Source organism: Camellia sinensis, chromosome 11 (assembly GCF_055761805.1).
Source record: "Camellia sinensis isolate YWXY chromosome 11, ASM5576180v1, whole genome shotgun sequence".
Lineage (NCBI taxonomy): Eukaryota > Viridiplantae > Streptophyta > Magnoliopsida > Ericales > Theaceae > Camellia > Camellia sinensis.
Genome location: NC_138971.1, coordinates 160891251 through 160963339, shown reverse-complemented (window position 1 = coordinate 160963339; position 72089 = coordinate 160891251). Strand labels below are relative to the sequence as shown.

The 72089-nt window shown below is 39.1% G+C and overlaps 2 protein-coding genes across 2 annotated transcripts; one reads left to right on the top strand and one right to left on the bottom strand.

Annotated features, from left to right (window-relative positions):
- The first annotated feature begins 32167 nt into the window (after positions 1 to 32167).
- LOC145802818 (uncharacterized) lies at positions 32168 to 33124 on the top strand. Its single transcript, XM_082895610.1, has one exon. The coding sequence runs from the start codon at positions 32168 to 32170 to the stop codon at positions 33122 to 33124; it is 957 nt and encodes a 318-aa protein (XP_082751736.1).
- Positions 33125 to 47506: 14382 nt separating this feature from the next.
- Positions 47507 to 49835, bottom strand: LOC145802817 (uncharacterized). Its single transcript, XM_082895609.1, has 3 exons — positions 49362 to 49835; positions 47629 to 49181; positions 47507 to 47543 (listed from the first exon to the last, which is right to left on the bottom strand). The coding sequence occupies exons 1-3, from the start codon at positions 49833 to 49835 to the stop codon at positions 47507 to 47509; spliced, it is 2064 nt and encodes a 687-aa protein (XP_082751735.1).
- Positions 49836 to 72089: the final 22254 nt, after the last annotated feature.

Sequence of the window (72089 nt, the reverse complement as noted above, 5' to 3'; positions counted from 1 at the left end):
CATTCATTGCATTGTTATGCACCAATTCACTTGCGATTATCATTCTTTCTCCTCGCGCGTGCGACGGCTTAGACCTCCTTTGGTTTAGAGCATTTGGAACACGTTCCAATGCCCGCATCTTTTATTCCGAAACACTGGGATACGTCCCTATGTTTCTCCCTTTATTCTGAAACACTGGGATACGTCCCTAGGTTTCTCCCTCTTCTGTTAAAAGTGTTCGGTATACGTTCCAATACTCACACCATTCTGAAACACCGGGATACGTCCCTATGTTTCTCCCTCTTCGGTTAAAAGTGTTCGGAATACGTTCCAATACTCACACCATTCTGAAAGACCGGGATACGTCCCTATGTTTCTCCCCCTTCGGTTAAAAGTGTTCGGAATACGTTCCAATACTCACATCATTCTGAAACACCGGGATACGTCCCTATGTTTCTCCCTCTTCGGTTAAAAGTGTTCGGAATACGTTCCAATACTCACGCTATTCTGAAACACCGGGATACGCCCCTATGTTTCTCCCTCTTCGGTTAAAAGCGTTCGGAATACGTTCCAATGCTCACACCATTCCGAAACACCGAGATACGTCCCTAGGTTTCTCCTTCTTCGGTTAAAAGTGTTCGGAATACGTTCCAATGGTCACACCATTCTGAAACACCGGGATACGTCCCTATGTTTCTCCCCCTTCGGTTAAAAGCGTTCGGAATATGTTCCAATGCTTATACCATTCCGAAACACTGGGATAAGTCCCTATGTTTCTCTCTTTGTCCCCTTCCTCACACAATTTCAGCGTGTTTGGAATTTATCTTAGGATGCATGGAGCGCGCTCCTGATTAATTTTCTTTATTCTTCCTCCACTCACGAGTTCAACGTGGTTAGAGTATGTCACCATTTTGCATCTATTGTACTCTCCGTTGCATCGCATCTATTATCTATTGCATCACATCTATTACATCCATTGCACCATATCTGTTTTATCGTCCGGTCTAAGGAGACCTTAAATCCTGTATCATCATTCGCGTTGTTTTGCGCATCGCACTTGCATTTATTCGCACTGTCTTGTGCACTTTCCGGTCTAGGAGACCTTAAATCCTCTAAAGGTGTAATTCCTTTGGTGTTTGTCTTGCCCGAACGACTTCCCGTGGTCTGGTATAGCCACCTGCCTATGTTTGCGGTGAGTTCCTAGGAGATCAACTGAAACGATGGAAACTAGAGTTCGAATGGCTCTTGCCTAGAACGCAAAGGTTCGGGATTTCCGAGACTAAAGTTTGGTTTAAATACTCAGGGGTACATCCTCGGCTTGAAATCTGTATAGCAGCCCCATAGATTGAGATAACATATGTATGCGCCTCAATTCTGGATACCAAATCGACCTAGTCTGTCACCCTGTTGGAGAATAGGGAAAACTGCGACCATAGTTAGGGAGAAAAGTAGTACCTGCGGTTCAACCAAGGAGAAGCGAAAGATCCCCAGCGGCATGAGGTAAGTCACTGCCAATTGCCCCTGTAAGGTACCTTTACCTCTTAGCTATTACATTGCATTTTAGCCACTACATTACAGTGCATTGCATGAATCCTCAATTTCCAAACCGGCTTCGCGTAGCGTATAAGTCCAATTATCAAACCGGCTTCGCGTAGCGTATAAGTCCAATTTTCAAACCGGCTTCGCGTAGCGTATAAGTCCAATTATCAAAATCTTCCTGCATATCATTTTGCATCTTGTCCCATGCCTGCGGGCATGCCTACGGGCACATCTTTGTTATCTTGCCTGTTTGTCTAAGTCTTTGGCCTTGTCAAAAATGGGTCGTCTCTGGGCTTTGACATTCACTCCCGTCACGTGTGACTTTCGAGTTCTGTCAAAGAGGGGCAACTGTAGACACCCCATTTTTGACCGACCTTAAGACTCAGACGTCACCGATTGAGCGCTCGGTGATGGTGCATATCGTGCTCGTTCAGAGGTTTCAGAGTCTCAGCTGCGAGCCTTGCCTCCGGACTTCCGGACTCTTTCATGCTTTGCCTCGGTTTGCGAACCAGGCTCTGTTTTCTCCGTTTTCTCTTCCCGAAGGGAGGGAGAGGTCTCGTAGATCATCTCTCAGTGGTCGTAGGCTACGTTTCGTGGTCGTAGGCCATTTTGCCCATTTGGAGTCCGGTTTCTGGTTTTTCAAAGCCGTTGGTCGTGTGCCTCAGTTCGGGACCGCTTAACCGCCTCCGTTTGCTCCGGTTTTTGGCATGCATCTTATTTGCTTCCTTTTGAGGGACATTACGGTCTGAAAACCAACTTCGTGGTCGAACACCACTTCCGGTGCCTAACAGTCAGTTTTCGGGGCCTCGAGCTGCGCGTTTCGGCCCTCGAACCTCCATTTTGTATCGGTTTGAGTTCATTTTTGACAGGGACCTCTGTTTCACTGCTAAGAAGGTCGTAGAAGGGTGGGAGGCTAATAATTGTTCTAACAACCAGTTTTATTCCTCCATCGCCTTCCGTCGCCCGTTTTTCTCACTTGAAAGCCAATGTTGACCACCCTAAGGCCACTTTTTTCAACCCTAAACCACATATTTGTGTTGTACACACCTGGGAGTCCACCAATATCATATGGCTGGCCAGTAATTGTGTGTGACCCTTTTGAACCCCTCCTAAAAGTGGGCTTTTCTCTTTCCTGGTTTACTTTCTCCAGTTTTTGACCACATGGTTGTGTTGTGCACACATAGGAGGCCACTAATCTGGGGTGGCCGGCCACTAATGCTTCTTGAGCCTTTTGACCCTTGGCCGACCGGCCATGGGGAGGGCCGGCCGGCCACCTGTAATTTAGATACCAGGTCGGCCTTGCTCCTCTCCTCTGGTACATTACAAATATGTATTCTGTTTCCCCCCAGATTGTGTATCTGGGGGGCTGCACTTTTGGGGGGAAATTTGAAATCTATTTCCCCCCCTTTTTTCCCACACTTTTGTCTATATATCCAGGACCCCCAGCTGTGTTTTGAGGGTTAGAAAATCTTGTTTAAGCCTCCTACATTGTATCTCTCTCTCTACACTCCAACCCTCAAAACCCCTCAAATCCCACACCCCTTTCTACACCACCACATAGCACCACACCACCACCATCCTTTCCAACACTTGGAGCTGGTTTTCCAGAGCTTAGGAGCACCTTTTCTCAAGCCAAGAGCTGCTGAAGCTTGGTCTACAAGGGTGAGTCTTCATTCTTCATTTTTTGTGCTTTATTTTGTTCTATATCTAAGCCATACTTGCTTACATTTTTGGGCTCCGACCCTAACTGAAAATAGTCATGTTTTATGTCTTTTTCATGATTGATTAAGGGTCCTTCCATGTTTAAGGTCTCTAGCTACCACTTGCCTCTTCATCCCTCTTTTGGCCTTACTTTTGCATGTTTTGTTAGCCCCTTGTGCTTGTGTTTTTGGGCTCTGGTCTGAACTGTAAATAGCCTTATTTTGACCCCCTATTCATGTTTGATCAAGGGACTTTTGCTGTTTGAAGCTCCCTTTTTGTTCTTTGTGTATAAACCTCTCTTTAGGCCTTATTTTGCATAGTATTTTAAGCTTGCATGTGCACTATTTTGGGTTTGGTCACTAATTTTAAAATACCATATTTTGAGCCCCTCTTCAACTTTGTTGAAGGGCTCTTGGCCATTTAGGGCCTGAAGCTTCTACTTGCTTCATTATCTCTCTTTTGGGGCCATTTTTGCATGTTAACTTAGCCCTATTTGTGTTCACTTTTTGGCCTTTCTTAAAACTGTAAATATGCTTGTTTTGGGACTGTCTTGATTCTGTATTTACACTTCATTTTCAAATAATGCATGCTTTGTATAGCTATAGGCCATTGCGTGTGCCTAGTTTTGCGTTTCGGGTCTCATTTCATGCATCGGGTACCATATTGCCATGTTTCGGGGCTGTTTTGCATCATATTTCGGTACTGAAATTTTCATGCTTGTATGCCATATTCCATGCCCTACCATGCCTTGTTAGTGTTGCATGCTATGCCTTGGGTTCGGTCCTCAGTTTGCGTGCATGTGTGCACGCATTTCGAGTGTCTCATTTTTCATCTCATGGCTACTGATGTGAGTGTGGTTGTGGTCCACTCATGTTGGTGTAAGTCCATTGTGCATTGTGTATGCCATTTCATTTTATAGCATTGTGTATGCTAGGTCGTATGTTAGCGCATTGTGTATGCCATGTTACCTCGTGCATCGTGTATGCCATTCCATAGCATTGTGCATGCTAGGTTGTATATTAGTTGCATTCATGCATATTGCATTGTGCTTGGGATAGGAGTTAGCCCGAGTACGGGAAATGAGGGACGTTTCGTACTTCGAGTGACGGAACGTGTCTCAATTCCCAGTTACCGACACTCCGGATTATCCATGATGGAGTTTAGGTTTTGTTGTGTTTATATGTGCATTCATTTCATATTGAGTCGTGCAATTCGACTCCTCGGCCATCATGCATCGATATGCGTGATTGGTGGCACGAGGACCGAGGACTACACTCCCGGAAGAGTAGTCATGCATACATATGTGAAAATACTTTGCCATGCCCCTTTGTTGCTCTCTGTTGCAACAAATCAGATATCGACAACCTTCCAGAGCTTGGCACGCATTCCAAGAACAATTGCAAACAGAGGCAAACCGGGGCATCGCGAGGGATTCTCCACATAAGGCAACCCGAGCATGCATCATTCATCATCCGGAGCAGATTTGAGGCAGTCCCTGGCTTGCATGCCAATTTATTACTTTCCTAATTTAATTTGTTAATTAATTAGGGTTTTGTACATATTTGGACTGTAGTTATTCATTTGGGACTGTATATTATTTATTCGGACCCTCTGCGCGAGGGCAATGTTATAATAAGTGTGCGTGTGTGTGATGTATGTGTTCCAACCCCACGTCTTTCTCCCTTTTATTCACCCGCTTATGATGGTTAGATTAGGGCATGTTTCAATTAGCATACAGTATGATAGCATGTTTGCATTCATTCATCTGTTTTGCATGCACCGGGCTCGGCGCATCATACTAACTGCATTGTATTTTCAATTCCAAGTTGAATACATGTTAGCTGTAGCATTTCATATGCCATGTTTAGAATAGTCGAGCCTGCTATAGTTGCATTTTTGCATGTGTTGTATTAGGCATTTCCATATAATTAGGATCATGCATGGATTTCTAATTAGCTTCTGTTTTGGCTTGGAGTACTCGGTAAGTTTTATGCTTTAGCATCCTTGCATGCGTGTGAGTGACTGCCATGAATAGCATGCTTACCATGAGGCTATATGCTTATGTGATATAACTGCCTGAATGTCTGTGGGTGAAGGTCGGGTTATTTGAATTGGAACAATTCATCAAATGTGTGTTTTAAGCCCACTAGATAGTGGCAAAATCATGTTTTTCTAAGCCCACCCGAGGGTGGCAAATCCACATCTTAGCCTACTTGCGAGTAGCACCATCAAACCATTTTCAAATAAACAAACATGAAATGTTTTGTTCCAATTCAGGCGACCCAGTCTATACTTGTATGCTGTGCGCATCACATAGTAAATCTAGGCTAATAACCGGAATAAGAACGCATAATGTTTTCAAAAATAGATATCATGGTTAGTAGAGGCCGATCTTTGATCGGGCGAGCGGGGGTGCTCACGAAGTGACCTTCCCCAATCGTACCCAAGTTTCCGAGCCGAGGCAACTTTGGTGATGACGGACACGTGGCCTTAGGCAAACGAGTCAGGGTTTCCTAAATTTCCCCAAAATAAAACATTTAGGTGGCGACTCTGTATCTAGCAAAGCAGTCCATGTTTGGCACTTCTTTCAAAATCTGTTTTCTCAAAACGATTTGCCGGATTTGGACTCTTTGGTTCAGATTTAGAACCGTGACAATTTGAGAGTCCGAGCTGTAGTGACCCCAATACGAACGGAACGGGGGACTCATCCCTCCCGGGGCGTTCGGAGACGTCTACATAGATATATGGAATGTCTAAAAGAGCTTCACCTCCTTTCCGCTAATAGAATTTTCTGATATTTACAAGGTACTATTGATTTTGGGCTGTTCTACATGAAGGAAAAGAATTTGACTTTGTTTGGCTTCACAGATAGTGTTTATGCGAGGGATGTGGATGATAGAAGAAGCACATCAGGTTTTTATGATTGGATCTGGAGCAGCTTCATGGTCATCAAAGAAACAACAGATTATTATTCTCTCAACTACCGAATCTGAGTTTGTGGTAGCAACATCATGCGCATGTCAAGCTATTTGGCTGAGGAAGTTACTTGAAGAATTACACAGCCATCAACAAGGTCCAATTCCAATCTATTGTGATAATAACTCTACCATCATGTTATCCAAAAATCTTGTTTTTCATGGAAGAAGCAAACATATAGATGTGCAGTTCCATTTTCTACGTGATCTCACAAAGGATGGAACTGTAAATATAGTATTTTCCAGAAGTGAAGACCAAGCTGCAAACATTCTAACCAAACCACTCAAATTGCCTGCATTCTTAAAGCTTAGACAAATTGCTTGGTGTTTGTTGTTTGAAAGATTTTGCTTACAAATGGAGTTGTGATACATGGGTGTTGAAGTTTTTTTTGGTTGTTTCTTTCTAAACTGATGTCAGAACATTCAGTTTAAGGGAGGGTGTTGAGAGTTTATTTAATTTGCTCTGAATAAGTCTTAGTTGTCGTATTCCATAAGAAGTCAGTTGTTCATCTATTTCTAAGAGTATCCCACTAGTAAAGGAATCTGTTAGTCGTGATTTAGTTGCTTCTTATTTTCAGCAAAGTTAGTTTTGTATGATTCTATTTAAGTAGCTAATCGTCAATGAATAAAATACTGAATTCTCTCTACTTCTCTCTTGGATTTTCTATATACTTGTATGGTTCTACAGGTATTATGTATATTCAACTCCAACTATATTTACTCTCTCTTTTTTTTTTAATATTCTACTTTGCAAGTTGCAATTCATCAAAATATATAGTCAATTAAAATAAAGATACTTAAAGGATTTTTTAATTGCCTTCTATTTTTATCACTTATTTAATATTTATTTAGTCAAAGAAATAATATTTTATAAAATTTAGTATGAAAAATGACATTTGAGTAGGTAGAATAGCTCTACAAATAATATATTGATACTGAAAAATTATCATAAAAATTGAATAGGGAGGCTAATTGAATATCTATCCCTCAAATATATATATATATATATAAAGGTTACAGAAAGCATGGGGGCCATGACCACTCTTGGCCAAAAGATAGATCGGTAACTAGTGTAGGTAACTTAACCGATCTAAGAACATCTTTAATGTTCTATTTTTTTTTGGGTAAATTACATTTACCTCTCCTAAGATTTCTGACAAATACAGGGACCTCTCATGTGGTTTGAATAATTACAGTAACCTCCCTTACTTTATCTGACAATGTTAAGATTCCCCCAAAATTTGACCGCCGTTTATGCACCTAGCCGACCGTGCTGATGTCACCAACTGTAAACACAAAAATACCTAAAATACCCTCAAGTGCCTATAATGCCTATAATGTAAATACTAAAGTGCCCAATGTAAACACTTAATTTTATTTTTTTATTTTAAATATATATTTTTTATTTAAATATTTTATTTTATTTTGTAAATATTTTAATTTTTTAACTTTAAGATTTTAAACTCAAAATAAAATTTCACACTCAAATCGTAACTAAACACATAACTTAAAACTCAATTCAAAAATTATTTTCAAACCTCATAACCAAACACATAACTCGAAACTCCACATTATTTTCAAAACTCTACACTCAAATCATAACAAAACACATAACAAAAAAATTAAAATATTTAAAAATATATTTATAAAATAAAATATTTAAAATAAAAAATAAAATTTTTAAAATTTGTTAATATTTAAAAATATATATTTAACATAAGTTTGTATTTTCTTTAAGTTTGTGTTTGGTTATGAGTTTTGAAAATAATTTTTGAATTGACCAACACAATCATAAAACTCAATTCAAAAATTATTTTCAAACATCATAACAAAACACATAACTCGAAATTCCACACTATTTTCAAAACTCTACACTCAAATCATAACAAAACACATAAATTTTTTTAAAAATATTTAAAAATATATTTATAAAATAAAATAAAATATTTAAAATAAAAAAAAATTTAAAAAAATTAATATTTAAAAAATATATTTAACATAAGTTTGAATTTTTTTAAGTTTGTGTTTGGTTATGAGTTTTGAAAATAATTTTTGAATTGACCAACACAACCATAAAACTTAATTCAAAAATTATTTTCAAACATTATACCCAAACACATAACTCGAAATTCCACACTATTTTCAAATCTCTACACTCAAATCATAACAAAACACATAAAAAAATTAAAATATTTAAAAATATATTTATAAAATAAAATAAAAAAAATTAAAAAAATTTAATATTTGAAAAATATATTTAACATAAGTTTGTATTTTTTTAAGTTTGTGCTTGGTTATGAGTTTTGCAAATAATTTTTGAATTGACCAACAAAACCATAAAACTCAATTCAAAAATTATTTTCAAACATTATACCCAAACACATAACTTGAAACTCTACACTATTTTCAAAACTATATATTTGGTTAAGACTCTATGAGTTTTGAAAAGATTTTTGAAAATTTCTAATTGGAATTGTAATTCTAAAAGAAAACCAAACATGTTTCTAAAAAAATATTTTTTCAGAACATGTTTGTACTCAAAACTCAATTCAAAAATTATTTTCAAAAACTCATAACCAAACACAAATTTAAAACTCAATTCAAAACTCAAAACCAAACTTTTTCCAAAACTCTATTTTAAAAGAAAAAATTAAAAAAATATATTTTATTTTTTAAAATTATTTTTAGAGTCATGATTTGAGTGTGGAGTTGTATTTTGAGTTATGAGTTTTGAAAAGAAAAAATTTATTTTGTTATAAGTTTTGAAATTTTTCGAATTTATTTTTTTAAGGTAAATATTTATATTTTAAATATTTTTTATTTATTTTAATGTGCATTATATTTCATACATTTATATGTTGTATTTTTTAATATTTTAAATATATTTTTTAAATATTAAAATTTTTTAAAAAAATTATTTTTTATTTTAAATGTGTCATTTTTAATATAAATATTTTTAAATTATTTTATTTTATGGTTGTGTTGGTCAAAGCAAAGGGTTTTCTCGTCTTTTACTTTATGGCAGTGATGTTTGTCTTGAAGAAAAGGGTTTTTCGTCTTTTTGCAAGCAAAAGCAAGGGTAATATGGTCATTTTATATAAAATACTAACGTCGTTTGTGCAAAATAGACAGAATGGGGGAATCTTGACATTGTCAGGTAAAGTAGGAGAGGTTACTGTAATTATTCAAACCACAGGGGAGGTCCCTGTATTTGTCAGAAATCTCAAGGGAGGTAAATGTAATTTACCCTTTTTTTTTTCAAATGTGAGTAAAACTTTGAATAAAAACTTCTTTTAATATCACGCGCTCCAACGGGATTTCATCAAAATATCGGTCGACCGGGCGAACGACCGGATGGTTGTCCGACCTGTCGATCGGCCAGTGTAATTTTTTTATAGATTTTTGCAAAGAGGAAGTCATCCGAGGGACATCCAGCTAGTTGTCCGATGGTAAAAATAACCTATAACTTCAACAATTATAAACAGTGATTTGATGAAAAACACATCCATCCTCAATTTGATGAAAATTTTGAGAAATTTTAAATTTGATAAAACATTTAGTGCTAGGTTCGAGCAATAAAAAGTGAGTTTTTTTATCTAATTTAAATTTAATAAAACATTTAGAATTTGGTTGGAAATGGTCTAATAGAATAGAAATGACGTTACAAATTAAAGTCAACCCAGATCTTGGAAGAAAACAAAATTAAAAGTTTACTGCATTCGACGTAAGACCTGCTTTTACTGTCAATCATACATAAACTTTGTCAAATTAGGTTTAAGATTGTGATTAACAAAGCAAATGAGTCAAAAAAAAAAAAAAAGAGCAGCGTGAAATCATTCGTGGTGTTGTCATTTAGCCTGTGGAAGGACAAGGATTTCCTGGTGCCAAACAACTTTCACAAAATCAGATTTTAGAAATGTACCCTTTGTCTATGATTGCGCATCAATGCACATGGCCTTGATTCCCTTTGCCTCCCAAAATTTCTTTTTAAGATTCAAATTGACAAAAGTGTTTTTTTTTTTTTTTCTTTTTCATTTTTGTGATCAATCAAATCATAAGGTCAATTGCGTAACGGGTTTGAATTAATGTTCGTCCTCATCAATCTCATTTATTGAACGTTTGTGGAGAATCAAATAAAATCAAAAACAAAAACAAAAAATTAAATATCTATTATATATTTTCCATACTTTCTATATATATGGATTTATATTTATATCAACATTAAGCAATTCCCATTAACCTTTAATGTTTTATGGAAATTCATCCAATGCTTGTGATTTTATTTGCTAGACAAGACTGATCCCCAGTGGGATCTTCTTGGTTTACCTGAACATTTTTAACTTCAAGATTTTATATGCATTTTATTATATATAATTGGAGAAAGAAAACAAGAACTTTGAAATGTCAATGTAAATTTCAGATGAGTCGCATTCACAACGTTAGAGAACAAGAGTCTACATTGTCCAAGACATGGCCCTCTAAAACTCAAAAAGAAAAAAATAATAATAATAATAACACCTTATTTGTTTTTAATTTTCTGGATTCAATTTTTTATTTTTAGTAAAATTAAAATTCACTAAAAATTAAAAAAAAAAATCAATTTTTAAAAAATTGAATTTAGAAAATTGAAACCAAACAAGGTGAATTTACAAAGCTACATAAAAAATAATAATAAGAAGGAAATAACAAACACACCTCTATATATATAGTTTGATGAATCAATTAGGCATTGCGACCTTACAATCAGGGGCGGTGCTATGCTTATAACAGTGGTGTAATTGACACCACTGAGTTTCAAAAAATATTTAGAGTACATGTAATTTTTATCCAAAATTGTTGCCTATTTACACAACAAACCTAGTGGGTTAAAAAAAAAAAAAAAAGACCATCCTGAAAACTTTATCTATTGTCCCCACTCACTGAGCCCAAGAAAAAAAAAAAACTCACTCTCACTATACTTATACAAACAGGGGCGGAGCTATGCTTATAACAATGGTGTCAACTAACACCAAATTAAGAGTGCATGTAATTTTTACCCAAAATTGTTGCCTATTTACACAATGAATCCAGTGGGTCTATCAAAAAAAAAAAGAAAAGAAAAACCATTCTAAAAACTTTACCTAGTGATCCCACTCACTGGGCCTAAGAAAAAAAAAATTCACTCTCACTATACATATACAAACAAAATCAAACTTTATTCAGAAAGTTTAGCACTCTACAAACAAACCCACTGTTTCTTTATTCATCTTGGTCCCAATCCTGATTCCGATGTCGATAATTTTTTGGAATGGCAATCACAATTTCTGGTCCTTTGGTCTTTGAATGTGGCACCACCAAAGTCATATTTCTTTTACTCAAAACGTTTTTTTTTTTTTTTTTTTTTTGTATGATTCAATTGTGTTGATGAGTTCTTGTCAATATTTAGGATTTGACAAGAACAAAGACAAGGTTTTTATTTTCATTTTTGAGTGGTGGGGAGGGGGCTTTAAGTTTTGAGATTTTGGAGTTTATAGTTTTGTGATGTTCCTTTGTGTTGTGCAAAATGCATTTTACACTTATTTAAATTGACATTATTTTGGATTACTTTTGTCAATGTAATTGCGAATATATGAAATTTACAAAGTATCATATGAATGTTAATATTGTTTGGTTGTATAGAACTAAAAATATGATATAATTACATTGATCATGCTTTATTAAATGAATCTGCTGAACGAAATTCCTAACTACGCCACTGCATACGGTGAAATTAATGGAACAAAAGGTACGTAAAATAGTTATTAGATCTTCTCCTATCAACATTCTAGCGCAAAGGCTACTAGGACACTTTGCAAAACCTAAGGAGGGTATACAACAAAAACAGCAGGGGAAGCCAGTAAACTACACCCCCCCCCCCCCCCCCCCAAAACACACACACACACAAAAAAAAAAAAAAAAAAAAAGGGAGCTGCAATGCAATTTTGTAAAATTATGCCATTTGCTATCCTAAGATTTAGCAAGTTGGCAAATTTTGACAAAGAGTCCTCTCTAATCTGGGCATTTTGAATATTATCTCTTCGTTTGGGACGTGAGTTGACTTTTTAATTATTTTAATCTAAGGTTAAAAAATTTCGTTTGTGATAGATATTTTAACTTTTTAAATTTTTATGAGAGAAAAAATGAAATGATTATAATTTGGATGTGACATTTTGTCTTATTAGGCTAAAAAATCTATACACCAAAAAATTAAGGTTTTAAAGATCAAAATTTAAGAACAAAATTATTTTTTAGGAACTAAATATTTTTGTTGTGAAAAATACCGTCATTATATTCTTGGCAACGAAAATTGGACATTAGTGATGAATTATTATTATTTTGAGACCAATTTTTTTGTCTAAAAAAATAAACCACTTTGAGACAAAATAATTTTTTCTCTAAAAGTCTATTTATTAGTGACGTTTTCAAAATTTTATCGTTAAAAACCTTATTTTTGACTTTTCGAGACGACCTTTTAGCGACTATCCTCACGATGATAGAAATTGGTCCCTAAATATCTTTTGCAACAAAATTTTTATTTTTAGAAATTAAAAAATTTAGTCTCTAAAATTCTTATATGATATACTGCTATTTTTTATTTTTGTGGCTAAAATAGCCCCAACCCAATCCAAACCTAAACCTTCCTGCCAAATATCGCATGCTAAACTTTAACTGTTGCATGCCATTTGGGCAGTTTAGTATTCAAGAATCATTTACTTGGTTGTACAAGATTGTCTTATGTCCAAATTCGAATCTACTGCTGCGTGATACACCATCTCCCTTTTCCCATGCCCTCCTACCAATTGTCAAATATTTAAAAAGAAAATAGAAATGTGAGTGACAAGCGAAACTCTTAACTAACTGCACTACGACAGTGATTTTAGATCATCTCAAATGGGCTCTCCAAACCCATTACAAGAGTAATGTGTAAACGCGCACAAAATAGTTAGCAAATTTCTTGTATTTTCTCGCTCCAAATAGTGTGTTAACTTGTGTGTCAGAGAGACCAAGGAAAATATGCTTGTAAATTAACCACATTCAAGCAATCACTTTTTTGCAACTTCTAGTGGACACATGTAGACAGTATATATAAATATATACATATGACAAGTTGGCACCAAATCAACTGGTACACCCGTGACACATTTAACCAGAAGACTAGTACATTATATTCCGAATGCAAACAATAATAGTAATAGTTGAACAAGTCATTTTATCAACAAATACAACTACACTAGGGCCCTTTGCAGATATGGTGGACATTTTGGTTTTAGAGTCCCCTCTTCAACTGTCGAATTAGATTTTATTGTCTGAATCTATCTGTGACTTCATTTGGGGCATACCGACCACACACACACAGATTTCAGCCATTCATGTCGGCCAACTAAACCGCGTTATTCTAGCAAAATTACAAATAGGATCAGTTGTGGTTGGGACTTACCCGATCCTGAATAAGTAGTCCACAATTAATTCAGATAGTACGTCCCCCCGAACTAGCAGGGGCAAATGGTCTCATTCAAACCATTGGGGCTAATTTAAGAAGCATGAACACAGACACACAATAAGATACGAATACGATATAAACACGTCAATACGTCAATTTAAAAAAAATAGAAGATACGACATGTGAGGGACACTTATGAAATATATAATTTTATGTATTTATTATATGTTATATATATGAATATATTATTCAAAGATAATAAAAAAATATAATATAACACTAATTCCTATAAATTTATATGATTTTTGTCTTATTATTGTATCTTAAATTGTTTTGTTCAAACTTATAATTAATTTTACCTATGTTTAATTGATAGATAAGTGTGTTTAAGCAATATATACATGTGTCCTCTAAGTGTCCAAAGAGTGTCCGGGTCTTTAAAAAATATTTAAAAATAAGATACATTTTGAAGAGTGTCGAACACGTATCAAAGACGTGTCCAAAGAGTGGCGGTGTCCGACATGGATATGACACGGATACGTCACCTTCTTAGAAGTGTCCATACTTCTTAGGGGCCAACTTGTGGGCTTTGATAGAGCAGTATACTTAGTGGCGGAGGGAGCGAGGGACCAGAGGGGTCACGTGCTCCCCCTGGATTTTAGATTTTTTTATTTTGCAAACATAAAGAAAATATTTTAAATAAAAAATTACAAAAATATTATTATAGTGAAATGTCAATGATATTTAAAAAATTATGAGAACAATAATGGTTGTTTTGATTGAAAATGAAGAAACTATTATAAATCTTATTATCTATGAAAATTTTTGAATGTAACAGTGATGTCATTATTAGTGACATGCAAGTATAAGTAATCTCACTATAAAGATACGAAATTTATTAGATTGTTAGTTACATTTGATATGTGAGGTTCACTCTCTATGTGTTTCTTTACTATTAGTTGATGTTATCACATATCAGTAATGATGTGGTATTACCATTATATTGAATTTTTAATCAAATTTTGTATAAACAAATAATTTATCATTATATAATCTATTTTAAAACTTATATCCATTTGTTTTGTATTGTTCATGATACACTAGTTACATATAACATTATTTTTTGATATTTCTTGAAATCAATCGTAAAAACATACGTGAAATATTTTTGTAAAAATTTTCAATGTTGTAATTAATAAGTGCCCCATTTAATTTAATTTTCTTGCTCCGCCATTGAATATACTCCTCTAGTGGTTCACCAATTCAAGTGGCTTATGGGTCAGGTTCATCAGATGTGTTTCAGAAGTTTGAGTCTGCTTTTCGGTGATGCCAACTATGGCATGAAGAAGCTTGAAGTCATTCTACATGTTGAAGCTATCAATGCACTAATGAGCAAGGTTGTTAAGATCGCGATCCGGATCGTAGGATCGTACGATCCTACGATCCAATATATATCATTCGATCCGGCTCGTGTTTTGGATCGACCCCAGATCAGGATCGTTGGAATCGGTGGGATCGTATCTGGATCGCGGCTTCATGCAATCCAAATTTGAAGGGTTTTTTCTCAACTTAGAAGCAAAATCGGGAGCAAAAAAAAGAGAGAGACAGAGAAGCAAAGCAAGCAGACATGTGATTAGGGCAATACAACTTGGGAAAAGAGAAATTCAACATCAAATTTCAGATTTTGCAGCCACAAACTAGGTACGCTATTCTTCTTCTTCTTTGAATCTGTCTCTCTCTTCATTGTTTTTCTTCTCCTTCGCATCTTCCTCTCTCTTTGATGTTCTTCTTCGTCTTCGAATCTTCCTCTCTCTTCGATCTTCTCTTCTTTTTCTTTCTTCACTACTCAGCTCTTCTTCCTTTCTCTTCACTCATCTGCTTCTTCGCTGCTCAACTGCTATTCTTTTTCTTTATTCGTTGCTCTCATTTTGTTCTGATTTTGTATTATATATATATATATATACTGAATTTGCTGCTTCTTTTTTTGTTTTTTGTTTTTTGTTTCTGTAAATTATATATTATATAACTTATTTTAGTCTTTTATTTGTTCTTCCGTTATTAGTTTGTTTTGTTTTCATTAAGAAACAATAACAATGGTGTGCAAGTGTTCAGATTTCTTTTTTTGAAAAAAAAAATGTTTGAATGCTACCTCAAATTACTATATTTCTTTTTTTGGGCTTATTCTATATACATTTTGATAGTATTATTTAGTCATATAAAAATTATTGCATTTTTTATCGTTTTAGTAGTATCTTACGATTCTCGTTCTGATCCGACGATCCGATCCGACAGACCCCCAAAACGATCCTTTGTAGAATCCCGATCTTAACAACCTTGCTAATGAGATGGACAAAACACAGTGCAATTCATTAGTTTCTATCTTTCTCCATTCAAAGAGACTTGAAATAATTGTAGCCTGTTCCTTGAAAAAAATTAAATCAACTTACTATGCCTCCATGCAATTTTATAATTTTTTTTTTGGACAAGTAAATAAATTCCATGTAAAAAGGCACCAGGGGGGTAAAATGGGGAATATCATCAATCAAAATATGAACTATGGATAGTGATCAATTATAATAAATAAATAAATAAATAATAGTTTATGAACAGAATAATCAGTAAAATAGTTATTTTTATCAAACTAGTTATTTTTATTATTTAGTCAAAATAGTGAGTAAATAAATTTCACTTCCATCAAATTAGCTATCAAATTAATCATTTTAATTTTTATGGTTTTAACTCAACAAATATAGTTCACTACTAAAAAACGTACTTTTTGCGACCGTTACAAGCCGTTGCAAATAATAAAAAAACAGTCGCAAAAGACTTTTTGCGACGGCTCATGCGACGGCAAATAAGGGTCGCGAATGTGGGGGTGGCAAATACTTTTTGCGACCGCAAAATAACAGTCGCAAACTATTTGTGACTACCTAACCTACTTTTTGCAACCGTTATTTTGCCGTCGCAAAAAAAAAAAAAAAAAAAAAGACACTTTTAGCAACTATTTTTTTACTGTCACAAATAATTATTTTTATAATAAAATCATATACGTTTGCTACAATAAAAAAATCAATTCCAAGCACCTAACAATTTTTTTTAATAAAAAATAACAAAATTAACAAATTAATTTAAATTCATAATAGAAATACTAACCCATTCACATATAAGTGTGCATACAAAATATAAACTTTCATACATGCAAAAACAAATATCCATCAACCATCATTAAAATATATTGTACTAAAAGATTCGAGTCCTCAAAAAAAAAAATATATTAATAAATAAAAGGAGCAACATAATCTCAGTTTGGCTCCCAAACATCACCCGCTCGATTACTACTCCCTCAACAAAACCTGCAAAAACATATACACGTGACTTGAAAATTTAATGCAGTTTAACTTGAAATAATAAAAATAAAACTATTTCAAAAAAAATTGTCAAGAGAAAAATAAAAAGCTGTCAAAATTCGTGTCATTGATCAGATGCCAGCCAGACTACACCATGTAATTAAAGGGATTTACCGACGCATACTATAATGAAAATTCACAAAACCTAAAAAGCCTTTTCTCAAGATTTTCCAGAATTGTTCATCCAGTTTGCTATAACTAGAAATATATGCTGTATTTTGTTCCATATCCAATGAATGTTCATAGAAATCTCATGCTATCATTATATGCATGTTGGGAAACATGAATTCGCCAATAGTCCGTGAATGTTACCATCAAATTATCATTGTATTTATGTTGTCATGCATCAATTATCACCACTAACATGCTTCTTTCTAACTCACTTCATTTGAAGCGAATAGTGACAATTTCAACCATGTGTGTTAGAGAGAATTCAAAGCCATCATCCACTGGTATTTTTCAAAGGCTTGCAACTTTGAAGTAAATACTCAACAACAATTCAACTATCAATAGCAAAGCCTGTTCATCATAAATTTCTACCATTTAATTAAACTAAGCTTTCAAGATCCAAATACATATGGAACAGGCCATCAATTTGACTAAATTCATAAATACTTGGTGGATAGTTTTTTTTTTTAATTTTATTTGTTCTTCTGGGAAAAAGAATTGATTAACAGCAAAGGGCTTCTGGTATTTGCATTAAACTAAGGGAAGATTAACAGCAAGCTCTAAGGACCCCACTCCATATATAAACAAACATTCATTCTCAGTTAATAGAATTGATTTAAAATGCTAATTCATTCATTGGTACAAATAACAATGTTAATCAAGCCCTTGACAAAACACCCTAGCGAGCAATCGATTTTGAACTCTAACGACACCTGAAATCTCTCTCTCACTCTCTCCCCATTTTTTATGTTAAGGGTGTAACAAGCCCGCGGGGGGACCTCGCTACAGCTCGGACTCGCAAAGTTGTCACGGTTCTTAATCTGAACCAAAGAGTCCAAATCTGGCAAATCGTTTTGAGAAAAACAGATTTTTGAAAGAAGTGCCAAACATGGACTGCTTTGCCAGATACAGAGTCGCCACCTAAATATTTTATTTTGGGAAATTTAGGAAACCCTGACTCGGTGCCAAAAGGCCACGTGTCCGTCATCACCAAAGTTGCCTCGGCTCGGGAACTTGGGTACGATTAGGGAAGGCCACTTCGTGAGCACCCCCGCTCGCCCGGTCATAGACCGGCCTCTACTAACCATGATATCTATTTTTGAAAACATTGTATGTTCTTATTCCGGTTTATTAGCCTAGGTTACTATGTGATGCGCACAGCATATAAGTATAGACCAGGTCGCCTAGATTGGAACAAAACACTTCTTGTTTGTTTTTGAAAAGGGTTTGCTACCCGCAGGTAGGCTTTGAAACATTTTGATGATTTATTCCAATTTAAGTAACTCAGCCTTCACCCACAGGCATTCAGGCAGTTATATCAGATAAGCACATAGCCTCATGGTAAGCATGCTATCATGGCATTCACTCACACGCATGCAAGGATGCTAAAGCATAAAAACTCACCGAGTACTCCAAGCCAAAATAGACACTTATTTGAAATCATGCATGAATCCTAAGTATACAGAAATGCCTAATGCAACACATACAAAAATGCAATTATAGTAGGCTCGGCTATTCTAAGATGGTATATGAGATGCTACAGCTATCATGTATTCAACTTTGAAATTGAAAGTACAACGCAGTTAGTATGATGCGCCGAGCCCGGTGCATGCAATACAGATGAATGATGCAAACATGCTGTCATGCTGTCATACTGTATGCTAATTTAAACATGCCCTAATCTAACCATCAAAAGCGGATAAATAAAAGGGAGAAAGACGTGAGGTTGGAAGACATACATCATACTCACGCACACTTATTACAGTTGTGTCCTCGCTCGGAGGGTCCGAATAAATATACAGTCCAAATATTACAGAATCCTAATTAATTAACAAATTAACTAAGAAAGCAAATAAAACTGGCGTGCAAGCCAGGGACTGCCTTGCTTCTGGTGGATGATGCATGTCCGGAATGTCTTGCGCGGAAATCCACCGGAATGCCCCAATTAGCCTCTGTTTACACCTGTTCTTGAAATGCGTGCCAAGCCCCAAAAAGTTGTTGATTCCTGATTTTGCTGCAACAGAGAGCAGGAAAGGGGCATAGCAATGTATTTGCACAGATATATGCATGTCTCGATCCTCGTGCCACCAATCACGCATACCGAGGCATGATGGTCGAGGAGTCGAAATGCACAACTCAGTATAGGATGAATGCACATGAAACTACAGCTAAAACCTAACTCCATCATGGACAATCCGGAGTGTCGGTGACTGGGGGAATTGAGACACATTCCGTCACTCGGAGTACGAAATGTACCTCATTTCCCGTTCCCGGGCTAACTCCTATTCCGGACATGATGTAATATGCATGACATGCATGAAATGCAACTAAGATGCAATCCTAACATACACGATGCTATGGAAATGACATGCCTCGAAATACGTGCACACGGGCGCGCAAACCGAGAAAATGACAGAATGCGATCTAAGATACAACCTAGTATGCACTATGCTATGAAAATGAGATGCCTCGAAATGCGTGCACACTGGCACGCAAACCGAGAAAATGACATGTCTCGAAATGCGTGCACGCAGGCACGCAAACCGAGGCGATGATATGTGTCTCGAAGTGTGTGCACGCGGGCACGCAAACCGAGGCGATGATATGTGTCTCGAAGTACGTGTACGAAGGCACGCAAACCGAGGCAATGATATGATATGATGAAATGATATGGGAATGACAAATGGGTTTATACCAACATGAGTGAGCCTCAGCCACACTCACATAAGATGCCGATGGCAGAAAATGAAGTGCCTCGAAATGCGTGCACACGGGCACGCAAACCGAGGCGATGACAGAATGATACGAAAATGAAATGAAAATGACAAATGGGCTTATACCAACATGAGAGAGCCTCAGCCACACTCACATCGGATGCCGATGGCAGAAAATGAGGTGCCTCGAAATGCGTGCACACGGACACGCAAACCGAGGCAATGATAAAATGCGATGAAATGATATGGAAACATGATATGGACTTATACCAACATGAGAGAGCCTCAGCCACACTCACATAAGATGCCGATGGCAGAAAATGAGGTGCCTCGAAATGCGTGCACACGGGCACGCAAACCGAGGCGGTGCATACGCAATGCAAATGACATGGAAAATGACAAATGGACTTATACTAACATGAGAGAGCCTCAGCCACACTCACATAAGATGCCGATGGCAGAAAATGAAGTGCCTCGAGATGCGTGCACACGGGCACGCAAACCGAGGCAATGGCAGAATGCGATGAAACATGGCAAAAATGATATGCAAGCATGCTAATGGAATTTCAGCAACAAACTACGGGGGAAAACAGTCCCGAAATGAAGCGAAATGACATGAAATGCAAGGAAATGTCCCGAAATGCAACATTAGGCACCCGAAATGGCCTATAGCTATGCCAAACATGCACAATATGGACATGCAATGCAAAGACAGAAGCTAGACAGTCCCAAAAAAGGCACTTTCACAGTTATAAACATGGCCAAACAGCAAGCATAGGTATGGTAAAAATGGCATGCAAGAATAGGGGCCAAAAGAGGGGTAATGAAGCAAGTGGCATAAGCAAAACCCAAACTGAAAAATTTCCTTCTACAACACTGAAGATGGACCAAAAATATGGACATTTACAGTATATGGCAACCTCAAAATCAGTATAAAAATATGCTAAAAATGTGATGCAAAACAAGGCTCAAAAGGTGCTATAACATGAAGTATACAAAATAATCACCAAACAGGAAAAAAGTGTTAATGAAACATGAAGTATAGGCCAAAATAAGGTCACTTTCAGTTCGGACCAAGGTCCAAAAACAGAAGCCAAGGAGGCTATCAACTTATGCAAAAATGGGGCCAAATAAGGGATTGAACTACAAGTGATACACGGAGACACCAAACAATGTTGAGCCCTTCTCCAATGTTGAAGAGGGGATCAAAATAAGCCCTATATCAGTTTACAACATGCTCGAAAATAAATTTCTCATGGGTCAAAAATAGCATGCAAATCTATGACATACAAGATGGTCAATGAAGCAAGTGTATTATGGAGGGCTCAAACAGGGTTGAGCCCTTAATGAGAAGTGAAGATGAGATCAAAATATGGCCCTTTTCAGTTAGGGCCGAAGCTTGAAACCAAAAAGAAATGAGGCTTAGAAATGGAACAAGATAAAGGGTCAAAAGGGTAAAAGTGTAACTTACCCTTGAAGATTCGAGATTTTGTTGCTTCTTGGGTTGATTTGCAGCTTCTTTAGCCTTCAAGAATCCTCCTTTGCTGCTGGAAATGAGATGGTGGTGGTAGAGCTTGGTGGTGTAGAAGGAATGAAGGTTAAGAAGTTAGGGTTTTTTGGAGAATTGAGAAGGATGACAATGGAGTTTAGGGTTTGTGCTTGGAGAGGAATTTTTCTAACCCTCAAGAAGAAGACCCTCAGCTGGCTATAAGGTGAAGAAAGGGGTGTAAAAGGGGGGTGAATTGGAGAGCATAACTCTCTCCCAAAATATCCCCCGGATACAGAAAATATCTGGGGGATATTGGCCCACAGCTGGAAAGGGTACAGTGAGAAGAACACGGCCGGCCTCTCACTTTGGCTGGAGGTGGCCGGCCGGCCACACCCCCTAGCCGGCCGGCTAGGGGTCAAAAGGGTCAACAAGCTTTTCTGGCCGGCCAGATATTGGAGAGGTAGCCCTATGTGTGTACAACACAACCATGTAATTGAAATTCCAAGAAAGTGGGCCCAAGGGGTTCAACAATGGCTCCGAAAGAGGGGGTCAAAAGGGTCAAGTTGCCTTACTGGCCGGCCATGAACTTTTAGGGGCCTCCCAGATGTGTAGATCACAGATATGTGGTTCAAAGTTCAAGAAAAAAGGTCCAAGGGGTTCAACATTAGCCCGGAAGAAAGGGGTCAAAAGGGTCAGGTGACCTTAATGGCCGGCCACCAACTTTTAGTGGCCTCCCGGATGTGTAGATCACAGATATGTGGTTGAAAGTTGGCAACACTAGCTCTAAGGTATTCAACATTAGCCCGGAAGTTGCAAAAACGGGCGCCGGGAGGCTCCGGAGGAGAGATAACTAGTTGCTGCAACAATTGCTGGCCTCCCACCCTCCAGTGACCTTCCTGGTGATAAAACAGAGGTACCTGCCAAAAATAAACGAAAACCGATGCAAAATGAATGTTCGGGAGCCAAAACACGCAGTTCGAGGTCCCGAAAATGGGCTGTTAAGCACCGAAAGTGGCATTCGACCTCGAAGTGGGTTTCTCAGCCCCCAGTGTCCCTCAAAAGGGAGCAAATAGGAAGTATGCCAAAAATCAGAGAAAACGGAGATGGTTAGGCGGTCCCGAACCGAGGCACACGGCCTGACGGTCCCGAAAACCGGGAACCGGACTCCGAAATGGGAAAAATGGCCTACGGCCACCAATTGTAGCCTACGGACATTGAGAGATGGTCTACAGGACCTCTCCCTCCCCTCAGGAAAAGAAACAGAGAAAACCGAGTCTGGTTCGCAAACCGAGACAAGGCACAGAAAAGGGTTCGGGAGTCCAGAGGCAGGGCTCACGGCCGCAACTCCGAAACTTCTGAACGAGCACATTATGCAACATCACCAAGCGCTCAATCAGTGACATCTGAGTCTTAAGGTCGGTCAAAAATGGGGTGTCTACAAAGGGATGCTGAGTAATCCATTTTTGTTGGGGCTCCAATAATACACTTCTCATTGTTGGAGGTGAAAGTTTTGTTCAGAGTAATAATGCTTCATATCCTTTATGTTGAGAATATGAAATTTTGTTAGAGTTTTGCTGCGAAGCAACATTGACCTATTGATCATGTAAGAAAATAAACAGAAACAAAAAAAAAATCCATAATTTCATTGTGTAGAACTCTCTCTCTAGCAAAGGTGTATGAACCCAACTTAACTGATTTGTCCCAATCCCCACTGGCTCTTTCTATATTTTGTTAAGGTGCTCTAGGTTAAGTAATAAGTAGTAAACTTTCTAGTTAAAAACTAAACTAACAGATTACTTAGCTAACGGAGGAAATAAAGTCCATGAGTGCTGAAAAGGCTAAGCTAGCAACAGCTGCTGAAAAGGTGCAAGTGTTTTGTGTTTAGTTTAAGTACTGTTTTAAGTGTTGCTGTTTTGAGTGTTATCTAACAAGTATTATGAACTTAGGTTGTGTGTTGTGCTCAGGGTGGAAGGTTGTTCACTCTGAATGCACAGGCACCAGAGTCAATATGGCCAGAGGTGAAATCAGACTTCTATAGAATTGCTGATTCCTTTAATCTAACATCTAGAGAGAGAGAGAGAGAGAGAGAGAGAGAGAGAGATGTTTTTCCTTTCCATGGAACATTGTTTTTGCCCTAATTTGTTATGTTCATCATACATAGAATCATCTCACTTCCTAAAAGCAGTTGTCACTTACTAATATTGGTTGATTTTGGCCTTTAAAGCATGTTGGATATCATATTAGAAATAGATTCAGATAACAGACAATCAATCAGTTAAGAAACACAGATGGGTCATCAAAATCACCATTATCTTCTGTTCTTGCTTCTTTTTTTTCTTGTTTTCACAGAACTCTCATTCTCATTTATGGAGTTGGTTCTCTTCCTCCAAAGAGACTCTTACCGAGAACCCTTCAGAGAATGGAGCAGTTTTCAATGACGTAGTAGGCGAATTCTCCATGGAAAGTCTGAACAACCGAAAGGGGATCCAACTAGTTAAGAATGCTAGAAAAAAAGATGGTTGCATCAAATTCGTGTTGGCAAAATGCTTACCAAAATCATTTTGCTGGGTGTTCGGAGATCCTAGCCAGTGAAGAGAAGCGGTCTAGACTTGATTGGCATCTCAGCGATTGCTTCTAGAAAGACTCTGGCATGCCTCCTTTTCCTCATTGCAAAATCTAGCATGTTGAAATGAACCACAAAATTGGACGAGGATGTGCGGAAGATCTATCTCGAGTTTTATCTTGAAACCAACTCTATCTGCCATCAATTACAGTAAAGCATATACGTATAATTTATGTATATCCAAGTTCATTGGTATTAGAACAGTCACTGACTAGAATTTTGATTTCATGGTATTGAAGGACTGATGCATTCAAGCATCAAACAGAGAGATTGGTGAATGAACTAAAAAATTCAGCCCAATTTGCAAAAGACAAATTAGAGACCATAGAAGAGAAAGCAGAGGGTCTGTTGAAGATCTAAGTTCAATATGCCCAAACTCTCACCTGGGCTCCCTGGCCAAAAACACTTCAGAAGCTCCTCAACACACTATGGCACCACATATGCTCTCTTTGATTCATTAAATGGGTGGTGACACAGAATCCGTTCTGCCACCTGCAAAATAAAATGACACAGATCTGTTCATAACTCAATTTAAGAAGTTACTATATAAACCCCTGAATAACAAGCACTTAACAGGGTACAAAGAAGAGTCAGAACTCAATAGTTCACGATGGTAACAAACTGAGAGAAGACTGCAGTTTATACAACTAAGGAAGCCTTCCAAGTTCGAAGATGAATCAGGAACATTGGTTGTATGGGTTGATTATCCTGCATAACCGTATATGATCCCTCTAGTCTCTACTAACCATATATTCCACAAGTACACACATGCATGTATCTATTTTTGTGTATATGCATTTGATATATGAAAGAACTTGATATGTGAAGGCCCCAACAATACATATTAAGTTCTCACACACTCTTTCACTAATGTAATCTGCTCTTACATGTAAAAAGTCATCCTAACATACGAACTAAAGTGCAGAGTAACAGATATAATGGCGTACAAAAACATACAAGGAGACAAACTATGGACCTTTTAGAACTGAAGTAGTAATACCATGTTAACCAATTGCCCCCAAAAGCTGAATAGGAAATGGCCAAAATGATGCATATGAACCTCTCTTGCATGCAAACGGATATTGATTTCATTCTATAACTACATAAAACAGATGCATAAGCAGTCATTTTATCATATGTTTCTGCTTCTGATATATAGAGTCCCATTCAAATGTTTATTGCCCATACAACGTCTAGAATAACTCTAGAACTTTCAAAGGTGCAAAGGTAAAATTTGACAGTTTCTCAGTAACTAACAGAAAATTCTTTTCTAATCTGAAATTGAAATCAATTATTATTTTCTTAGCCAAATTTTTTGATAGTTTGGCGAATTATAAATCCCATCCAGAAGTATGAAATTCTCTGGTAGCGGGTGAGGTACTTCTTGTACTAGCCAAAACTCATCAGCTTTCCTGAATTTGTGGTGCACATCTCACAGATAATCAGGAGAAAATAAAAACAGAGCTTGAAATCAAACCTGCTGGTAGAGAGCCTAGAGAAGCAATGCACAGCAATACAGAGCTTGAAATCAGAATTAAACAGAGCAATATAGAAATCAACTACGACTAATGAAGCAGATAACAAACAACAATACAAAACAAACACAACGCATCAGAAATTCAAATCAGACTATCAATCACGAAGCCTCTTTAACAGAAAATATAGCAAATTAGAATGTTTTAATCAATTCAGAAAACAAAGTTACATGAGTCACATTAGCATTTGCGTCTGCTATTACTAATAATACCACTTGATTCACCCCTTTCTCACGAGCAATCCGAAATCGTCAATTGAAAACCCTAGAATTCGATCAATGGTTAAACCCAAGCGACAGAGAGAGATGAAAATGATAGAAATCTCAAGAATTTGAAAATAAATACTCTATTAAACCCTAGAATTGAAAAATTGGAGGTCTCCATAGTCGGATCTGGCGAGAAAGAGAAAGAGAAGCGTCCGTGACGGAGAGGAGGCACAGCAGAGGGGAGAGAGAGAGAGAGAGTTGGATTCATTCATAGAAATTAGGCTTACCGATTATGAATAGATCAAAATCTTCATAAAAAATAAATCAAAATCTTCATATCTTCATCGACAATTGATCGAAATCTTCAAATGAACAATAATATTGAGAGTGGAGAATCGAAAGAGAGTGGAGAGTGAGATTTTGAGAGAGAGAGATACCGTTGGAGGTCTCTTCTTCAGCCGAAGAGAGCGCGAAATGGAGACAGAATTGGGAAATAACAACGAAACACGCTTGGAGTTCAAATAAAATTAGATTTTGATGTAAAATATGATTTTTTGCGACGGTTAAACAATCCGTCGCAAAAAATAAGACGCAAAAAACCATAATTCTAGTAGTGGTTAGTGGTTTCACCAAGTCAAATATTAAAAGATATTATACTTTCATATTTTGAAATTAAATGTGTTTAGTTTATAAAAAATAATTATAATTGAAATGAATAGAAATAATATAGAAAAAGAATTTAGATAGAGTTTGTGTAGCCAAAATAAAAAGCAATTTTGAAGTAAAAACATAATAAATTTTAACTAGTTTGATAGATGCTCTAGTCAACTATAATAGCGCGAGTTTTTCCGCCTACACCTTTCGCTAGCAGCCTTCCGAATTTTGTGGCTTCTTATGGAAAAATTATGAAACGAGCAAAAGAAGTAAAAATAGTAATAACGTCAGGAGTCAATAAAGAGGATAGAGTCTAATAAAAAATGGTGGAAAGAGGGTCGGGTCACGTGCCTCTGGGTTTTGGATTGTTTTATTTTTATTTATTTTTTTTTTTTGCAAATCTAATGAAAATATTTTAAATAAAACATGAAATGTGAATAATATTTTTAAAATTATAAGAACAATAATTATTATTTTAATTAAAAATAAAGAGACTACGTTATAATGGTGATATCTATTATTATTGACATGTAAATATAATTCATTTCAATGAAAATATAAAACTTATTAGTTATATTTGACATGTAAGGTTCATCCTTCATGTGTTTCTTTACTATTAGTTGATGATATCACATGTCAATGATGATGTGACATGACTATTATATTGAATTTTTACACATATTTTGTATAAAAAAATTACTTTATCATTATATAATTTATTTTAAAACTTTATATCTATGATTTTTTTTAATATTGTCCGTGATACACTAATTACAAATAATATTTTTTTTAATCTTTCTTGAAATCAATCATAAAAATTTATGTGAAATATTTTTGTAAAATTTTTTAATATTATAATTAATAAATATCTCTTTTAATTTAATTTCTTGACTCCGCCACTACATCAAAAAAAAAATGTAACTTTCAAGCATATAGCAATAATTTCAATGAGAACGATTTGAGAGGGGTGCATAAAAATCGAAATTGTAATTCAGTTGGATGGAGAAGATCTATAATGACAAGTAATCTAAGCTGACACTTCCGGTTAGATGTGTAGGCTATCTTTGGTACAAATGGAGTGAAGTGCAGTTATGAATCAAAATAACGTAGAAATTCACACAAATCCAATTATGGGATATCTCCATTGATTGTTTTTTATGAAAAATCATTCATGGGATCATGAAATCTTAAAACAAATAATAATGTTTCGTTTGGGAATGACATGGGTAAGCCTACAAAGGATATGACCCACCACTCAAGGCCCAATCCATGATTCAAATACTAAAGCCTAACATTCCTAAAACCTAACGTTACACCAAGCACCAATGACATCTGAACCCTCGGCAAGTAAAGAACCAGCCACATCAGCAGACAAAAATCCTGCAGAGTTATTGGACCACACATCAGCTATTAATGAGCTTCCCTGCAACATTTATTACGATAACCCTTCCCGTTGGAACAGAACGGCTTCACCATGAATAAGGCAAGGTAGAACATAGACTTTCGGCCAATGTGACAGCCAGGAGTAGACAAGGAAATGATGAGCAAATGATATCAGCAAGCTCCTAAGACAAAAAAGGTTAAGTTCTCTATCACAATTTCTATCCCAACATTCGATCACTCTCTTCTAACTTGCTCGTCGGAGGGTTCGCTAGGGGACTCCCCGTTCCTCGCTGAACTCTTGTACAAGTTTTGCTGGGAGCTCAATTGTAATAACTCTCACCACTGATTACTGATAAGCCTACTGATTACTGCTAAACTGAGACTAATCATAAATAGTCATTGAATTGATTGAAATACTGAACTGATTGATTAAGTATATCTGTTTAAGTACATACCTATCTGTTGACTGTTAAAATTATCTGTTTATGTGGTATGCTTTAAACTGCAAATTGAAGGCCTTATCCGCAGCCGAATCTGAAATTGATTGATGATTTATGATAATTAGAATTAATGTGATTTTATGGTGTATTTGTCCGAAATGTGATTTGGTATGATTAAATTAGATTAAATATTGATAAATTGCACTAATTGGCTTAATTCACAACTTTGCCACTTAGTGGCCCATTACTTGGAACATTTTTGAGCTCTCCTCATTAGACGCAACGCATTTCATCAGCCTTCTCCTTACTATAGCCGACTAGAGAGAGAGAGAGAGTGAGAGGAATAGAGTGATTTCAACAAATTTAGCTTGGTGACTTGAAGAAATTGAAGGTTAATTGCATAATTGAGCTTCCCTTCTCATAATTGAAGACTTAAGGTAGAGCCTTTACCATCTTGATTGTGTATTTAAGATAGTTCTTGCATGACTCATGTTACATTCATGTTATATTGAAGGATTAAGTCTAGAATTGGTTTTATATGTTGAATTGTAGCATAAATCATGCATGCATGTTGCCATTCTTGAGTTTGAAGTTATTGCTCATGAAATTCCTCATGCATGTCCATATTTTTGCATTGGATCATGAGTTCATCTTGTTTTGGAAGAATTAGCTCATTAGAGCATATGATTGAAGCTTTGAATTGGTTTAAACTCATGCATGTCATGTTTGAGTTATGTTCATGAAAAATTAGTTTGAAATTGGATTTAATTGAACTACCTTTGGGCTTTGATTTCTCAAATTGATCTTTGAAACATGTTATATTATGAGTTTTGAAGTGTTTTTCAGAAAATTAGCCAAAAAGGATCGAATTTGGTACATTGAAACTTGTTTTTGAGCTTGGGGTTCAAATCTGGAAATTCCAGATTTTGGACTCACGCTCGAGCGGAGTGACTGGCGCTCGAGCGTGAAATTCGTGCATCGAACACTTTACATTGTTTTACAGTCCGCTCGAGCGTGGTATTGGACGCTCGAGCGAGGACTTGTGTCACGAGCTCGAGCGGGTATCGAGCGCCCAATGGAGCGTGATTTTCACACATTCAGTACTTTTGGGTTCGTTTGGCAAGAAGAGTTTGGGGCTTTTTTGGCTATTTTAGCCATAAAAGACAAAATAGGCTATTTTAGCCACAAAAAACAAAACATCACATCCAACCCATAATTATTACACTCTTCTCTCACAAAAAAAGTCAAAAAAGCCAAAAAGCCAAAAAGCCAACCCACTTCCCAAACGGAGGAGCATGTTTTACAGTCCGCTCGAGCGGGTTAACTCACGCTCGAGCGGAGTTTTGTGTTTGCCTGTACGCCCGAGCGGGTAAAGCCACGCTCGAGCGGAACCTCTGTTTTCTGAAAATTCTGAAAATGTTTTTAAAGTGCATCTTTGCATCCTCATTCTATTCTAGGCATTCTTAGGCCTAGTTTAAGGCATCTTAATGAGGATATTGATGTAGAACCACACCGAGTCAAGATAAGGATTAAGTTATTATTTTTCCAACTGTGTAGCTTAGTGTGTGTTCACTCTGTAACTGTATAGAGTTGGCATCCGGAGACGTGTACTAGCTTATCTATAGCCCAGAACTCTGTGAGTAACAATGTTGTAAAGATATGTTCGAAAATGAATATTTTCTGAATGATCAACTGAACTGTTTACTGTTAACTGAATGAATGTTTGTCCTCTATTCTGAACTATATTGTGGCATCCTTAGCAATTACTGTTACTGTTACTGCTACTGTTATAGAGATTTCTATTAGTTCCTATTTTGGAACTTCTGTTTCCTGTTATGATGGCCATCATTGACTGTTCGGTCTTTCAAGACCTACTGTTTACTGTACTGTTCTGCTAATGGATGTATCACATATGACTGTTATGACTGAATGACTGATACACTGAATCAATTGACTGTTTTCAATACTGAAAGGATATTCATTCTTAACCTCTTTACGCATTATGTTATTCACTGGGCTTTAGCTCACTGCTCATATATATATGTAGGTGTTCAGGCACCAGACCGGAGCTAGGAGCGTTGGTTAGACTCCCTTTTGTCCAAGCTAACCATTGTGCCTCACTGCGAGGTTCCAAGCCTGTCAAGCTAGGACTTTTGGGGTGTTTTAGTTTTCCCCTTTTTGTATCTGTTTTGTAATTACCGTATAGACTGACTGATGTTGTACTGTACTGTTCTAATAGGGATTAAGTCCCTGTCCTGAATGATTGTATATACTGTACATACTGTTTTGGTACTGATTGTATATATATATAAAGTTTTTTTGCATACAGACTGTCACAGCTCATTGGACATCCTTTAATTACTGTTTGGTTTCCTCCAGCCCCTGTACTCTGTATTATTGTATTACTGTTAAGCAGGCCTTCGGTAATCTCGGATTACTGGCCGGTTACGGTGCTAAACCCATAGGGACGGGTTTGGGTCGTGACATCAATCCCTGGGTCATGGTTTGGGAAGCGTGGATCAATCCGACCCGTTCTATCTGGAGCCCGTAGCATCATCAGTTGGCGCCGTCTATGAGAACCTTTTTGCTCCGTGTGGTAGTTATGCTCATTACCACCAGAGACCTATTCTTGCCATCTTCGTGACATCCTTTACCTGCCACCCACCAAGGTGGATGGTCACAACTAGATCCATGGCTTCTCAACACAATGTTGTTGACCCCCAAGCCGACCCTCCTAACCTGAACAACCCACCGCAGTATTTTACAGAACTCACCAACAGCATTAACCGCTTAGCCAAACAAAACCAAGCCCTGATCAATGCTTTACTTTAAGGAAACCTTCCTATGCCCCCGTCACCACCTCAAAACATACCATTCAACTGGGAACGAGCCCCGAGCCATTTCCTCCAACAATTCCACCCATCCAACTTGGAGGGCTTGCGGCCCCCTCCTCAAAATATAAACCCCCCACCTCGAGCCCCACACCCACTGATCCAAGCAACTGCCCCCGAGGGAGAGGCCAGTAGTGTCCAGCCTCCGTTACACTCCGGTGATAACAACGCTCCTCTTTGGGATGCAGAACTCCAAGCCATGAAACTCCAACTTCAAGGAGTCATGCAGAACATACAGAATAAACCCTCTACCACAGCCAACTCATCATTCGTTGCCTCCATCAGGGACAAACCTCTAACTCCTAAGTTCAAAATGCCCTCGATCGACTTCTTCGATGGTACAACGGACCCAATAGACCACTTGGAGACTTACAGGACCCTCATGGTCCTCCATGCATTTCCTGATGAGATCATGTGTCGGGCTTTCCTCGTAACGTTTAAGGGGTCGGCTCGACTGTGGTTTAGTCAGTTGCTGACGGACTCAGTATCTACTTTTCAGCACCTAACTGACTCTTTTCTCAGTCATTTCATTGGTGCCCAGCGCCAGCGGCGTCCGGCAACTCAACTCTTCAATATCCGTCAGACGGAGGGAGAGTCGCTGCGCAGCTTCGTCACCTGTTTCAACACCGAGGCCTTGCAGGTGGTAGAAAATGATGACAATGTCATTCTCATAGCTTTCATGGCCGGTCTACGACCATCCGATTTCCTTCTTTCCTCTCCAAAAATCCTCCAACCTCCATGGCAACCCTCATCTCTAAAGCCCAAAAATACATGAACGCCGAAGATCCCCTAGCCGCCCGACAAGACTCCACAACCAAAAACCCAACCCCCAGAGAGAAGAGAAAGGACTCTGAAACCAGAAGCACCTAGTACACACAGCAAACACCTCAATATGCCGACCGACCTGCTTGAGCCGACCGGTCGGCACCTACCCAACCGCCCGGCCGGTTCGAACAATACACACCCCTTAATTCCCCTATAGAACAAGTCTTGAACCAGATCCAATGAGATTATCCCTTGAAACAGCCCTAACCGTCGTGGTCTCTTTCCAACCGGTGGGACCAGCACAAATACTGCCGCTTCATCAGGACCGTAGCCATAATACCGAGGAGTGTGTTAACCTCAAAGACCAAGTTGAGGGCTTGATTCGCCAGGGACGTCTCAGCCCGTTCACGGCAGCCCTCCCTCAGCAACGGCCAAGGACCGAACTTGCCAGAAATAACCACCGGTGCACCCCCCCTCGACAACTCGCACAACCTCACCAAGGCCATGACAGACCCCCACAACAACCCTGGGCACAAGGCAACCCTGTCCCCCCGGTTGGAGAAATCAGAGTTATTGCCAACGGACTTGCATGCGGAGGGCCATCCCGTTCAGCCCAACGGGCAAAACTCAGGAAAATCAGGCAGGGCTCAGATAAAGAAGTTGCAACATTGGACCGCCCCCTCAAACACCCCAAGCAATGGATAGAGCCCATCACCTTCACAGAAGCTGATTGCACAGGCATCCGTTATTCCCATGACGACCCCCTCGTCATCTCTGCTCTCATGTCCAATTACAAAGTCAGACGGGTGCTTGTCGACAATGGTAGCTTTTCGGACATAATCTTCCTAAATGCCTATCGCCAGCACAAGGTCGGGGAAGAAAGTTTATCCCCTCTCCAAACCCCACTGGTGGGCTTCACTGGAGATCGGGTGACCTCCATAAGCTCTATCGATCTTCCCATCACTATTGGAGAATACCCATGGCAAACCACTAAGTTGCTCACTTTTCTCGTCGTCGACTGCCCCTCTGCTTATAACATCATCCTTGGCCGCACCGCCCTAAACGCTTTTCAAGCTGTCACCTCCACGTACCATCTGGCCATGAAATTCCCTACCGACCTCGGCGTCGGCACCGTGAGGGGGAGTAGACTGTGGCCAGAGAATGCTACGCCACTTCACTCAAAGAGGTCAAGCTAAAGGAGGCAATGATCATCGAAGGACTTGACGTCAGAGACGAAGATGAATTAGTCAGGGGGGAACCAGTGGAAGAACTTGTTGAAGTTCCCATTGACCCCGCCAACCCAACAAAAACAGCCAAGATCGGTAGCCAATTATCCCCCCAAGCTAAGGCCAATCTTACAACCCTCTTGACCGAGCACAATGATGTGTTTGTCTGGACCCATTCTGACATGCCACGTATTGATCCCTCCTTCATCACTCATCGTTTGAGCATCGAGCCCCATTTTCGGCCCTTCTGCCAGAAGCAGCGCATTTTTCACCCGGAACGCAACGCTCTTATTGCTTCTGAGGTAGATAAGCTACTAGAGGCTCAGTTTGTCAAGAACGTGGACTACCTTAGATGGCTGTCAAATGTGGTCTTGGTCCATAAAAATAACGGTAAATGGCGACTCTGTGTCGACTATTCCGATCTCAATCGAGCTTGCCCCGAAGATAGTTATCCCTTTCCTCACCTAGATCTGCTTGTCGACACTACGGCCGAACATCAAATGCTGAGTTTATGGACGCCTTCTCTGGCTACAATAAAATTTTGATGCACTCGTCTAACCAGGAACATACCTTCTTCATCAATGACCGTGGAACCTACCACTACTGTGTCATGCCATTTGGGTTGAAAAATGGTGGAACAACCTACACTACAACAAGTTGGGTCTTAAATGACGAATTTTTTTTGTCTTCAAAGAGCTAATTTTGTCACTATAGATATTTGTGACGAAATATTTTCGTCACCGGTTTCGTCATTGAATGTTTGTCACTAAAAACCAATGTGACGAAAAATAATTTCGTCACCAATAAAATTACTTCAGCGACCAAATTTTTTGTCACCAATAAACAAGCATTTTGTCGCCAAAAATTCTCATTTTCGTCACCAAATAGTTATTCAGTACCATATTTATAATTTTAGTTGACGAATAAATTTGTCACGCATGTTGATCATTGATGAGGAAATAATTTCGTCACAATTAGATGTAAAGGTGATGAAATTTTTCGTCTTCAAAAGTCATATTTTTTTGTCACCAATAAAACAACATTTTGTCGCCAAAAATTCTTATTTTCGTCACCAAATAGTTATTCAGTACCATATTTATAACTTTAGTTGATGAATAAATTTGTCACGCATGTTGATCATTGATGAGAAAATAATTTCGTCACAATTAGATGTAAAGGTGATGAAATTTTTCGTTTTCAAAAGTCATACATGGGTGACAAAATATATTTCGTCACAAATATATATACGTGACGAAATTTTTAGTCACCAAACAACAAAATAAATAAAAACTTTCATATATAAACTGCAGTAAATTTTGTCACAAAAAAAGTTTATTAGTGACGAATAATCACTTTGTCATAATAACAAGTACAAATGACGAAACAAATTCGTCACTAAACTTGTTCCATATTTTATATTCAATTGAAATTATTTTTTCACAAATATCCCTGCTCATATCCCGATAGTTTTTAATTGTACTAAGAAATCCACTAGCTATTATACATCACTCCACAAAAAAATTCACTAAACAATTTATATTATAAATCAAAATATATCCATCAAACAACTTTAATAATAATCCATTAAGTATCACAAAAAAACCATCAAAGCAAATCCAAAAATGAACTAACGCGGATTCCACAAAAAAAAATCAACACTCAATCTTGATTTGCAACTACAACTAATCATCAGTTTAGGAAAAAAAATTCAACAGTTGATCTTCATTTGCAAGTATGCTTCTGAACGTCATCAAAACCAATCTGCAAAGAAAATAAACAAGGCAAACATTAATATATTATCAATTACATCTAAACTCATATATAAATAATTTTATTTTATAAACCAATTTAGTAGAATTGCATATAACAATTCAAAACTTCAAAGAGTTGAAGTGATCCTTGATGATAAAGCAACACGGAAATAGAGACTTAGTTGATGAGATGTATTACAAGCAGCTGGTGGGTAGTTTAATGTATCTCACTGCCACGAGACCGAACATGATGTTTGTAATAGAGAACAAATAAAAAAGAAAAACATGGTAGTATTTTGCACATATACAAATATACAAGTGTCCTTTATGTTTCACAAAATGATTTTGAACCCCAATGTAATTTAGCATAGTTGCCTCAGATCATATAAAATGACTGCAATGCCCAATATGACTTAACAAATATGCACTTGAATACCACTCCTATAAATGATAGAAAACTGCAAACTAATTGAATTCGTACTCCTAGACCTTGAAATTGCTCCAATACTGCCTATAATTTGACAAAGTATATTAAGCACTATAGCCATAACTGATTCAAAATGTGGTACAGGCTCCCTATGTTTTTCAAGTCACAATTGAAAGCATTGTGAATGAGGGGGTGTATTAGAAGCAAACATGCCATAATATGTCCGTAGGTGCAGCATCTTGTCAACAATACGTGTGTATTAAAGTTCTTACCAAAAATACATCAAGCACCAACCACAGTTCATCAAACTAGTTAAACCAGCCAGATCTTACCATAATTACAAAAAACATCCAGGGACTTTCAATTTCTTCGAAGCTTGTAAGATAAATCCTTTTGAATTGATTTACAAATTTTTCTGAAAATAACTAATGATCTGAAAACTTTAGATTACTTCCGTAATGATAATATAAGCTATTTTTTTGTCAAAATCAAATACTTTTTCCACTATAATCTATTCTCACACTTCCTCGAATCACAAAATTCTTAAAAATATCTTTCGGTATACAAAGGTAAGTTAATAAATCTAAAGCCTACCACAATGCAAAGACAAGGGCTAATCCAATCCCCACACAAAATGAATCACAGGGGGTCATAGATGAATTCTTGCTAATAATAGCTGAGTATTCATCTGAGAAAAGTAAACAAACAATAAAATTTGTAACTGTAACAGTATTCTCTTTGCTTTACTTTTTCCAGGTCAAAAATTTTTAGTTGAAGCAAATGGTGTAGTTAAGAATGCCTCAGCAAAGGCCAGCAAACATAAATCTAGGAATTAAGACTTTTGGGTTGTACCGTTGAAGCCCTTCAATGCCTTCTTATTTATACCAATTTGCATCCATGTATAAAGTAAAACAAACCCCTCAGTCCTAGTCATTACAACAAAGTTGACAATGATGGATGCATTTCAACTAAAACTTATATGAAATTTGAAAAGCAAACCTCATGTCTACAATGTATGCATTTTTAACAAAAAGTTGGGATTAGAGAACCCCAAAGAAAGGATTACTTTTTTTTACATCAACAAAGAGGGAAGAGGAAAGAGCATCAACCCTAAGATTGGTGAGAAACCAATCCTACAAGAGGAACCAAAAAAGACAGGAAAAACAAAATAAAACAGAACAACAAACAAACAGAGCATACACCACCAGCAGTATGCACAGGCCCTCCACTCATCAGGTTTAACAACATACACTAAAGGAGCCAGTAGCTGCACAAGAAACAGCTACACCAGCAGACTCCAGCAGGTTTAACATACAGCAGTAATTGCACAAAACTAGTAGTAACACCAGTAGCGCAAAAACCAGTAGCAACACACACCAACAGACTCCAGAAGCACCAAAGAAAGGATTACTTATCGCATTATTCAACTCAGTCCCGGCTGAGTTCAATTTCTGTTTTGCTTCTCAATCTTAATTTATGAGCCGGAAATCTTTACTAACCCAATCCAGTGTAAAATACAAACAAATTGGCAAGAGGGAATAATAGTGGAAGAGAAGGAGAAGGATTTTCTAAGAGTGTAAAACTCATAATGACTCCTATAATAGGTATCATGACAAGTAAATGTATTATATCAGTTCACTCATCCTGCCTAAACACGTGGTGTTATTTGCTGCACAAACTTGATACCTCTGTCAGCTGCCCTTCAATGGCAAAAACTGTTTGTGAGCCTATCTTTGATGCAGTGTTCCGGGTTGGACCCGACAGTAAGAGCATCTGGTTATGGAATATCTGCCTAGATCTGCTTGATGATTTTATTTTGATAAGAAGTAACGATTTGGATGATGACTTAAATAAGCAGGTAAATTATGAACCATCAGCTAAAACCCCTATTACTGGACCTTCGGTATTTGTTAAATGCTCATGGAAGCATTATCCCATTAAATGGTTGTCATGGGATCTGAATCGTTTGGACTTCTGCATAAAGATGATTCGTATTCTCATCAGTCAAGGTCAAGGATCAATGGTGACTGTTCCCAAGGAAATCAAGAGTTTGGCATGTGATGCTGCCTTGAGGATATTCAAATCTGTCCTGAAAGGAGTCCAGAACGTGTTAAAAAACTCATCAATTAATTATGATGAGGTTATGTTGTGTTTGAATACAATTTTAGGGTTGGTAAAGGAGATATCTTAGTCAAGTAGAGCTGGGTTGATTCGGATTGACAGCAAACACAAGTCTATGTGTTTACAAGCTTAATCCTGTTCCAGTCCCCACCCATTACCATCTCATTTACCTAAAAAACTAGCACTAGGGAGCACCAATCAGGGGACGACACGTGGCGCGCGCGGGGGGGGGGGGAGGGGAGCGTCCCAGGTAATATTAGTGGGACGCTCCGGGGCACCTATATAACTCCCTCCCTAACTCTCTTCCACCAGTATAATTTTCCAGAGAGTGACTTACGTCATCCGAGAGAGTAAGTGACGTCATTTGAGAGTGAGTTATGGCATCAATGCGACGTCGTTTTAGAGACGTCATCTTACATTAATTATTCTCCCAACTCTATGAAATTGGATATATAAGAACATGCATTAGCCATTGATGCCCCATATGAGAATTGTGTGCCTGACAATTCTAACAGATCGCTGCGCTATCATAATGTCTGAAGAAATACAACAAGCCGATCTTACAGATAATCTCCACGAAAATGAAGAGGGCGATTTGGAAACCCAAATCATAGACGCGACATCAAACGTACCGGCATCCAATATACCAATCTACAATCCAAAGATAGGCGATACAATGTGGAAAAAACTTACGTATAAGTCTATGATGATTGACAAATGCAAGCTAAGCTACAGGCCACAGTGTCCGTTTAATTCCACCGGTCGCGTCGAAGTCGAAATACGAGACACACGACTACGAGCAGATGATCAATTACAGGCCCGCTTTACGTTTCCAGTTACATGCCCAGTAGACATAACATATTTTGGAAACGCCTATGCTGCCGCAGATAAAAAAGGATGTCCATGGACAGGGTCCTACAAATTGCTTCAAACAAACATCAACGATGATGTGAAATATTGCAAAATGAAAGCCACATTGGCTTTCCAAACATCATCGTTCCCAGAGGAAATTACTTATCGGCCGCCATTAATAACTGTTTTGTCCAAGGTATTCAACAACAGCCACATGGATATTTGGCACGTGGAGCGCAAAATGACAAAGGCAAGACTAACACGCAGCAATTCCGAATCACATTTTCGATCCACAAAGACATTGTCAGCATCGTTGGGCCATTACGGTTCATCTGCCCAAAGAATAATGGCAGCACGAATGTCAGCAAGTTCAATTCGGGATGGGCCTGAATCATTCAGTCGGCGCGATATAATTTTGCCGACCCACGGCCCATCACTAATCAACACTGGCCCAAATAATCAGCCTAGCGGCCCAGCTGACATAGGCCTATCAGTTAGCGAGGCCAGATCCAATAACTCAGAATCATCAAGACTCACTACGGACGAGGTGTCCAAATTAATAGGAGAAGTTGTAAAAGCCGCAGTGGAAGGATCCACATCAACCCAGAAAGTAAATGTACAACGGAGGCAACTGTAAAATAATTTGTAACTAATATTTGTAATAAGAAGAAATTATTTTACTAGTAACAATATTTCAATCTACAATTCAGATACGCCCTTACAATCGATTTTGTGCGACATTCCCACACAAAATAACAAATAATTGCATTTTTTACAATATTATTATACGAGCCGCTAAATTGACCTAAACTATCACGGAATTCGGATACAACATTTTTTTCGATGTTGATAAATGTTTTAACGCCTTGACGGCTAACAACTGGATATTCATCATTTGATTGCGGCGGCATTAGAACGGGAACACGCCGCAATACAACAAAACGGTCTATTTCCGTGCCCCTGACCATACAACCAGTTCGTGGGTCACCACTGGACCATAGGAACCCACCGTTAAATGCATTACATCGATTTTGTTTTATAGATGTAATATGTTGACCGTGACATGGGTCAACGTAAACAGTTCATATTTGTAAATCAGGTTCCTGTATAACGTATGGCACAGAATAATAACAGATCACCCACGATGCAGAAAAATCAAGACGTGGGCCATACGTAGGTTAACTATTTACACCATCAGCTTGCGCTTGCCTTTAAATTCAAATTTCCCGCTTGCGCTTGGCTTTTTAGATTTTTAATCCTGACCGCAGATCTGGGCGCGGAGCGGAAGCCTTAGGCTACAACACGCCGCGAATTGCGGAAGGGAGCACCAATCGGGGGACGACACGTGGCGCGGGGGGGGGAGCGTCCCAGGTAATATTAATGGGACACTTCGGGGCACCTCTATAACTCACTCCCTAACTCTCTTCCACCAGTATAATTTTTCAGAGAGTGACTTACGTCATCCGAGAGAGTAAGTGACGTCATTTGAGAGTGAGTTACGGCATCAATGCGACGTCGTTTTAGAGACGTCGTCTTACATTAATTATTCTCCCAACTCTATGAAATTGGATATATAAGAACATGCATTAGCCATTGATGCCCCATATGAGAATTGTGTGCCTGACAATTCTAACAGATCGCTGCGCTATCATAATGTCTGAAGAAATACAACAAGCCGATCTTACAGATAATCTCCACGAAAATGAAGAGGGCGATTTGGAAACCCAAATCATAGTCGCGTCATCAAACGTACCGGTATCCAATATACCAAGGAAATCAAGAGTTTGGCATGTAATGCTGCCTTGAGGATATTCAAATCTGTCCTAAAAGGAGTCCAGAACGTGTTAAAAAAATCATCAATTAATTATGATGAGGTTATGTTGTGTTTGAATACAATTTTAGGGTTGGTAAAGGAGATATCTTAGTCAAGTACAGCAGGGTTGATTCGGATTGACAGCAAACACTAGTCTACGTGTTTACAAGCTTAATCCTGTTCCAGTCCCCACCCATTACAATCTCATTTACCTAAAAAACTAGCACTAGAAGATGGTTTTTTTGTAATGAAAACTTTCTGGTCACCAAGATGGAAGCAATAGGAAGCAACACCAACCCCCCCTCCCCCGAATTAGGGCCTACTTGCCAACCTTTTAGAATTGGCTTCAGTTTTTCTACATCTAAAATGGCACTGACAATAGGATTAGCATTAATCTTAATTCTGGAAACCCCATAATTTACTTTTAAATTACTTATCCTATCAAGAGTTCCAATGATTGAGTAAACATTTTATACTACTCTGAATTATGATGCTATTAACATAATGTTGCAACAATGATTAAGTTTTTTTTTTCATAAAATTGCAATTTTTAAAATGCTAAAGATCTGTAAACATTTTCATCTTTAAAAGTTACTTTCTTTGATATTATCATATGCATTGCAATTCGCATTGTTCAACAGCTATAGAAATATTAACTTTGCATAGAAACTATAAGGGCAGTTTGGTTATAAACATAATTTCCTCCTCTTGCTACTTGACATAAGAAAACTTTAGTTTTTTTTCGAGGGATGTTGAATAAGAGCAAATCAACTAAAATCTCGGGACACATAACCAAGAGATAGATGTATTATAGATGAAGATATTTGTTCTCCTATGAACTTAATATTTTTCTTGTTTTTTGAAATAAAATATATGTATATAGATAAAACATATGAACATACATTTTGGGGAAAAATAGATTGCAAGGTGACTTTTGGGGAAAAACGTAGTTCCAGGTTTCAAAATAAGCAGACGGAAATGGAGACTTAGTTGATGAGACGTATTACAAGCAGCTGGTGGGTAGTTTAATGTATCTCACTGCCACGGGACCGGACATGATGTTTGTTACTTGTCTCATAAGTACATATATGGCAAAACCAATGGAAATTCATCTACAGGCAGCTAAGAGAGCACTTTGATACTTAAAAGGGATTGTAAACTATGGAATTCATTATAAGAAAGGAGGAGATGGTGAGTTGTTGGCGTTTACGGATAGCGACTATGCCGGAGATATTGAAGACAGAAAGAGTACATCTGGTTACGTGTTTTAAATGAGTTCAAGTGTTGTTTCATGGTGTTCGAAAAAGAAATACAATCCAAAAGAATAATTAAAGCAAATAAAAAACAACAACAATCATAAAGTCATATACAAACCTGACCAACCCACTACCTGAGACTCAATAAATGTTCATTCATTTCTACTACTGTGAAAATCTCAATCAGAGAGACACCTATTATTAATCACATCACTAACTTAGAGCAACTCCCAACACTGCCTAGCAAAAATACACAAAAAAATAAACACATAGTTTTGTCTTTACTTCGGTTAGTGTGTATTTTAACTAGGGTCATGCTAAGTAAGAATTTTGATAATGAATCTATTTTCATTAAATACATCTTCAAACTTATTAAATCTTAGTTAATAAGTAGTCAAACCGCTGTACTTTAACTAGTATATACTAACCAACATGAGAAAAATAAAATGATAAAACGAGCGAGACTTACCAAAAAGGCGATGTACGAGTTCATGGGATACTTCATCCTCTAAATTGTCCTTTGAAACCTTGCTTCTTAAGAAACTCCATGATGCTTGATGTGATCTCAAAATGCTCGTCAATCGACCCATTCATCTTCCCTATCTCTTTATTTTGTGCTTGAATTTCCTCTTTTTGTACCTGAATTTCATGTTTATGTGCTGTAATTTCCTCTTTATGTGACTGAATTTCCTCTTTTTGTGATTGAATTTCCTCCTTTTGCTCTTGTATTTCTATCTCTAGACGCCTCACATAGTCACTGTCAGTCGAAGCACTGGAAGTCTTGATAGAGAAGGAACACCTCAACCCGAGTCCTTTAACATATCCCGACCTTGGCTTCAGCACCTTCACAGATAGCTCCTATGGAGTAATTGGAACCACACCAGGTTCGGAGCAATGTTTAGCTTGAATCTTTATCATGTCATCCTGTCATTTTATAAAATAAAAAAAAGAAAAATGAATAAAGATACAATTAAAATTGCAATCATCCTAATACAAAAGGTAAATATACATACATAATTCTTTTCGCACTCCGGAGAAATCCACTGCTTTGTGACATCATTAAAGTGCGTAGATTTGTAAACACATGGCAACTTTGGCAGTTGGCCCCCATTTGCAATTGTTTGATTTTTTTTGTTCCACTAGTAAGTTAAATAAGAACGATGGTAGTAGAATCATCTTTATAAAAAAAAAAGGGGAAAAAAAAATTAAAGAAGACCCACCGCCTCGTGTACCCTAACTGGGAGAGATTTTGATCCACACCTATGCTTCGTCTACAATTGATTTCTATTGTCAATGTTAGCATTTGATTGCTTCTACAAGGAGCAAGTTCCAATAGAAAAATATATATATTAGGAAGACAAGGAAATTGTCAACAATAAATAAACATAAGAAACGTTTACCAGCCAATTGGTATCATTCCACTTCTTGTCAATCAAGTTTTTCCATTTCTCGAGTTCACATTCAGGCGGTGGGTGGCTTCTAGCATACTCCTCTCCCTTAGCACTTTTAAGGTTCAGGTATTTTTTTTGTAGTCTGTAGGTGTGGCTGCTCAAGCTCCGTCCACACTTTGTTGCCACCGCTTTCCTAACATTAGTGGATTCACCTTCCATGTCAAATTGATCCTAGCAATAGCCATAAATCTTGTAAGTCATAATTAATTATATTACATTAATTCAATCAATTATGTAAAACTTTTACCGTTAGACGCTGAAACATAGGTGCCGTAACTTCTTCGTTGACATGTTTCCACCTGCGAATGCTAAAGTTTGGCAAGTGTGTTCGGACCTCAACACCAATATTGGAGACTAATTTAGAGGCATGATCCCCCACTGGCGCAAGATACTCCTGTGGTATGGGAACTTTGAGCTTTCCATCTTTCTCAACCATTGCTTGAACCTTAAACCTGCGTGTTAAGCCACAAGGGTGTCTACTAGGCACTATTGTAAAGACATTAGATTGACTGGTTAGTAATTAATTAAAGTGAAATCCTAAATACAATATAAGCAACTTTATTTTGTTGTTGTTGAATAAGTCATAAAATAAAATGATAACATATAGAGATATACAAGGGGTATTCCCCTGGCCTTACAATACCAAACAAAAAAACTAGAGCTATACAAGAGAAACAAAACCAAACAAATAAACTACAAAAAGAATCATCCTAAAATAAACCACATAGGAATGTTCATTTGCCACATGAGGAAACAAAGGCTATGAACACTCAATAGACTAGCCATAACAATACAAAATACATTTGCACAACCCTCAAGAGAGAAAAAGCAAGCAAAACTAGAGATTAAGTTGTGTGGATTAAAAGCTCTTCAGTCTGACAACAAGAGAAAGTACTCAAAACACGCTTGACTTAATGGGTATCTAAATGCCAATGATGGTTTCGAAATGAAATCATATGTCACAAAACAAGCAATATTGTCTACAGAGGTTCAATTGATGAAGAGAATAATTTAAAGGCAATAAAAATGGTAAAGTAAACTGTGTTCTCTGTTATATCAAAGTCAATGGCACACCCTTATCTAATGTTACTGTAACTATTTCAAAGTAAATTGCTAAAGTAAATTGTGTTCTCTGTGTAAACTGTGTTACTGTAATGGCATAAAGGTGATGTATTAGATGAAATCAAGTTCATTATGCACTAAGTTAGGTGCTAAACCAGGATACTTTGTGTAAACTGTGTAACTGCAATGATAACACAGTTTACACAGAGAACACCTAATGATCATTGGTTTAAGCATACATCATTACAGTAACACAGTGCATAATGAACTTGATTTCACCTAATACATCACCTTTGGTGACAGACTGATTTCAGTTTGGTTTGTAAACAATGGATGGTTTGGTTTGTACACAATGGATGGATGTTTGACTTGAATGGATGGATGCATTTGTTTTGTTATTGATATCAACACCGAAATAGATTGCAAGACCAAAACAGAACAAATATATTGCAACAGATATGGATGGATGTTTGACTTGAATGGATGGTTTAGATTAGTAGTAGTGTTGCTGCATTTGTTTTGTTATTGATAACAAGACCAACACAGATTGCAAGACCAAAATAGAACAGATATATTGCAACAGATATAGATGGATATTTGACTTGAATTGATGGTTTAGATTAGTAATAGTATTGTTGCATTTGTTTTGTTATTAATAACAAGACCAAAACAGATTGTAAGACCAAAACAGACCCAAAACAACACAGATATATGGCAACAGATATATTACAAGACCAAAACAACACAGATATATTGGAAGACCACAACCTCACAGATATATCTTGTCCAACCAAAACAGACCCAAAACAATACCAACACAGGTCCAGGACTGGAATAAAAAAAGTTTGCAGGTTGTATACATCTATTGTACGTGTTGTTTGTGCTTTCTAATAGTGACAACACAATCCATTAGTCCACAACCAATCCAGCACAATCCATCATCAATAACTATCTATTAGTCTATCACAATGCAATCCATTAGTCCAGCATCTTAAAGTTCAATTTCAGAAGAAAAAAAATTCAGCAAAAAAGGAATTTTGCACCAAGAAAGTTTTCAGAGAACAGAGTATGCTTTAACTGTTAGGCACTTAAGGTCAGTAAAATTTTTTTATTGAAAACTTTCTCTGCAATTTATTAGAGCAAAACTCAGTTTTCAGTAAGGCACTCAAGTTTTCTTTAACTGTTAGGCACTCAAGGTCTAGAACATTCATTAGAGTCTGTTCTTTTGCACCATAGAATTGTATTAAAACAAAGGATTTCATTTTAATAGTAAAATTCAGCAACTTACTGACACTAGATTGGGGAGCTGCCTCCCTCGGTGCCTCTATATCGCCATCAAGTGGTTGTGAGTGTTGGGTCTCCACATTGTCATGTAAATCCCTATTCAGAACAACAATTGCCTCATGCGAAGGTTGAGGAGATGACTGCACCAATCATTTGGGTGGCATTGGTAAGCCCTAAAAAACATAATACAAAAGCATAAACAATAAATACATAAAAATGGATAAGTAAAGATATGTATATGGAAACTCATCAAGGCCATTGTTGAAAATATGACTTATCAATAATTATGGAAGAGCATTGATCTAGGGTTCAAGTCTTTGCGAAATCTGTATTATTCATTCTTTGAAACATGGCAAAACGATGCAACATGTAGTACCACATTTTTCCCTAACTGGTTGCTTTTGCAGGTTTCTATCTGTGCTGGTGCCTTGTTCAGGAATTTGTTGTTGAGGGCCTACTGATGTGAGGTTACTTTTTTGGATTGGTTTCTATATTCCTAGTTTGAACACTGAAGTTGATGTTATGGAGGTTGCATGTAGGATGTATATTTTCTAGTTTTATTTTATGGCTTATTCACCCAAAAAAGTATATGGAAATATAAAGATGGTATTAACAAAGCATCATTAACAAATATATAGCTATGAGACATGATAACAAAAGAGAATGGCCATACATATAGTACCTCATCGTCAACACTTTCAAAGGACTCAGCATCATCAGTGTCATCTTCATGATCTGATGGTATGTAGTCATCATCATCTACCTCAACCCTAATGTTCTTTCCCTTCTGATTAACACGATTGGGCTGAGTAGAACCCATCAAAGAAGCTGCTAAACAGTTCAATTGTAGAGCATCCATTTTCTTTTTATTCTTCTTGATTGTCTTATTTCTTTCCATTTCGTACTCTGTTCACTTTTGTTTCGCTAGAAAACCTGGTTTGAGATATTGTTTCTCCCCTTTGGCCATTTTGATAACTAAAAAGCATAAATTGATATAAAACATAAAGCAGAATATTTACTTGAAGAGACACAACAAAATATAGCATAACTATGTAATGCATTAAAACCATATGTCCATATAGAAACCTAAAAAAAACAAAAACTAAATATCATAGTCCATATCAGGTTCCATATCAGGATCCATATCATCATCAAGTATGCCAAGTTCTTTATCTTTCGTCATCTCTACCATCTCTCTTTGTTTTATTCGGAATAACCTCAGCTTCAATATCATCCCTATGAAATCGAATAATATCTTCAATGTTGATCGGGACAATTGAGTTAATGTTTTCTTGTTGGAATGAATCATTAAATTCTGGTTGATCCGGTGGTTCTCCATCACCAACCTCTGGTACATCAAACACACCCCTATGTTGGACCTGTTGCACGACTTGCCAAGGTTGCCCCCATTTGGTGTCATTCAGGTAGAACACTAGTTTAGCTTGACTAGGCAAGATAAAAGGGTCAGATTGATACCATCGGCTTGTGACATCGATGCTTGTGCAATATGTGTCAGCTCTTACTGTTCTACTTCTACCAGTGTTACCGTGTTGTACCATTCACATTGAAAAAAAACAACTTTATTTTGACACAGGTACTCAAATTCCCAAATATTGCACAAGTGACCATAGAATTCGTGCATCTCTCCCTTGTAGTCCCCTTTGGTAAGCACACCACTATTTTGGCTCTTACGATGATTGTCTAATTCCTTCGTATGGAATTGTACACCATTGATTATACAACCCGAGTACTCTTTCACTAGCAAATTAGGACCATTCGCTAATGACCACAATTCTTCGGTTGCTTCTAGTGCTTCATCAACTCTCAATCTATTTATCTACATCCACATGCAATGTTCAACACTTGAATTATGTTAGTAATGTTTGTATTTTATACAAGCCTAATAGTGTTTGGGCAATTGTGAATATTAAAAATGACTTACATATTCTTTGAACCACTTTGGAAATTCCTGCTGTTGTATCTGAGTTATATCTTGTCCAGTGGAAATTTGTAACAAATTCTTGTGTTAAAATGTTAAAATATATATAATTATAAGAAACACGTACTGAAGATACTTCTCCATCTCAGGGCTATTGTATAATAAGAACCAATGAGTAATATCACGAAGTTCCTGTGACATCTCAACATGCTTTCTGATTTGGCCAATAGGACGAGCAGTTTCAGTGAATATTGTCAAACCTTGACGCCGGACTCCATAATCTTCATTTCGTGCATCTCGATTATGCACGGTTTCAATCCCTTCAAGATACATTGAGCAAAAAGTAATGCACTCCTTGACAATGTAAGCCTCTACAATAGAACCTTCTGGTCAAGCTCAGTTGTTGACAAACTTTTTTAAAGCTTCGAGAAACCTTGAAGAGACAACCAATTAGGATATTGGTTAGGCACACAACATAATCTACACCTTTCATTTGAAACTACAATTTTAGAAATTACCTTTCAATCGGGTACATCCACCGATATTGCACAGGTCCTCCGAGAATAGTCTCACGTGGCAAGTGAATGGCCAAATGAACCATTACATCGAAGAAGGCTGGAGGAAAGATCTTTTCAAACTTACATAGTATGAGTACTATGCGTTCCTCTAATTTCTCCATTTCACTTCGTTTGAGTGTCCTTGAGCATAGATCTTGGAAAAAGCTACCTAACTCAAAAACTGCTGTACTGATCTCTTTATCTACGTAACCACGCATCCCAATTGGAAGAATTCGTTGTATAAGTACATGACAGTCGTGGATTTTCAATCCTGTTAATCTACCATTTTTTGCATTCACTGATCTCAAAATGTTTGCCGCGTACCCATCTGGATACTTGACTGATTTCAAGAATTCAAAGAAACCCTCTTTCTCTTTAGGGGTCAGTGAGAAGCTACCTCGAGGTTTGACATATGATCCATCGGGATTTTTTGTCAGCCACAATTCTTTCCTTATATTCATATCTTCTAAATCCATTCGTGCCTTATCTGTATCCTTGTTCTTCCCATCAATTCCCAACATAGTTCCAACAACATTTTCACTAAAGTTCTTCTCCACGTGCATGACATCAATGTTGTGTCGAAGCTTCTTTTTCTTCCAATACGGTAGCTCATATAAGATGCTTACCTTTGTCCAATTTGGGTTCTGACGAGGTCTTTTCCTATTGCTTGGATGTTTTCCATATGTGACACCCGTCACGCTGGCCAATTGTTCTTCAATCTTTTCTATCGGTATCACCAAAGATCTCTTTCGTTTTTCATGCTTGCCATTATATGCTCTACTCTTTTGCCTTTCTGGGTGGTCATCAGGCAAGTAGCATCGATGGTTACTGTACACAGTCTTATTTCTTAAAGATTCAAAATACGGTTCGTCATTGCAAGTATAACAAGAGTAATGACCCTTTGTTCTCCATCCAGACATGTCACCAAATGCGGGCCAATCATGTATCATCCACATCAAAGCTGCATGCATGCAGAACGTCTCACCAGTCGAGGCATCATAGGTTAATGCACCATTTTTCCATAATTCATTCAATTCATCCACCAAAGGTCTCATGTAGACATCAATATCAATTCCTGGTTGTGATTCACCAGGAATAAGTAATGACAGCATGAAAAATGGGTCCTTCATAGCCAACCACGGTGGCAAGTTGTACGGAATGAGTACGACAGGCCACAAACTATATGAGTTATTCATATTTCCAAAAGGGTTGAACCTATCAGTAGCCAACCCTAGCCTCACATTCCGAGGCTCCAAGGCGAATTCAGGATGTTGTGAATCGAATTCCTTCCATTCATCACTATCTGCAGGATGCCTCAATACACCGTCATCTAGACATTTTTCATTGAACCATTTCATATCCTCGGCTCTCTTTCTCGACATGTACAACCTTTTCAATCTCGGTGTTAACGGGAAGTATCGAAGGACCTTACGAGAGATCTTCTTACCTCTACCATGATTTGTCTTGTATCTAGAAACATTACAATTTGGGCATTTATCTAATGTTGCATTCGCCTTCCAAAATAGCACACAGTCATTTACACAAGCATCAATGAGCTCGTATGACAAACCCGATTCACGTAGTATTTTTTTAGCTTCATAAGTTGACTTTGGAACCAAATTATCCTTCGGTAAAAGTTATGTTAAAAACTCTAGCATCATGTCAACTGACTTATTACTCTAATGGTTTGTTACCTTCATATTAAGTATCTCGATGACAAACTGTAACAAAGTGTAATTTGTGTAACCTGGGTACACCTCACGTTTGGCATCATTCAACAATTTATCAAAAGTGCGAACCTCCTGCTTCTGGGTTGTATTAGTTGATTCCCCTCTTATTCGATCTTCTACTAAGGCATCAATACCTCCCAAAATCTCATTGCCCTTAACAGGTATATCATGATGATGAGCCTCATTTGATTCACGGGGTTCCCCATGTACGTGCCAGATAGTGTAAGTTGAAATAATCCCATGTTGCAGCAAATGAATTTGAACAATTTGAAAATTATGACGAACAACATTCACACACTTTCGACAAGGGCACAAAATTTTACCATCTCGATCGATAACCGCCATTGCAAAACGAAGAAATGATATTACCCCATCATAATATGCCCGACTTATCCTTCTATCAACTGTGCTACCTAGTGCAATCCAACTCTTGTCCATGTCTCTGACTATGCCAAGTTAATCAAAGGTAGGTGAATAGGACAAATTTTAGATATATATATATTTTAATTTAAAAAAAAAAGTTGAAGTCCAATGATTATACTAAGTTATATAAATTTCAACCATATAATTCACATGAGAAAATAGCCAAAGCAATTTAGCGTAAACAGAAGAAGTATTCAAAACCAAAACTTAAACCACAGCAAAATAACCATCAATAAGAAGACAAATAACATAATTCAGAGAAAATTTAACCAATAAAGCAGTGAGCTGAGAGTAAAAAGCAATAACATAACACGGAAAGAAAGCCCACAATATGCCACATTGAGTTTCTAAAGCAGTCAATTTAAGTACTCAAGTATCCAAATGCAAAATGTTATGATTGAACTACACGTATTTGGAAAAATATATATATGCCCCGAATACCAGAATTGACACATCTATCAACTGCATTGGGATATTGAAAAAATAATACATTGGGAAACAATAACTATTTTGGCTCACATTTTACTTGGTAAACAAAATGTGATAAAATTCTGCAAAGGAACTTAATAATGTACGTAAGAAGCTATGCATATAAGAAATGAACGATGCCAATAGAATTGATAGCCACATGCGACAATTCCAATGAATGGCCCGAGACTATAATTTAGTACTTATGGCCTGTTACTGCAGTTAGTACTCTGTTTGATTTTCTCTTTACTCAACTATATACGCAGTCTAGAGAAGTTAAAGCAAGATATGCTAATTTAAGGGTGTAATATTCCAATTTTCATTAAATCGATAGTTGTGAGAGAAAAAATAATTAATTAATAACTATTGAGTAAAAACCTATGGATCTAAATTTTTATATAAAACAATGCCCAACTAATACACATTAATATCTAATGAAATGTTTCCAGAGTCAGTCAAATGAGTATGCCATACAGTGTTCCCATTAAGATATTACATAACTAACCAAATATATGCCACCAACATAAGATGTATGAATTTAAAAATAAATTAAAATAAAATGACAGGCCAAGCTATTGTATTGAAATATAGATAACCCCCATTTGCATCCTTAATATACTGGTTATAGTCACATAACATTGAATAAGACACCATACTGCCACATAGTCATAGTTTAGAATCTGATGCTTCAAAAATCTGGGAAAAAGGAGCTGTGATGGGTAGATATGGTGTGTAGCCTTTAGTTAAGCCTTAGTAATCATGAATGCCAAAAGTGATTGTAAATTGAGTAGAATGGTGACTAAGGAACCATGAAACTAATCCCTAGTAAGTTTACATAGACTTCATCTCGTTGAATCCGAATTGTGTTGCTAAGAAACAGATGACAGTGCAGGATAATACACTACAGATAGCTGGTGCTTTTCCTGGATTCTAGGATTGTCCATTTAATCTATTGATATAAACTTTTCACATTGTAACATCAACAAAACAGTCAAAACAATCATCAAACAGTAGAAGCAACTGTTTGTCAATAATGGTAATGAAAAAATGAAGAATAGTTCAAAAACTTTCCAAATATTAGTCTAGTGTATTAGTGTATTATAATAAAACCAGAATTTTAATGGACTATACACACGAGATCCATATTCAGGACTACGTTAAGGTAGTGGTTCAACAAACCAAACTTCAACCCAATAATTAGGATGGTTACATGAGTACTTTACTTCCCCATTTAGCTCTTTGTAAAGCCATATTTTCAGATAAAATAATGTCAGCCTTATCCTTTCTCCTTTTCTCCAATCATCTTCTTTTTTCATTTTCCTTTTTTAAAAAAAAATCAATAACATAATTTATAATAAGAACAAAATAAAAAAAAAATTTCCTTTCCAGAATCGAAGCTGAATACAAATTCCACAAATGTAGATATCATGAAGCAAGAATTAAGATTGGATTTTGTAAAAGAAACAGAACTGTTCTTGTCATATCATAGAATGAGTTCTTGGGCATGTCACAACAGAAAAGGAAAAGTTGACTGCAATTTTAAAAAAATATTAAGTACTATATTACTGCTTTGAGCTATTTTTAAAAGGTGGGAAAAGATAAATATATGATAAACTGATAACAACTTACCAAGGCAGTTAGTTTCCTTCTTATTATGTCTTTATTTTAAACAAGTTTAAACAGGTTGTTTCCGCTAGTTATTTATTCATAGCACCAGGCCAAACTAACCATAGCAGCAGCCAAGCAGCCCCACCAAAGATAGGACATCCAAAAATAAGTAGAAGGACCAACTAAAGACCTATTTTCCTACATCCAGCAGTTAGCACATCCAGGAAATCAAGGCAAATGGGCAGTAGCAAACAAGCAGCTTGAACTAGCAGTGCCATGGACATGGATTACCTAATGGAAGATGGGCTATGAACATGCCTAACAGAAGCATAGATTAACAAACTAAATCCATGTGCAGCTCACATGTATTCATGGGTTCTTATATGGTTGGAACTTGAAGCACACAGCAATAAAGGTTCAATTATCACTGATATATTGTAGTTGATATACTCCCCTCCCCCCCCCTCCTTTTTTTTTTCTTTCTTTCTTTCTTCTTTATTTTCTTGTGAAAATGTTCTAACACAATCCAAAGTATTGACAAATAAATAGTACATCATTTAGAGTGCTAGCCTAGCATTATCACCTAATAAAGCGATTATATATATATATATATATATATATTTTATGACCAATGTTCAGACTAGTTTACGCGCACCTCAAATAATATCATGAGAAGTACCTAACTTGAGCTAATAACATTGTGGCTGCAGAATTCGGTTCTTATTAGTTGTGTAGAACATGTTCAGATCCTCTAGAGTCCACACTCCGCAATTTCCGTGGAGTAGTTCAAAACAACATCATTTCACTTCAACAGCAAAAAGGAAAAAAGAAAAAAGAGGAGACAGAGGAAGACCAAGAAGAAAATGAGCAGAGATAAAGACTGGAGAAAGCTCTGCATTCAAACTAAAATGAATCTCTCAAACTTATCCTAAAGAAACATATAAATCATGGAATGGGTACAGACGAGGGAATGGGAAAATGGGTCTTTAGACAAGATGTTAGTATTGCTTTGCTTGTCATAAGATGCTTTAGAGAATCCCCCATGCTCTCACATTTTATCCTCAGCAGGTTCCTCAACGATGGATTACTAGGGCAATTTGATAATAATTTGGATGCTCTGAGAAGGAATTGTATGAAAATGACAAGTCTACGTGTTACACAGATGTTCTTCATACAGAACTTATAGACAAAGAAAGTGGGCTGAGTGTAGATTCTCTTGCCTGATGATTAGATCTTGCAACATTTTCTTTTCAGTTATGCTAGGTGCACAGGAAGAATTTTACAGAACGGGAATGTGACCCAAAATGTTCACATTGTTGTGAATGTTTTCTCACATTTATGCATTATGTAGAGAATTACCTCTCTCTATGCGATACATGATTGATAATAACCTGTAGATTCAAATTGGAGAAATATTTTGTGCTTATTGTTTAAGGGGGATTTGAACATAGACATGGAGCTTAATATCCATGGTTCCTGATATCACCACTGCACAACAATTGCTAAAATAATAAGATTTTCATCAAATTCTCACGATTAGTTCATTTAATTTCCTTTTGTTTTTGTAAATGGAAGTGTCATTTACCATTATAAGATAATGATTATTTCATAGCAAGATTAAGAAATGACTTCTGTTTCATTTAACTGAATCAAACATTATCCCAAAGTTATTCCAGTCGCATCCTGAATGTGATGGAATGTAAGTCATTGGATAGCCCTATTCTTGTATAGCCGACCAATTTGACATGAAAGTGCAAAGTGTCATTCACAGCAACAACCTTGTACAACAGATGAATTCCTTGTGTATCCCTCAGTTTTGGGGCATTCACTGTTGCTGTAATTAGTTGCAACTTAATCTGTCCCGTATGGTATGTGGTTTGAAAAAAGAAACCCCGCACGTATAGAGAAGTTTATAGTGATATAAACTATAAATTCGGACATCTTAAATTCGTTTTTTTGAGTAACATACATATACAGCATTAATTCTGAAAATTAATTTCAAAATTTAGGGAAAACATTAATTTTGAAAATTAGGGAAAACAGAGATTGAAAAATAGAGAAATTAAGTGAGAGAGAGGGAGAGAGAAAGAGGAGCCATACCTGATGGAAGAGAATGCACAGCAGTAAAGGAGATACAACGTCTGTGGCAACGCTGAAGGAGGAGAACAGGGACGTTGGCAGCGGCGCTGGAGAAGAACACACCGAAGGGGCGCAGGAGAAGAACACACAGCACTTGTGTTTTGAGAGGGAGAGGGAGAGGGAGAGGGGGAGAGATAGAGATTGATAGGAAAACTGATTGTGTTTTGTTTTGAGAGGGAGAGGCAGATAGAGATACAGACTGATACGAAGACTGATAAAAAAAACAAAAAAAACAAAAAAAAGAATGAGGGAAAAATTAACTGATAAAAAAAAAAAGAAGGGAAAAATAATTTTGGAAAACTGATCCCCAAAAAAACAAAAAAAGAAGAGAGGGAAAAATAATAGACTATTTTTTTTCATCCCTGCTTAATATGTCAAAATTCTTCTTTCAAAATTAGTGACAAAACAATTTTCTCACTAAAAGGCCGAAAAATATTAAAAATTATTAGTGAGGAAAATATATTTCTCACCAAATGGTTTAAAATATTTAAAATCAAATTTTTCAAAAAAAAAAAAGATTATTGGTGAAGCAAATATATTCTTCATTATTAATTTTTTAATTGTTGAAAAAAAAAATTCTCAGCAAAAGTTTCTAAATTTTGGCACCATAAAAAAAAATTAATGGGAAAAATTTAGGTGACGAAACTTATTTTTTTTCTCACATAAAAGTAAGTATTTATTGACGAAAATAAATTTCGTCACCTATTATTTTTATATTCTTATTATACATGACAAAATTTATAATTCCTCATGCATTATTCTTATTTAGTGACGAAATTTGTTTTCTTCACTAATTTTCGTCACCATACCATTACAAAGAATAAGAGAAAGAGACACCAGAAAAAGAGCAAAGAGAAATCACGTACCAAAGCACCGAGCGAAGAAGATGTGGCGGTTACCGACAAGGCTACTAGTGGCGGCGACAATCAGCAAGGCTAATAGAAGCAACGATGGCAATCGGCGTGGTGGAGGAGCAAGAGGTAAGAAAAATTAATATCCTATTTTCAGAGAGAGAGAGAGAGAGAGAGAGAGATAGAGATGATAAACAGAAAAGGGGTGAAAAAAATTAATCCCCCTTTTTTTTATTGCCGCTCAATATATCAAAAATTTCCCACCAAAATTGGTGACAATATTATTTCCTCACCAAAAGATATCAAAAATATTAAAATGTTTTAGTGATGAAAATATATTCCTCACAAATAATTTTATAATTAGTGACAATTTTTTCTCACCAAAAGTCCCAATTTTTTGGCGCCACCAAAAAAAAAAGGGGGCGGGGAAATTTTTGGTGACGAAACTTAATTTTTCCTCGCTTATAATGAAGTATTTATTGACGAAAATAAATTTTGTCACCAACCATTTTCATTTTTTTATTATATGTGACAAAATTTATAAATTCCTCGCGAATTATTTTAATTTAGTGACGAATTTTATTTTCTTCACTAGTTTTCGTCACCATAGGTTACTTAATTTCCCACCAAAGTTGGTGACTGTAGACGTCCCCGAACGTCCCGAGAGGAAATCCCCCGTTTTGTTCATATGGGCTCACTACAGTTCGGACTCAAAAGTCACGGTCCTGTATGTAATCTCGCAAAGTGCAATGCAAGACCGATGAATCATCAAAGAGTCCAAATCTGGCAAATCATTTTTGAAAACAGATTTTTTTGAAAGAAGTGCCAAACATGGACTGCTTTGCCAGATACAGAGTCGCCACCTAAATGTTTTGTTTTGGGAAATTTAGGAAACCTTGGCTCATTTGCCTAAGGCCACGTGTCCGTCATCACCAAAGTTGTCTCGGCTCGGGAACTTGGGTACGATTGGGGAAGGTCACTTCGTGAGCACCCTCGTCCGATCAAAGATCGGCCTCTACTAACCATGATATTTAGTTTTGAAAACATTATGCGTTCTTATTCCGGTTATTAGCCTAGATTTACTATGTGATGCGCACAACATACAAGTATAGACTGGATCGCCTGAATTGGAACAAAACATTTCATGTTTGTTTCGAAAAACGGTTTGCTACTCGCAAGTAGGCTAAAAATGTAGATTTTGCCACCCTCGGGTGGGCTTAGAAAACATGGTTTTGCAACTATCTAGTGGGCTTGAAACTCACAGTCAATGCATTATTCCAATTCAGATAATCCAACCTTCACCCACAGGCATTCAGACAGTTATATCATATAAGCATATAGCCTCATGGTAAGCATGTTATCATGGCAGTCACTCACACACATGCGGGGATGATAAAGCATAAACACTTACTGAGTACTCCAAGCCAAAACAGAAATTAGTTAGAAATCAATGCATGATCCTAACTATACAGAAATGTCTAATGCAACACATGCAAAAATGCAACTACAATAGGCTCGGCTATTCTAAGATGGCATATGATGATGCTATAGCTAACACATATTCAATTTGGAATTGAAATATAAATCCAGTTAGTATGATGAGCCGAGCCCTGGTGCATGCAAGACAGATGAATGATGCAAACATGCAAGCATAAGTATGCTAATTGAAACATGCCCTAACCTAACCATCATAAGCTGGTAAAAGGGAGAAAGACGTGGGGTTGGAAGACATTCATCGCATACACGCACACTTATTACAATTGTGCCCTCGCTCGGAGGGTTCGAAAGAATAATACAGTCCGAATAAATAATTAAATATTACAAAACGCTAATTAATTAACAAATTAACTAGGAAAGGGGATAAACTAGCATGCAAGCTTATGGACCGCCTCAGCTCTGTTCCGAATGATGAAAGATGCATGCTTGAGTTGCCTGGCGCGAAAATCCATTGCGATGCCCCGATTCACCTCTGTTTGCAATTAATCCCAGAATGCTATTCAAGGCTTTGGAAGGCTATTGATTTCTGATTTGCTGCAACAGAGAGCAAGAAAGGGGCATGGCAAAGTATTTTCACATATGTAAGCATGACTACTCTTTAGGAAGTGTAGTCCTCGATCCTCGTGCCACCAATCACGCATCCCGATGCATGATGGCCGAGGAGTCGAATTGCATGACTCGATGTGAAATGAATGCACATGAAAACACAACAAGACCTAAACTCCATCATGGGTAATCCGGAGCGTCGGCGACCGGAAATTGAGACACGTTCCGTCACTCGGAGTATGAAACATCCCTCGTTTCCCGTGCTTGGGCTAACTCCTATCCCAAACACGATGCAAATGAGATGGCATACACAATGCGACTAACATACAACCTAGCATACGCAATACTATGAAATGGCATACACAATGCTCGATGTAACATGGCATACACTATGCTCTAACATGCAACCTGGCATACGCAATGCTATGAACTGAAATGGCATACACAATGCATGATGGACTTACACCAACATGAGTGGACCTCAGCCACATTCACATCAATGGCCATTAGATGAAAATGAGACAATCGAAATGCGTGCACACATGCACAAATACCAAGGACCGAACCTAAGGCATGGAATGTCACTCTACCAAAGCATGGCAAGGATGAAACATGACATGGAATAGCATAAATTACAGCTCTAAATCAGCATGAAATATGGTCCCGAAACATGCAAATATGTCACACAATGCAAGATAGGGGGCCGGGTACCGAAACTAGTGAAGTGCGTTACACTAGAGGTACCCAAAGCAATGCACCAAAGGAAAAACCAACCCCAAACAGACCCTAGGCAGGTCTAAAACAGTGGGGAAATGGCCTAAAATGATGGCTCGGAATGCAATGGAATGGAGCCCATTCAATGGTCGGTAAATGAGGCATGCAAGCCCGACTCTCAAACGCATTTAAAGAGATGAAAACATGGCAATATGGCATTCAAACAAGCTCTGAAATGTGATGAATAATGGGCCCAAAACATGAACACACCTCATAATATGCATGCAATGAAACTCAAAACTCGAAGCTAAGCATGGACCTTGAACTACAAGCATGCAAAACTAACATCATTCAATCACAAGACCCAAAAAACAGAGCTAGGGCAGTCCAAAATAAGCACATTATCAGTTTATGACATGGCCAAAAAGTGCTAAAATCAAGGGCCCACAAAGCATGCAAAGAAAGCTAGTGAACCATGAGTTGTTCTACAACTATATGAAGCATATGAAAGCTCATTAAACCAGCCAAAAATAGATGTATGCCATGCCAAAATATGCCCAAATAACCACTGAAACTCAATCAATGCATGCAAAAATGATGAGCTCCTTTGGAAGGCCATGCAAGGGGTTACTCTACACCTATATGATGGACACATAAAAGGTCAAAACCACCTCTGGAAATGAGTTATGACAACCTTAAAACTCACCAAATAGGCCCTGGAATTGGCCTAGGAAGCATGCAATGAAAGGTCCCTTTGAAAGGCCTTGAATAGGATTGCTCTACACATGCATCATAGACATAAAATATGACAAAATGGGCTCCGGAAAGAGCTAATGCAGACCATAAAACTCACAAAATAAGTCCTGGAATGTGGCTTCACAACATGAAAAATCGAGCTCCTTTGGAAGGCCAACAATGCTAGTAAAGAGAATGAGGGGTGAGAGGGTCACCCCTCCATGATTTTTTAGCTCAAAGACACATCAAAGCCACTGAAAATCCATTGGATTTCAGTGGCTAAGAGGCCAAAACAAGACCGATGCAAATGCTCAAATGCATGGCTCAAAGCATGAGGAAATGAAGCATGCAAGGAAGAAGATGACTCCAAACAGAAAATTGACCTCCATCAAACTTAAAGAGGAGGTCAAAACAAGACTTTCTTCAGTTTAGGTCGAAGTCCAAAAATGCTCACAAATAGGGCTAAGATAAGAAGCAAAATAATGTAAAAAGGGGAAAAATAGAGACTCACCCTTGTAGACAATGACTCCAGCAGCTTCTGGACCAAGATGGTGAGCCTTCAACCTCTGGAAATGAGCTCCAATATGCTTGAATGGATGGTGGAGGTGGTAGGCTATGAGGTGTAGTACAAATGGTGCAAGAATATTAGGGTTTGGAGCTTTGGAGAAGAAGGCTATGGAGGGTGGAGTGTATATCCCTTGGCTAAGTTTTTCTAACCCTTGCAAATGGAGATGCAGAGTTGGTTTTATAGAGGAGAAGAGCCAAGGCTTCTTGGAGAAGCCTTAAGAGGGGTGCAAGCTTCTAAAGGAAGCTAACCAAAAGGGTCAAGTTTCTTGAAGAAGCTAGACCAAAAAGGGTCAAGCTTCTCTTAGAAGCAAAGAAAATGGACCAAAGCTTGCTTAAGAAGAGAAACAAAAGGCTCAAAACTCGGACAGTGGGTTAAATGCTTCACAGCTGGCACAGCTGTGTTGCACTTGAGAAGAGAAAAAAGCAGAAAGCAGAAAGCTGGCCTGCCAGCTAAGGTGGCCGGCCCGCCACTCCCCCTGGTCGGTCGACCAGGGGTGAAAAGGGTCAATGAGAAATGCTAGCCGGCCACCCCAGAAAGGTGGCCTCCCAGGTGAGTGCAACACAGGTGTATGGTGGAAAACCAGAAAATGTGACCCAAGAGAGAGAAAAACCAGCTTTTTAGCAAGGTTCAAAAGGGTCAAGAAGAATTACTGGTCGGCCTACCCATGTTGGTGGCCTCCCAGATGAGTACAACACAATGGTGGTATGAAAAGCCAAAAATTGTGGCTCAAAAGTGAGAAAAACCAGCTTTCTGTTAGAAAAATCAGCTTTAGGAGAGAGAAAAAGAGAAAACTGGTTTCTAAGGGAAAAAGGTGGCCTCCCACCATACTACCACCTCTCTAACAATGAAAACAGGGTCCCTACCAAAAATGGACCAAGATGGATGCAAAACGAAGGTTCGGGGGCCAAAACGCGCGGTCTGGGGCCTCAAAAACAGGCTGCTAGGCAATGGAAGTGGCGTATGACCACGAAGGTGGTCTCTCGGGCCACAGTGTCCCTCAAAAGAGAGGAAACAAGGTGTGTGCCAAAAACCGGAGCAAACGGAGGTAGTTAAGTGGTCCCGAATCGAGGCACATGACCGACGACTCCAAAAATCGGAAACTGAGTTCCAAACGAGAAAAATGGCCTACGACCACGAAACGTAGCCTACGGCCACTGAGAGATGGTCTACGAGACCCCTCCCTCCCTTTGGAAAGAGAAAGCAGAGAAAACAAGACCCGATTCGCAAACCGAGACAAAGCACAAAAGAGCCTCAAAGTCCGAAGGCAAGGCTCGCAGTCGAGACTCCGCAACCTTAGAACGAGCACAATATGCAACATCACCGAGCGCTCAATTGGTGACATCTGAGTCTTAAGGTTGGTCAAAAATGAGGTGTCTATAGTTGTCCCTCTTTGACAGAACTCGAAAGTCGTAATTGACGGGAGTGAATGTCAAAGCCCAGAGCCGACCCATTTTTGACAAGGCCGAAGACTTAGACAAACAGGCAAGGTAACGAAGATGTGCCCGCAGGCATGCCCGCAAGCAGGGGGCAAGACGCAAAATGATATGCACAAAGCTGGACGTAACTCATGATCATTCCATGTAGCAAGCTGTAACGAAGCGCACACGCAACAGTTTTAAGCAAGAATGCAAAGTAACCACTACGTTTCATGCAGTTTAAGAATACGGAGAATTATTCAATTCTCGCCATGTCTCACACGGAGAAGATACAATACCTGCGCGATTCGTCTGGTTGACCCAGCTTCAAATGAACCGTACATACAATATCGTGCCTGCAAAAGAGAGAAACTTAACAAGCACAACATAGTTAGCAACACTTGTTCAACGCTATATCGAACGTAGACAAACAGGGGTGCCAATGGGAGAGTGCATCGCAATGCGAGAGACACGCGCGTGTCAATGCAAGCTAAGCGTGAGGGTATGACAATACCCATGAAACGTGCACGACAATGCAAGTGGTATGCATGAGAATGCAAGTGATGTGCATAAAAATGCATGTGGTGTGTATGAGAATGCAAGTTTGACACGAAACAACGTGCAAAGAAATACAAGTTTTGACGAGTGCGACTCAATCGCGACCTTCGGTTTACCTCCCGGAAGGGTCACAACGTGCTCAAAAAGGATACATTTTGCTCTTGACAAGTGACGATGAAACACGCATCGAAAGTTGGAGTTGAAGTTCTCGCAGAGGGATTTCGCGACGAAAAGTGCACTTTTTTTTGTACTTTCTCGGGTGCCAGGGACTCCGATCACTACCAAAATTTGCAGAGACCTTAGAGACCATCTTGGGAACACCACCGACCTAGTTTGGAGGCTATTGGAGGCCACCGACCAGGTTTGATTGCACGGGGTGGTCGGCCTACCAGAAAAGGTGGTCGGCCGACCACCTAGCCCAAATCCGGGGCAATTTTGATTTTTACACTCATTTCTTTAAATATACAAAGCCAAACACTTTTTGCTCACAACTTTAGATTCGAAAACACCTCCTCTTCCTTCCTAGACCATTCTCTTTCTCAGATCTGCGCTCTATACACGTTTTCCAACGCCCCACGCCAAGTTGTTTCGTGAAAACTTTCAGTTCTCTTCACTTTGAACCGATTAAAATTTGATTTCGGAGCTTCTTTTCTCATTTTCACCACTTGAGGTAAGTTTGTCTCAACATTTGGAAGATTTTCTCGGGAGTTGACTTTTGTTGACTTTTTTTAATTTTGGCTCATTTTGCTCATTTTTGCTCTTTTTTGCAGATATCTTGAAATGGCGGGTCATTTTGCCCATGACGAAGGTTCTCCAAGTGCTAGAGGCGATCTAGATATCATGTCTCTGCCGCCGAGGATTCGCCCCTTTATTCCCGAGAGGTACGACCCCTCGACGCACATTCTCCTGCGGGCAGTTTTCTATCATTTTACGGACTTCGACGATCGAGCCCCCGTGGATTTGCTATTGCGGGAGCCGGAGTCCCATCTCTCCTATCAGGCACGGGAGGTATGTACTTCACCTTTTTTACATTTCTTGCCTTAATTCTGCATTTTTCGTGCATTTTATGCTACGTATGCTTATTTGCTCGCTCTGAACACATTCGCATACCATACTTCTGCTCATTCTAGTACACAGCTTGTTCTGAATGTTTAGTCTATAACACAGTACTCTGTTTGCATCTTGAACACACAGCTCAATCACTTGAATTTCTGAACACGCAGCTCATGTTTGATGGTGAACACGTAGCACACACTATCTCTGAAATCTGAACATACAGCTCATATTTGTTTGTGAACACGCAGCACACATTATTTCTGAAATCTGAACACACAACCCAAACTTTGTTTGTGAACACGCAGCACACATTTGTTGAAAGTTGAACACGCAGCCCAAACTTTGAATTTCTGAACACGCAGCTCATATTTGATGGTGAACACGTAGCACACACTATTTCTGAAATCTGAACACACAGCCCAAATTTGTTGAAAGTTGAACACGCAGCCCAAACTTTGAATTTCTGAACACGCAGCTCATATTTGTTGAAACTTGAACACGCAGCTCATATTTGATGGTGAACACGCAGCACACACTATTTCTAAAATCTGAACACACAGCCCATACTGAACACGCAGTTCACAGCATTGTATTTGATTTGATTTACACACAACTCATATATTTCATTTGCACGCAGCTTACTAATTTCATTCTGAAACTGAAAACCTGTGTTCATTGTGAATGTAGGTGTCCTCCCGTGTTACACGGGGATACGGCTCCATTGCTGCGAGAGAGTGGTATGTAGAGCTCCCAGAGGCCGTCCGTGATTGGGTCGATGAGGCAGGGTTCAGACCTTTCTGTACTGGGATATCTCGCTATCCCGCCAGCAGGACATTGATGGGCGCCCTTGTGGAGAGGTGGTGGGACACCACCAATTCGTTTCATTTCTTAGCTGCCGGGGACATGACTATGACCCCATTCGACTTTGTTGTATTGACAGGCCTCGACGTGGGAGGCTAGGCGATCCCTTATGATGAGGACATGGGCGAGTGGGAGGCCGCCTGGATTTATCTATTGGGAGCTTGCCCACCGGTCGACCGATCCTCGGGCCGGCCGAGTCCGGTACGGTTTTCTTCATATTTCAGATAGAGGGAGCCCGAGACTCCCGAGGAGATAACACAGTACACCCGAGGGTTTTTGATGTTCCTCTTCGGGACCACTATGTTTGCCGATAGGGGGAACACCGTTGGGCTATATCTGCTGAGTGCCCTGGTAGACCTCTCGCAGGTCAGTCAGTATGACTGGGGTGGCGCCGGCTTGGCTACCCTCTATTGCTACATGAGCACGACCTCCCGCGGACGGGGGAACATAGTTAGCGGCTATTGGAGAGCCTGGGAGGTACTTTCTGCCCTCTTGACTTACATTTCTGCTTTTCATTATCTGTACATTGCACGCACGGCACACTTTACATTCTGTACTCATATTTTGCATTCAGCATTCTGTATTCGGATTCTGCACTCAGCATTCTGTATTCTGATGGCTTTTGCCCTGTTTTCCACAGTTATGGGTTTTTGCATACTTCCCGACGCTAGCCCTAGAGCTCGAGGTGGAGGCGCCCCTCATGACCCCCTACTCGCTCGTTTTCGAGGGCCAGTACCGGCCGCGGGCCCGGGAGACTCTCCCCTACCTACGGTAGTTTTTCGACACAGTACGACCGATAGAGGTAATTCAGAACTCTCCGTCCTCCATGTTTTCATCTTTGATTTATTTTGTACATCTACGATTTCTGATTGGCTTATGCATTGGTTATTTGCAGATCACCTGGCAGCCCTGGGTGCTTTTGGGTGGGGACCTCCGATTTCAGCTTGCCGGAGGATGGGCCGCCTCTCGGTACAAGATCCTATTTGAGGGGCTGGTTGGTAGGGCCTGGTTCCTGGGGGAACGCTTCCTTCGCCAGACTATGGGCTACCCCGAGCAGAGTGTCCCTGCGGCACCTCCGGTCGACATGCGGTTCGCTGATAGGCTCACTCCCCAGGGTGTCACTGGCGCCAGGTTGGGCACCGATGTATTGCTACACTTGGAGGACGGGGAGTACGCGACCTACCGTCATACATATTTGATGCCTCCATTAGCAGGTGTCCGTACTCCCATGAGGAGGTCTACTGGTATGCCATCCTCGAGTCGCACCTGAGCTAGAGACATTCCTTCGGCCAGTAAGGCTGGTACATCTAAGGGTGGGGCTGGACTGGTCCCCCCGATTCCCCCGACTTATCATCATGCTGGATGGCTAGACATTCTGACTGAGTTGACGGGTTGGCGATACGGGACTTCCTACCCGATTCCGATAGAGCCTTCTATGCCTGATCATCGATATGTCAGTGATCCTGACTCACCACCGGTATGCTCCATTGCTTTTCATTTATCACTCAGATACTTAGACACTCATTTATTCATTGATGATTTGAGCTTGTATCTGCAACCCCCAGAGAGTACATGAAGGGAATGCTCGGATTGGTGGCCTCACTCGAGGGTATGGTCTTACGGAGAGAGGCGCAGCTGTCCATCATGGGTGTCTCGGTACTCTTTAGTTTTCTTGTATTTTATCATACTTCTGATGACATGCTAAACTTGATCATTTCACTACATTGACTGACTGTATATGTAGAGCACATCTGACACACACCACATTCATATACTATATCTGCATACATCCACTCCATGTAGCTTTTTTTTATCTGTGCATCTGATATACATATTTTGGCTGATGCATTCGAATTGTACTCTTTCTTTTTAGATGCCTCCGCTATATACTGAGCCACAAGCCGGGCCATCTGGGCCTTCTCGAGGAGCTGGGCCATCTAGGCCTTCTCAAGGAGCTGGGAGAGGGGAGTCGTCTTGCAGACGAGGTGGGTGTAGAGCACATATCATCGAGGAGGGGTCCAGCGAGGAGGAGTCCGCACATTCTCAGTCAGAGACATCCGCCGGCAGAGAGGATGACTCTGAGTTCGGTTCCGAGGGCGGAGGTGATGCCGAGGAGGGTTCCGAGGACAGCCGCTCCGATTCAGATAGTGGTGCTGATGGGAATGATGCAAGCGCGGTTCCGCAGAAGAGGATGAAGAGGGCCTCTTTTTCTCGCGCTTGAGAGCACAGATGTTCCTGCTTTATTTTCCTTTTTTACTAGTAGTTGTAGCACATTGCACATTATTAGGCAGTTTTATTTTCTGTAAAACTTGTACCCTTGTTGTAAAATGTTGTAACAAAGGAAGCATGTTGGAATGAAACAGTTTTTGTTCAAAAAGTGTTGCATTTTATGTTCTTGCATCGCATCGCATCATTTTGCACAAAATGAGATTGAATGGAATTGTGCACTTGAAAATTGCCAAGTCAGGTAGTGAACTGATGCAACAAACAAAGCAACTTAAACTTACTAAGAAAGAACAGAACCTTAGCAAGTTTACAACTCGATAAGTGAAACACAACAATGTTAATTAAACAAAGAGTAACCACTCAATATACAAGACTCAACGGCTCGACAAAACTTAATAACTTGATTAACTAAACGACTCAATAAACAAAACAACAACTCAATAAGCAAAATAACAACTCGATAAGCAAGATTTAACAACAACTCGATAAACAAATGTATTTCGGACGATCTGGGTGACGGAACGCATCCGAAACAGAGGAAAACTCGCACCTTCAACACCCCCAAATGTGCGGCCTCACTTTGCATGATGCTCGATCATTGATTCATAACGGGGAGTTGGACATCCCGAGCTTGGTTTGCCGATTTTCTGATGCTGGTGACCGCGGCGACCATCATTGGCAGGGCTATCGGCAACACGCGCTTTGCCTATGCTTGCTATCTCATTTCTTACATGCCTCAGGTTCCGGAGGATCCGGTGTTCGGTTGATCGAGGCTGCCCAAGGTTTGAAGGAGGGCAAGAGCTGTATCACTATGACATTGGCTGAGACATTGATGGGCTTAGACGTTTTTCACTGCCGGGAGACGGCTAGGCTTGCGGGGAGCCCACTACTATTGTAGGTAATGTTTCCCACCCAATCTCACACATGTATTGCTCACATCACTCGGCTCTCAGGCTCGGTTTTTCTCGTAAAGCCTTTTTTTTACTTTTCTCTCATCGTACATCTCTCTATTCTTTATTCTCTCATTTTTCAATCCCTCCCCAGGTGTGGTTGATGGACAAGTTACAGACTGTGGAGTCTTTCCCCGCATACTCAGCTCGCGGCTACTTTTTTCGACAACGCCTGGTCGATGCCCTTGATGAGGGGTGGTGGTATAGCTGGATGTGCAATTTGTCTGCGAACCGCATCGCTTGGCGCTGCCCTTGGCTCAATCTGCCGGCGATGAGTTACAACATGACCCGTCAACCTGGGATTCAATTGATTGGCATGACACACTGTGTCTTCAATTTTTCGTTCCGGTTCCAGCGCTGATTCGGACATGATCAGACTTGCCCGCCAGAGGGGATAGAGTATCCTGCTACATTCTTGGTTCGAGGCGCACAGCTTGCCCGGTATGCCACAGCATGGAGGACTAGAGAGCTCTTGGCCCCTGCTCCCACTTTCAGTTGCACTTTGTCTGATGAGTGCTTGGATTGGCTCATTGAAGAGGCACAAGAAGGGCCTACTTTGGCATCAGAGGCTTCGACCAGCTCTGGGAGGGGGCACAGGAACACCTGACTTAGCTATGCCCCAGATTTATTGCTTTATTCGTACTTTCAAGTTTTCTTTATGATTGTAATAAAAAGTAACTTCAATTTGTATGCAAGAGCAGGAGAACTCTGTATTGAAATCAATGAAATTGAAGGTTATGGGTATTGAAAATTTTTCGCTTTGGTTTAAAAATGGTCTAAGTTGTAAAAAGATTAATTTTGAACAAAGTCAACTTTTATTAAAACTTTTCAAAACCATTTTCGATATGGATCAGAACTGGACATGCCTAAAATCTGTCACTGAGATGCACAACTCCGGATCCCAGCAACTGGAAAGTTGCCCCTAGTCTGAATAGTACCGCAACACTGCGCAGCAACGGAAAGTTGCCCCTAGTCTGAAGAGCACTGCACCGGAGATCATAACTGAACTCTTGAATGCTAAATAGACAAAGATGGCCGAGATGATCAAATGGACAAAGTTAATTGGGGAAAAGTTTATGGCTGAACTTTAGGATGAAGTTACCTACGTATCCCAGAGATGGGAATCAAGCCTTACGTAGTTCAGGCTTAGGTTCACTCGAGTATTTTCACCCTCATTTTACGCTCTAACTTTTTCCAAGGCCGCCCTTTGCGGGTTTTCAACCTTGCGAGCTCAGTTTTTATAATTTCAAATTTTTTGTGCTCTGGCTTTTGCCTAGGTTGCCCTTTCGGGTTTTCGGCCTAGCGAGCCTCTTAGGGGTAATATTTCTTCAACTTGTCCATGTTGATCGGTTGTGAGAACTCTAGGCCATCTAGGTCCATTAGAACCACAGCTCCACCCGACCAGATAGACTTAATAATGTAGGGACCTGTCCAATTGGGTCTGAACTTGCCCCTTGGGTCGTGGATGGGAGCTTGGTTGTCCTTGAGCACCAAATCTCCTTCTTTTAGATTCCTGAACTTAACTTTCTTGTTGAAAGCCCGAGCAATTCTACATTGATAACCTTGAACATGGTACAGTGCTTTCAGTCTGCGCTCGTCAAAAAGCATGAGTTCTTCAAATCTGCTCTGTTGCCAATCTGCTTCGGCCATCTAACACTCAGCCAGCACTCGCAGAGACGGAACCTCAATTTCAATAGGTAGAACGGCCTCCATCCCATAAACTAATGAATACGGAGCCGCCTCAGTAGAAGTTCTAATTAAAGTCCGGTACCCCCACAGAGCAAATGGCAGCTTGTCTGGCCAATCTCGGTAGGTTTCCACCATCTTCTACAATATGTGTTTGATATTCTTGTTGGCGGCCTCGACCGCTCCATTGGTTTGCGGCCGATATGTAGACGACTTATGAAAAGCCACGTTGTATTTCTCCAACAAGTCAATCACTTCCTTTTTGAAGTGGGAACCATTATCTGAAATGACCTTGTTTGGGACCCCATAACGACAGATGATGTTGTTTCTGATGAATTTTGCAACATTTGACGCTTTCAACACCGCATAGGATTGGGCCTCAACCCACTTCGTGAAATAATCTATCGCGACCAGGATGAACTCATGTCCATTAGACCCCTTCGGGATAACAGCCCCGATCACATCAATTCCCCAAACTGAAAATGGCCACGGCGAAGTCATATTGTACAACTTCGACGGCGGGATGTTCATGCGGTTTGCATGGATCTGACATTTGTGGCATCGCCGAACAAAGTTGATACAATCCTCCTCCATGGTGGACCAGTAGTAACCCTGTCTGAGGATTTTCCGTGCCAGCATTACCCCGTTCATATGCGCACTACATTCCCCTCCATGGATGGCCTCCATCAGGCGTTTTGATTCTTCAGTTTCAATGCACAGCTTCTGCATTCCCAGATGACCTCTCTTATACAATTTACCTCTACAGATGATGAACTGAACGACCATTCTTCTGATTGCCCATTTATCCTTGGCATTTACCCCTGGTGGATATGCTTCTTTCTCCAAGAAATTCCAAATATCGTAATACCAGGGGTTCTCATCCTGAACCTCATCTATAGCAGCAATTGACTCGTAAGCCGGCACAAATTTCTGGTCGATAATGACTGGACGCATCCGGACTCCAAACGGGATGTCTATCATGGAAGATAGAGTTGCTGGTGAATCTGCTGTTTTCTCTTAGTAGATGAGTGAAGTTTAGCTTCTCAAACCGAGGAATCAGCAGATCCAAGGTTTGGTGATACATTACCATCTTTTCTTCTTTGACTTTCCAGTCTCCTTTTGCTTGAGACACAACAAGATTCGAGTCCCCAATGACGTCCAACCGTTTTGCCCCTAGCTCCAGAGCTGTCTCTAGACCGACAATGCATGCCTCATATTCTGCTTCGTTGTTCGAGACTTTGAACCAAAGTTTGAAGGCTAGAGGGATATGGGAATTGTCGGGTGCTATCAGCAACACTCCTATCCCATACCCGTACTGGTTGGACGCTCCGTCAAAATACATCGTCCAAAACTCGTCGTCGATATGCAAAATGGCCTCATCTAGAAATAAGTACTCAACTGTTTCATCTCCTTTCACTAGATGATCGGCTAAGAATTCTGCTACTGCTCTTCCCTTGACTGACTTGCGTGCCACATATTTCAGATCGAATTCAGAAAGCAACAGCAACCAACGAGCTAGCCTACCCGTAAGTGCCGGTTTCTCGAAGAGATATTTGATGGGATCTAATCTTGAATCCAACATTACAGAGTGAGCTAACAGGTAGTGCCGTAACTTCCTGGTAGCCCACACCAAGGCTAAGCAAGCCTTCTCCAATGGTGTGTAGCGGGTCTCATACTCTAGCATCTTCTTACTCAGATAGAAGATGGCCCTCTCCACTTTGTCCTCTGATTCCTGCGCGAGCATGCAGCCCATTGTGGTCTCAGTTACTGAAAGGTACAATATCAATGGTATCTCCGGCTCTGGCGGTGACAACACGGGTGGGTTCTGTAAATATTCCTTGATCTGTTCAAAAGCAGCTTGGCATCGGCCGTCCCACTGGAATTTCTTTCCTTTCTTCAGGAGACCAAAAAGTGGTTCACAAGTCAAGATTAATTTTGAGATAAACCGTCTTATAAATTGCACTTTACCCAAAAATCCTCGCACCTCCTTTTTAGTCCTTGGTGGTGGTATTTCTAAGATGGCCTTGATTTTGGAAGAGTCGACTTCGATACCTCTCTATGTAATGAGGAACCCCAGCATTTTTCCTGCTGTAACACCGAACGTACACTTCTGAGGATTCAGCCGCAACCGAAATTCTCTGATCCTTTGAAAGAACTTTTGCAAGGCAGTGTAGTGGCCCTCTCTTTCCTTGGACTTGACAATCATGTCGTCCACATACACCTCAACCTCTTTGTGGATCATGTCGTGCAATATTGTGGTTGCGGCTCGTTGATATGTAGCTCCAGCGTTCTTTAGCCCAAATGGCATCACTCTGTAGTAGTAAGTTCCCCACGGGGTGGTGAATACAGTCTTTTCTCGGTCTTCAGGTGCCATCACTATCTGGTTGTAGCCCGAAAAGCCATCCATGAACAAAAGCAAAGCATGCCCCGCTATAAAGTCCACCAACTCATCGATATGCGGCAAGGGGAAGTCGTCCTTCGGACTAGCTTTATTCAAGTCCCTGAAATCCACGCATACCCGGATCCTACCATCCTTCTTCGGCACCGGAACGATGTTGGCCAACCAAGTTGGGTATTCGGATACCAATAGGAAACCTGCGTCAATTTGCTTGGTGACCTCTTCCTTAATCTTGAGAGCCCAGTCCAGGCGGATCCTTCTGAGTTTTTGTTTAACGGGTCGGGCCTCGGGGTCAAGAGGGATCCGATGCTGTACGATCTCAGGATTGATTCCAGGCATGTCTTCGTAGGACCACGCGAAAACGTCTTTGAAATCTTTTAATAAAGCGACTAAGCGCTCGCGTTCCTCCGAAGACAACATGGACCCGATCTGGACCAGCCACGGGTCCTCCTCAGTACCGACATTCACAGTAGTGATTTCATCCATTAAGGGTTTAACAAATCTTTCCTGCTCTTGTTCAATTAAGCGTTGCAAAATCGGAAGAATTTCTTCCTCGTCGTTTTCATTAAAATTTTGAAAATCTGAGTTAATGCAATAAATCAAGGGCACAGAAAAGTACTCAGAAACCATTGCCACATCATTCTCATTAAGCACATCCAAATCGTCCGATTCTTCGGTTACAGCAGACTCAAAAGAGAAAGAAAAAGACGACCTGGACAAGACTGTGGTATCTGGGTTATCATCTCCAGGAATACCGGACTCAGACTCAGTCGAGCTAGAACCTGATTCCGACTCAACAGACTCGGTAGAATCAGATTCCGGCTCACTACCTGACTCGGTGCTACTTGACAAAAATCCCTCTTCATACTGCCATATGAGAGAAGGTGCGATAGATGCATCCAAAATGTTTGCTGGTAGGCCTGCAGCCGTTCCATTCCCGATCACGCATACCAAGAAGTTATCCCCCAAGCATTTTTGTTCGATCGGAGGATCTGAAAGTAGACACGCTAGCACTATTCCCATTTCACTTTTAGCGTCCTCAGACTCCATTTTCTTGCTCTGCTCAACCTCAGCTAATGGGTCTGTCTGCTTTTCAGCAACGTCATCCCCGGGTAACTATAGGTCAAAGAATATCTCAAACCCCGGCATACGCTTCCTCTCCGCGTTCAGCCACGGTTCTGGGAAGCCACAAAACGGAAAGTCCTTCCCCTCCCGTACGAAGCGTCCGTTTAGGGTACCCTGAATGGGCCGGTGCATTAAGTCAAAAGGCTTCCCCGCCTTCTTCGCTCTGGCTCTCCCAGCCATCTCCTTACCTTTCCTTATCCAATCCTCTTTGGTGGGCAGATAACCCAAGCCAAAAGTATGTGGGTTATGTGGCACCTCGGCCAATGCTGCGACGCCTTTTCAGCCGCTCTTTCCCAATCCCATCCTGGGGATGTGTTGAAGCTTGTTCATGAGGTATACTGATTGAGCACTGACACACACCCCCTCATTAACAGCTAAGATGTTCTGCACGACCCGGGCCTCAGTTAGGGTAAAATCGGATAAGAACACATCTTCCATACCGTGCTCAATTTCCAAAACTAGCGTAGATACTTCTGGCGGTGGATGGATCGATGAATTCCCAAAAACAATGGCTACTCCCTTTCCATGGTGGTATTTCACCATTTGATGCAAGGTAGAAGAAACTGCCTTCACTTGATGCAGCCACGGCCACCCCAAGAGTAGATTGAAAGTGGCGGGAACCTCTAGGACGTGAAAGTCAATTTCATGCTGCCCCGGCCCAACCTTGGTCTAAATTTTTGCTGTCCCCATGACTTCTCTGCTTGTGTTGTCGTATGCCCGAATCACCTGGGCTGTTGGCACAAAGTCTGCGGTCTTCAAACCGATTACATAGGCAGTCCTCGCTGGACACACATTGATGGCGGACCCTGTGTCGACAAGCACCACGGGTATCCACTGGTTTCTGTACTGCACAGAGATGTAGAGTGGC

What these genes read in the sequence shown, in the direction of transcription:
- LOC145802818 (XM_082895610.1), top strand. Translation starts at nt 32,168, where the DNA reads ATGAGATTATCCCTTGAAACAGCCCTAACCGTCGTGGTCTCTTTCCAA.
- LOC145802817 (XM_082895609.1), bottom strand. Translation starts at nt 49,835, where the DNA reads ATGGACAAGAGTTGGATTGCACTAGGTAGCACAGTTGATAGAAGGATA. An exon ending in TCGAGATACTTAATATGAAG is followed by an intron (nt 49,182 to 49,361) that starts GTAACAAACCAT and finishes CTATTTTGGAAG; the next exon opens with GCGAATGCAACATTAGATAA. An exon ending in TGGATGTACCCGATTGAAAG is followed by an intron (nt 47,544 to 47,628) that starts GTAATTTCTAAA and finishes TGTCTCTTCAAG; the next exon opens with GTTTCTCGAAGCTTTAAAAA.